At 54.3% G+C, this 64,424-nt stretch overlaps 2 protein-coding genes across 7 annotated transcripts; one reads left to right on the top strand and one right to left on the bottom strand.

Moving 5' to 3' along the window:
- Positions 1-12,420: 12,420 nt before the first annotated feature.
- On the top strand, positions 12,421-31,288 carry CHST12 (carbohydrate sulfotransferase 12). 6 transcript variants are annotated; one of them, XM_031471292.2, is made up of 2 exons: positions 12,421-12,482; positions 29,541-31,288. In XM_031471292.2, the coding sequence occupies exon 2, from the start codon at positions 29,623-29,625 to the stop codon at positions 30,877-30,879; it is 1,257 nt and encodes a 418-aa protein (XP_031327152.1). In that variant the 5' UTR covers positions 12,421-12,482; positions 29,541-29,622; the 3' UTR covers positions 30,880-31,288. The 6 variants fall into 6 exon arrangements, with proteins under 6 accessions (XP_031327152.1, XP_064334818.1, XP_064334819.1 ...); XM_064478748.1 differs by having other exon boundaries at positions 12,421-12,513; XM_064478749.1 differs by having other exon boundaries at positions 12,425-12,534.
- Positions 31,289-62,555: 31,267 nt separating this feature from the next.
- Positions 62,556-64,145, bottom strand: GRIFIN (galectin-related inter-fiber protein). The gene is made up of 5 exons (XM_010999583.3): positions 64,104-64,145; positions 63,751-63,830; positions 63,496-63,655; positions 62,891-63,057; positions 62,556-62,702 (listed from the first exon to the last, which is right to left on the bottom strand). The coding sequence occupies exons 1-5, from the start codon at positions 64,113-64,115 to the stop codon at positions 62,687-62,689; spliced, it is 435 nt and encodes a 144-aa protein (XP_010997885.1). The 5' UTR covers positions 64,116-64,145; the 3' UTR covers positions 62,556-62,686.
- Positions 64,146-64,424: the final 279 nt, after the last annotated feature.

Genomic DNA, 64,424 nt, shown 5'->3' with positions numbered 1-64,424 from the left:
ATCGGCTTTACCCAGTCTATGGATTTAAAGGTTAACCATCACAGGGGGGTAAGGTGAGAACTAAACCATGGGGGCAGGTGATTGAGAAGGGAAAAGGAGGGGGCAAAAAGCCAGGAGACCATCATTCGTTCATTCATTCACTGCTCTTTGGGGGTCGAAGGTGAATGTCAGCAGCAGTTCTGACCGTTGTGTTCACCGAGGTACCCACATGCCTGCAGGGGTCTGGCACATGTAGGTGTTTAATAATCAGTGCGTGGCTTCAGCTCAGAGTGACCCTGACTTTTCATTCCTTCCCCATTTGCTCCCCACGCCCTGTGATTTTTTCCCTGCAGGTGATGGAGAAACTTCAGCCGCCCTCGGCCGAGCACATGGCTGAGAGCCAGCTGCCCTCCGCACTCCTTCCGCCGTCCAAGTCCTCGGGAAAGAGCATTTTCCCTGCGGTGCCTGCAGCCTCGAAGATAAAACCCAGCCTCAGTGTCCATGCAGGTACGGGGTCGAAAAAGGAAAAGAGAATGCTGAGTTGTTTCTTCTGTATCTTAAGACTCCGCCCTTTCTCCCACATGTAAATCTTTGGAAGGTGTGACAGTCTGGCCTGCTATCAGCTGTCTGTTCCTTGGTGTACGTGAGTTTCAGGTTTCCTTAGGCAGTGAGCCAGCCAAAGCCACTGGCTTTGTGAACAGACATACTTGCAGGAGGGCTTCATTTTGCTTCTGGCCTGCCTGACATATCAGTAGAGTTTAAGGAAACGATTAAAATTGGGCACATACGGCTGGCTGCCCATACTCAGTCCGTACCCTTGGCCCCTGTGACTCCTTACAGTGTAGGTTTGAATCCAGCCTCCCGTGGTGGTGGCTGTTACAAAGCAACATACACTCATTGTGAAGACTTTGGAATACAGACAAAATTATAAGTAGCAAACCGCTCATCAGCCCGCCACCCCATCCCTGAGACAGCGTCCTCGCGGGGGCACTGTGCCATGAACATCTGTCCCCTACCAGGGATGTGAGGGTGGTGTCCAGGTTATCAGAGTTGTGGCAGCAGGCCCGTGGATGTCCGGGCTCCTCGGAGGGGGCACACCAGCTGTTCCTGACCTGCAGCCAGAGGGGTGAGGCGCAGAGACCGAGTGTTCAGGGAGGAGCCCGCGGGCGATGAGACAGCACCCTGACTTGTCAACAGCCTGGACTCTTCCCGGTTTCATTTAACCTTCCCAGTGATTTGGTTTTTTTATATTTGCAAAAGTATCAGCCCAATATAGACTGAAAACCAGACAGGCAAGCTCTTGGGCGGTCGAGAGCCTTGGCCTCTATCGCTGGTTATATGATAGCAGCTCACACGTAATGAGCACCTACTATGTGCTGGGCCTTCCCTCAGGGAACGACTCTTATCCCCATGATACAGATGAGTAAACTGAGGCACAGAGGGGTTAAGGAATTTACCCAAGGTCACACAGCAGGAGTGGCAGAGTCGGGGTTCAATGTCAGATAGGCTGGGTCCCTGGGTAGGCTCTTAACCCTGCTTCCAGACGTCTTTTCCTTATTTTGTTTTGTTAAGAGTATTCTTAGTGGGCCAAAGGGTGGGTGCATCTTTAGGGCGCTGGAAACCACAGTTCAAAGACAGTGGAGGCAGGGTACACGCTCTCTGTCTTGCTGGCAGATGTGCGCCTTGGCACAACCGGATTCATATATATACGTCTTCAAGGGCTTTTCAGAAGTTCGATCTTGACAAAATTCCGGTTTATTTGTGATTTCTCAACTCAGCTTCTGCAATTGCCAGGAACCACACAGGCCTGCAGTGGCACCTAAGAAACTGAAAACCACCGAAAGTGTTCTTTATTCTTACAGGATTTTTTGCTTCCCAAAGTGTTTAATTTTGTGTGTGTGTTTAGATGGTCATAGAACAATAAAACGTCACAGAGAAGGGTCCCAGTGCAGGCGGCTGGGCCAGCTGTCCACCCCTCCCTCCCCGCAGGTTCTCCACCTGGAGGAGGGGGGGACACAGCGCCTGCCTGGGGGAGGGGAGCCGCGGGAAGTAACAGGTATGGTGCTGAGAGGGGACTGGATTTCACTGCTTAGCCAGGAGGCTGAGTCTCCCGGGGCCACCCCTCCCTCACTCCCGTCGCTGGGGATGGTGTTTATATCTCCTCTGGAGATAAGCCCCTTGGAATGAGTTTGTATAGATGATTTTAAAAAGGAGTTTGCTTTCCCAACATTTTGTGCTGAAATTCCTGACTTACAGAAGCAGAGTCAGCATCAGAGCCTCCAGGGCAGCCGGCGTCGCCTGCAGTACTTTGGCGATTTTGTTTTGAGGTCTTTGCACATTCTCATTTGTTGGTGTGTTATCTGCTTTCCTGGAGGTGTTTCAAGAAAACCCTGGATCGTGTCGTTTCACCCATAAGTATTTCACGAGCTCTTGCTAATGGACAAGAGTGTTTGCTGCACTTCACAGCTAGAGAACTTCAGAGCAATTCCCCAGTATCATCTGGTGCCCAGTCCACGCCCAGGAGAGACCATCCTTTGTCAGTGAGAACCAGTACTGGCCCTCTCAGGTGGCCGGAGAGGGCGCACGTCCCGTCTTTGCTGGGACCAGGCTGAGCCCGCTGCAGGGAGGGGCCGAGCCCTCCTTCCTGGGACCCCCTTCTCTCAACGGCGTCTGCAGAGGCCCCGTTGGGGGCAGAGGTTCTCAGCTCTACAACTGTGTGTTCCTGTGATGGAAAAGTCGATGATCTTTCAAGATCCTTAGCCCAAGTGGTTCAGACGGGTAAACTGAGGCCTGGAGAGGGGAAGTGAGATCTCTGGGGTCACAATGTGCATTGGTGGCACAGCCAGGATTGGGGCCTCCAGGTCCCTCTCTCTGAGCCTGCTCCCTCTTTTTGGAGAAAGAACACATTTAGACTTGACAGGTGTGCAGTGAGGGCCTGCAGGTCATGGAGGTGCACCGGGTACCCCCCTTCTCTGGCTGGGCCGTGCAGGACGGTGTGAAAACAGGCCTTCCCAGCACACACTCAGTGTTTGCAGAGGCCGGGGCTCCCATTGTTCACAGCGAGGGCCCTGGTGGGTCTTGTGTCCAGGGGTGCAGTGCTGAGCCGCAGCCCACATGTCCGAGAGGAGGGGGAGGAGCCCACACTTACAGGCCAGCAGATGCGGGGGGTGGGGTGCGGGTGCACTGCCTCACTCATCACCCACAACAGCCCGCCCAAACGGGTGCCCATTTCACAGAGTGATCAATGCGGAGCAGAGGGGAGGTCGGGGCTCGCAGGGCAGCCCAGCCCGGCTCCTGGTCTCCCTGGGTGTTCCCGCACCTTCTCTCTCTGTCCCATCCTGGGCCAAGGGCAGGGCAGTCTCCCCTTATGTCCACCCAGCTCGTTCGGGGAGGGGAAACCATTCTAAAACCCCCCTGAAAAGTGGTTCAGTTTCTCTACATGAGGAATTCCTTCCCCCTGATTAGGAGCAACTTATTAACATCCAGAACAGCTTAGAACTTTCCTTCCTATGGCAGAGATCACAGACCAAACCAGCCCCGAGTGTGGGAGAGCCCGGCTGACCAGCAGCACATTTTCAGATAATGTGAAAAGTCAGATTGCACACAAAACGCCAAAGTCCGGCTTCTTTTACAAGAGGAAGGTCTGGAGACAGACAGCTCCCTCCTCCCCACCTTCAGATCCTGACTCAGCGCCGCTGTCCCCGCCAGGCGCCATTTCTGACTGGGCCCACAGCGCGGGTCCCCAGTGAGAGGACTGCAGCTGGAGCTTACGTTTTTGTTCACTGTCTTCCCACCAAGTCGGGGGCTCCGTGCGCGCAGGGATGTTTGTGGGTCTCAGCCACCGCCATGTGCCCAATAATTACAGCAGACGCTCCGTAAACAGCAGTCGAGGGGGGTGGGGACAGCTCAGCGGAAGGGCACGTGCTTGGCATGCACGAGGTCCCGGGTTCAATCCCCAGTGTCTCCATTAAGAAGAAATAAAAATTAATTTTAAAAAATGTTTTAAAAAACCTAATTACCTCCCTCCACCAAAAAATAAAAATAAAAATAAATAAATAGGAGTTGAGTGGGTGAATGAGTGAATGAGTGGGGGTGACCTTGCACAGGTCGGGGGGAGGCGGGCCCCGCCCCGCCCCTGGAAGAGACCCGCTTCTCTCCCCCAAACCCCTTCTTTGCTTCACTTCCTGTTTGATGATGATGTTGGGTTAAGCTGCTCAGTCAGCCCAGGAAGTGCTCTCACTGCCACGGCCATGTCCTGCGGCTCAGAGCAAGGAGGGAGCAGACGGAAGGAGGCAAGAGCTTGGCTGAGGCGAAGGGAGAGGAACCAAAGCCAGAGGAGGGGCCCGTTCTAGAAAGGCCAGACTCAGACAGGGGCTCAAGTGAAAACAGCCACCACTGGCCGGGGGCACACAGGCCCTGCGACTTCAGGAGAGAGCAGCAGGGTGGGTCCTGATCCGGCGCGTCGCCCAGTCCTCACCCGTTTACCCCCAGGACTCCTTGGGGGACCCCTGAAAATCTCAATGTTCCTTCCCTCCTGTTCACTGTCCAGATGAGGCCACGCCCCACGGGCCGGAGGTCAGCCGCTCCTTCTCCTGCCCCGGGGCATCCGAGGTGAGCCCACCTCCCCGCGCATCCCCCCCCCCAACCCCGCGCATCCTCCTGGTCAGGTCAGGTCGGGGACAGAGCCGGGCCCCCGGACCTGCCCAGGCGTCCCCGGCCCCGCACCCACTGGGGGAAGGACGGCGTAGGACTCGGCCTCGGCCCTGACCCTCAGCGCTCGCCCCCACGCTGACGAGGCTGTGTCTCTCAGACGAGACCGCTCGCAGCGACCCTCCCCGGAGCGGGCCGTGACAGTGGAGCCTGTGCATCAGACGTGACCAGTCGACTGCCCCTCACCCACGAGGGAAGGGCAGCCGAGCACCTGACCTCGGACCTGAGCAACCACCATGCGTCTCCTCACCCTGGGAGGCTGTCCCTTCAGGGCACGTGTCCCCCACACCGGGTCCCGCTCCACAAGATCCCTCCCCTTGGGGGCTGTGCCCGCAGTGCCTCTTTGCCTGTGCATGCCGGGACAGCAGGGCACGTGCCCAGATGTGACCGCACCTCCGTCTGGGCTCAGTGGCCCTCTCGGTCCCTGACTACTCAACTGGACTGCAGGGCCTAGATCGTGACCAGCCCTTCCACCCACGTTCTCTCTCTCGGGAGCAGGTTTGCTGCTCTGTTCAAGTATCTCCTTGCCAACCCTCTTCCCAGAAATGTGTAAGTCTGCACATTCATTAGCCTTATGATGAAGTGACAAGTTTACTGTAAAATTGTCCTGTCCTGTGTATTTTGGGTGGGGAGAGGCAATTAGGTTTATTTATTTATTTAGAGTAAAAGTAGATTTATTCAGAGAGATACATGCTCCATAGACGGAGTGCAGGCCATCTCGGACGGCAAGAGAAACAGCCAGCTTTACTTACTTATGTGTTTATTTTTTTAACAGCTGAACGCAGGGCTCGTGCGTGCTAAGCACGCGCTCTACCCCTGAGCCGTACCCTCCCCGTCTGTGTACTAATCTTAGAACACGAGATACAAGTTTGTTTGTGTGCCAATGCCCCTTCACTTCTTCCTCACCCCCTCCTTCTCTTGTCCTGTTTTTGTATCTCGAGGCGGAACACTCATGTGTCTGAGCGTCTGCTGAACCCCAGGGGCTCTCTAAGTCACTCTGGCACCCACGTCCGCGTCACCCTCACCCCAGCTGTGAGGCCCACGCTGCGTGCATCCTTTCTGGGGGCAGGAGACTCCCTGATGCCGTGGCACCGTTCTCTTGCTGCTGAACTGACACGCTGCCAAGCTGTCTCTAAGGATGCGTGTAAATCCACAACAGGCTTAAACCCACCAGGAAGGGCTGGGTCTGTGCAGGAAGTTCTTCCTTGTATCTAGCCCTGGTCCCTCCTGCTGCACCTTTAAGCCATTCCCTCGATTACTGGTTCAGAAAGGTTTAGGAGCCTCTCGTCACCGCGCCTTTCTTTTTGACGGTTCTTGGGGGCAGTGTGTCACAGGTGCTTGCTGGCCACAGCCTTGGGGCGGAAGCTCCCACATGGGCACAGTCTGAGCAACGGCCAGCTGTGCACTGCGGCTCAGACATCGGGTCTCTAAACGTGAGGGGTGGGGCTTCTCCACGAGGACTCCCCGTCCCTGTCGCGACGGCATGTTTCCACCATAGTGGAGGACGTGGCTGAGGGGGTCTGGGGGGCAGGCCTGGTGCTTTGAGAGGAGCAGAGGCCAGGAAAGACTCGGAAGCAAGGTCCCAAGTCAGGCAGGTGAGGTCCCACAGGGCCCAGAGGGTGGCCGGGGCACGGGCAGGACCGGAACGGGGAGAAGAGTCCACGCTGCTCTGGGACTGAGTCTGGCAGGAGGCCGAGGCCAGGGCGAGGGCACCCACCCCAGGCGGGCACCAGCCAGCCACCCTGCCTTGGGCTCTGGCTTTGCCGGAGTTCGCCTTGACCACAGACTAAAGTCTTCCCATCCCCTCCAGGATCTGCAGACGGTGGAGGCCAGCACCACAGCACGCTGCCCCCCAGCCACCCCTGCAGGCACCGGGGCGGCAGTGCCAGGAGGCCAAGAAGACCAAAGTAAAGAAGGCGGCAGCCAAGCCAGCGCACAGGCGGGGGGAGGCTGGAGACGCTGATCTCAGAGCCAGAGTCTCCCACCCAGAGGCTGGATTTCAGAGACGGGGGCTCTTGCAGCAACGCTCTGGGGGCCGCCTGCGCCAGGCCCTGCCTCCTGCAGGCCTTTACACCAGACCTGGTGGCTCCCTCGCCGACTGCCTTCAGAAGAGGGCCATCCGGAGTATCAGAGCTCTTCCCAGGGACCTCACGGGGAGCCTCAGGCCTCTTTTGAATCATTCCTGATCGTGGGCGCTCCCCCAGGGTCACCGCAGGCCACGGCTTCTGCGCTGAGAGAGCTCTCCGTGGGCTGGAACACCAGGCTGTCACCCTCCAGGTCAGGCTCAGGCTGAGGGAGCCACTGGGGACACCTGTGTGGCTGTTGGCAAGAAGTGAAGAACTTGTTCCCAGCCCCCGAGGATTAGTTGGAGTTCTCCAGAGAAAGAACCGAAAGGGTGTATGTGTGTGTATACATACACAAAACGGAGGAAAAGAGAGAGAGACCAAGATTTACTTGAAGGAGTTGGTGCACGTGATTGTGGGACCTGGTGAGTCTGCAATTGCAGAGCAGGCTGGAGACCCAGCGGGTAGTTGACAGTGCAGCCTCATGTGTGAAGGACATCCTGAGGCAGAATCCCCTCTTCCCTGGGGGACCTCAGTCTTTTTTCTCTTTCAGCCTTCACCTGATTGGATAAGGCCCACCCACATTATGGAGGGGAATCTGCTTTACTCAAAGTCCACTTACTGATTTAAAAGTGAAGCTCATCTAACAAACACCTTCTCAGCAACTTCTAGGCTGGCATTTGACCAAACATCTGGATGCCGGGGGCCTGGCTGGACTGATGCATGCAATTCACCCTCACCCCACAAGCCTTGGCCAGCCTGCAGAGTGGCACGGGCCCTCTCCCCACGAAGACGTGGGCTCGCAGAGGAGCCAGCACCGGGGAAACGGGAGCGCATCTCCTGTTCCCGTGACCCACCAGCCCCCCACTGCACTCTAGCGCCGCTCTCTGCGCCCCAGTCACGCAGAGAGGAAATGCTGGGAAGCGTCAGGAGCAGGGTGGAGCTGTCCAGGTACACGAAACAGCCATGCAGACTGGGAACCCAAAACTTGAGGTTCCATGTGCGTTAGGGCTGTATAGGCTTCCGTCATGTTTGGCATTAAGACAGGAAAAAAAAGACACCACCGTCGCGGTCAGGTGGCTGCAGTGCTTCCAAGCGGGTCTCCCTGCACAAACGCTGCTGGGGGCCGCCCTTTGCACACATCGCCTCTCTCATCACGGGGACCCACTGTCGGAGGCAGGGCTCCTTATTTCAAGCCTTAAACTGAAGCAAGGGTCCCCACACCACTGGGTAGTTGCCCCCGCGTCCGGGGCGGGGCCGACCCCTCCTGCGTCACCGCACACCACGCGCACCCACGTCTGAAACGGAGCAGACCCCGGCAGTGAGGCTGGGGTGGGGCTGGGGCGCGCGAGCGCAGGCTGACCGGTCCGGTGCCTCCGGCCGGCCGTCTCTTGGGTTTTCTCGTCACCTGCGGAGAAGGTGAGCTGACTTTGCAATTCTCACACTTCTCCTTCTCCGTCCCCTTCTTGTTTCTCACCCTGTCAATGCTCACGTGGATCATGTGGTCGGCGTCTCCCCGCTGCCTCTCACAGGAGTAGCTGACATCTCCTGGCCCAAGACATAGTTGCTTCTATCTTTCTCTGCTGCAAAGCTGGTTGTGAAAGCAGAAATAGTTGTCTTCGGCACAGGACATAACTCAATTTAAATAACTCAAATTAACTCAATAACTCAAATTAAAACGTGGAGACTGGGCCAGGCTGTGGTCAGTCCTGTGGAAACTGCAGCCTTTGTTCAGGGGCGTAGGGGTCCTGAAGGTGGGGAAAGATGGCCAGCTGGGGTCCACCCGCTTGGAGAAGCTTGGGGACTGGAAGGCGGGGGCATGAGCGTCACAGTAGGGGGAGGGAACATCTCTGGGGCAGAGCTGGTCCGTTCACAGGTCCCTCACAGCAGGTGCCCTCCGGTCAAGGAGATCGCTGGAGGGCAGTGGACCTCGGGCTCTGGAGTCCCAGATTTGGCTTCTGTTCCCAGCTCTCCCACTTACACAGCTGTGTGCCTGTGGCTGGTTGGTTAACGTCTCTGAGCTTCTGCCGCTCTCTGAATGAGGAGGAAACACGTAGCTATTTCAGAGAGCGTATGTAAAAACGTAGGTTGCTAATGTGAGAACTGGTTTTGGGGTTTTATTCTTAACTGAGGTGAAACTGACACAAGATAAAATCAACCCTTCACAGCGAACGCTTCAGTGGCATTTAGTACATTCGCGATGTTGGGCAACCACCACCTCTACCTGGTTCCAAAACATGTCGTCACCCCAAAAGGGGGCCTGGTCCATTCTGCAGCTGCTCCCCGTCCTTCTCCCACCCAGGGAGGGGAGGTCTCTGTCTCAGCTCCAGGTCCTGCGGGCCGAGACCCCTGCCCTGCTTCCTGAGCCTGAGTCCTGGCACTCACTGAACAGCCTTGCTGCTTCGTTCCAACTCCCAAGAAGGCTTCTGCAGTGTGAGATTCTGGCTCCCGGGCACCTGAACATTTATTTAATTCAAATAAACCTTCAGCAACACCCCCAGGGGCTGGGCCTGGGGAACTCACAGGGAAACTCTTTACAATTTACAACAGACTTTATCCTGGCAAAGGGTCTGAGAAGTATGGCTGCAATTAAACATTTAAAACTTTATTTCCTGTATCCCACTCTTATTTGACCAGGGAATCATTTCATCTCATCCAGAGGACGCCCAGAACCCCCTCTGCTGGCTGCCGTTTCAGGGGGAACTCTGGGAAGCGCTGACCTAGAGCAAACATTAACCGAGCGCCTCTGAACGCGGGTCCGCGGGTCCTCAGGTCCTCGGGTCCTCGGGTCCGCGGCGTAAGTGGTTTCATTTCATCTGCATGATGCACCATTTCTTCATAATCAGCAAAATCTCAGCTGGGGGAAATTACGTTTAAAAAGTTTTTCTTTAAGTGGAGGTATAATTTATATATAAGACAAAAATGCATCCTTTTGAGTGTAGTTGTAGGAATTTTGACAAATGCATATAGTCATGTAACCACCACCACCACAATCCATATAGAAGAAGGTTCCACCACCGCGATAACTCCCCATGGCCCCTGCAGCCACCCCTCCCAGAACCACAGGCTCCAGGAAACACCTGTCCCTGCGGTTCTGCCTCTTCCAGAAGGTCATCTGAATGGACTCGCACCAGATGTGCTGTTTTGAGACTGGCTTCTTTTGCTCAGCATGACACAGCGGAGTGGCTCTGTGCTGCTGTGGGCACTGGCGGCTTGCTCCTTTCACTGCTGAGTCGTACTCCCGTGCGTGGCTGTGCCCCAGTGTGTTTGTTCCCTTGCCAGTTGGAGGATTTGGGAGTTATTCCCAGTTTCTGGCAGTTATGAATAAAGCTGCTAAAAACACTTGCATACAGGTTTTGCTGCATATCTAAGCCTTCATTTCTCTAGGTCAATGCCGAGCAGTGGGTTTGCTGGGTTGTATGGTAGATTTACGTTTCACTTTTTAAGAAACTGCTAAACTGTCTTCCAAAGGAGCTGTGCCATTTTGCGTCCCCATCGGCAACGCAGGGGAGTTCCAGCTGCTCCACACCTTCACCAGCACTGGGTGTCGTCAGGGCTTAAAAACGTACTTTAACTGTCCTCATGGGTACGGAATAGGGAGTAACACTGCAAACCAGCTTGTTATGTAATTTTTGATAAATACTGTTATGGGCTAAATTGTGTTCCCCTCAACAGAAGACATCCTGGAGTCCTACCTGCCCCCGAGTACCTCGGAGTGTTGGCCTTATTTGCAGATAGGATCTTTACAGAGGAACTCAAGTTAAAATGAGGTCATTAGGGTAGGCACTAATCCAGTGTGGCTGTGTCCTTATGAAAAGGGGGAAATTTCGACACAGAGACTGATACTCAAAGAGGGAAGTTAACGTGAAGAAACACAGAGAAGACAGCCATCTACAAGGCACAGAGAGAGGTCTCAGAAGGAAGTGACCCTGGTGGCGTCTTGATCTTGGACTTCCAGCCTCCACGCTGAGAGAGATTAAATCTCTGTTGTTTAAGCCGCTCAGCCTGGGATTCTTTGTTGTGGCAGCCACAGGAAGCTAGCACACAGACAAAACACCACAGATGATATATCTAACTTTTGAATCCTATTTGTGAACGAAAAATATTGCCAGCCATATTAGTAAACAAAGGATGCTGCGGCCATCAAGTCATCAGCCGATACCGCCACCCCTGACAGTGAGCAGAGGGAACTCAGGATGCAGACAAGCAGGCAGCCTGGTCTCTGCAGCTTCCCCTAATGGTGCCCCCTGAGGGAACTCAGGGTGGGAGAGAACAGGACACTGGCCCTAGACAGCTAGGTGCACATCAAAGGAATGATATCAATGAGCCCAGACTTCTGCACCTTCCCATACATGGAAAAGTGCTAGCTTCCTTAACTCGCGACACCCAGTTTTCTTTAATTAATGGTAATCCTTTGATGTTCCGACTACCTGGCCTTTGTTGCAAAAACTCATATATCCTGGCTTCTACCTTGCCACTTTGGAACAGTCCCTCAGAGCCATCTGAGAGGCTGTCATCCTAGGCTTGAGTCCCTAAAAACGTACGCCGAATAAAACATAACTCTCAACTTTTAGGCTGTGTATTTTATTTCAGTCTACATATTAATCAGCTGACCGACCTGTCACCTCCCACCCGATGGCAGAACTGGAATGTGAGCAGCATCTTTGCATCTCCCTGAGCCCTCCTGCCCTTGCCAAGCTGGGATGCCTGCCTGCAAGGGGCAGCATCTGTCCAGGGAAATGGAGGGTGTGGAAAGAGGTCGCTGCTTTGAGAGGTTAGCTGGGAAGAGGCTCCCTGCAGGGGTAAGGGTATGGGTGTGGTTTTTGCTTTTAAAACAGGACAGGCCTGATGGTGGTTCATGCTAAAGCAGGCACCCAGCGGAAAGGAGGGTTTGGTAAACGGTCAGTTTGTTGTCTCCCTTCTAGAGTAGAGGCCCAGCTGTGACTGAATGGAGACGTGGCTTTCCATCGGAAGGAACCACGTGAAACTTCACTGACTGAAGGAGTTCTGCAGACAGGCAGTGCAGACGGTTGCACAAAACGTGAATGTACTTAATGCCCCTGAATGGTCGTACACTTAAAAATGGTTAAGATGTCAAATTGTATGCTATGTGTATTTGACCACCACTTCAAAGAACCACTGACAGTAAGAACAACGGCGCATCCGGCATCCTAGCGCTTTACACGCACCCTCTCATATGGGTCTCACCAGCTCCCTGCAGGGCGAAGTCACGACCCCACTGATGGACTCAGAGACAGACACCTCAGAGAGGCTCAGCCACTTGCCCAAGGCCACACAGCGAGCCCCAGGGCCCGGCATCAGGAAGGGTCCTCTGCAGGCAGGGAGCTCGTGAACGGGCGGGGTAGACAGCAGGCGCTGCGTAAATGCTGGTCGCGGGACCGCACCGCCGCGGCTGCCCAGCCGCGGGCGCCGACAGCACAGGATTGGCTGCCGGGAAGAGGGCGGGGCTCCCGGCGGCCGGGGGCGGGGTCGCTCCGGGACGTAAATACGGCGCCACATGGCACTGGCTGGGGAGGCCCGGGGCGGTCGGAGGGCGCAGGCGCGGTGAGGGGGTGCGCGACTCGGCGTCCTTGGCCCCTCCGCCGGCCGCGACGTCTCGCGAGAAGGGGAGCGGGAGGCGGGGCGCCGGCGGAGGGGGCGGGGCCGGCGGAGGGGCGGCCTCGGGAGGGTCCGCGGGTCGCGAGGCGGCTGCGGCGGCGGCAGCGCGAGGTGAGCTGAGGGGAGCTGAGGGGAGCGCCAGGTGAGGCGAGGGGCGCGCCAGGTGAGGCAAGGGGCGCGGGGCGGGGCGTGGGGCGAAGGGAGGCGCGGGGCGGGGGGTCCCTGCGGCCCAGGACGGGTCCTGCCCCCTCAGCCGCCGCGACAGTTCCGGCGTGGCCCCGGGCCGAGCCCCCGCGCCGCCGCTGTGTGACCTTGGCCCGGCTCGCTCCGTCTCTGAGCCCCAGGGCTGGCGGCGTGCGGGAGCCCGGACGGGGCGTGGGGCGCCCGCCGCGCCGCCCGTCCTCGGAGAGGCTCGGGGCTGTGGTCGGCTCCGCCGTCGGGGCCGGTCCCCGCCGCCTCTGGCCGCCCTGAGTCGTCGGCCCTGCAGTCGGGGCGGCGGGGGTCCTCCCCGCAGGCTTGTCGGCCCCGCGCTCCCCGCTCCGGCTGGTCGCGAGTGTGGAGGGAGAAGCAGGCGCGCCCGTGGGCGGACGGCCCGGGCGCACGCGCCCCTCCGCCAGCGCCTCGCACGGGGAGCCCCCGCCCCGGTGCCCGGCCTCCGAGGCCGCGGGCATCCCCGTCTGCTGACCGCAGACCCGCGGGCGCAGGCGGGTCCTGGAAGAGTGCCGCTCGCACGAAACCTCTGCTCCAGAAGCAGCGAAAGGAAGCTACGCGTTGGTCGCTAACAGTGGGACTTAATCTTCCATTTGGGCTCCTGGCCACCAAGACATCACAGGCGGACCGTTGGCTCGAGCCGAGGTTCCGTCTGGCGCGGAGCACAACAAGCCGCAGTGTTTCCGTGATTATTGAATTATTTATTTTATAATTCGACGCCAGAGTGGGGGGACTCAGGAGACCCGGGATGAAGGAGAATGTGGGTTGTGGGCAGAGCGGTGGCAAGCGCCTCTTTAGGGGTGCTGTCCCCTGAAGTGTGGGCCCAGCGGGGGAGGCTGGGAGAAGAAGGCGCAGCTTGTCCCCACCTGCCCCCAAACCGGGAAACAGTTCAGCCCTTCTCTGTCAGCATCTGGTGTTGAGAATGTGAGGCAGGGCCGGTGTCTGGGTGACAAAGGAGATACTAGGAAAACAAATGTTTTAATTGGAGTATAATTGACAACTGTGTAAATTTTAAGGTGTACAAAGAGTTGATTTGATACCCTTACATATTGCAACGTGATTACCGCGGTGGTGTCAGCTAACACCTAGGAAATTGTTATGTGAGCATTTAGAGAGCGCCTGCGTGGAACTGCGTGGATGTTTGCTTTTCTTGCCAGTTGGTTTGTAAGACTTTGGGCGGGTGTCTTCCGGCCAGCAGCACTGCTCTCCGTTACTCAGTGTGCACCTAATTAATCAACTCCTCAAACACCGAGCCTCGCGTCATTTGTAATGTGCCAGGTTGGGCTGCATGCTGGTGACATGGTTCGCCTGACTATAATACCGTGTGATTGGTGCTGTCAGCTAGACGTTTACGAAGTGTGAAGAAGGAGGGAGCAGCTAAACTTGTTTCTTGGTGTTGGAGAAGTTTTCCACAGTGGAGACAACATATGAACTGGGAGAACGTTCCAGATGAAGGCCTCCAGGTGTGCGGAGATGGGAAAGTGAATGGGACATTTGGGGGTGGGGAGCAGTGAGTCCTTGTATTCCTTGTGGGATGGGGTTTGAGGATTGTAATGGAAGCTAAGGCTGGAAAGAGGTTTCTGACTGAAGGGCCTTGAATGCTCTGCCCCGGAGTTTGAACTTTTATCCTGTTGGTGAGGAGTGGTCAAGGTTTTGGGTGGGATGTGAAAGATGTGTTTGAGAGAAGTAGCACTAGTGAGAGCGGAGGACAGATCCAGAGATGGGAGTTGGTGACGGAGCCGGGTGCAGTTGCAGGGGGCACGGGCCAGGACAGTGGCGGAGGGTGGAGAAGGGCGTCAGGTAGAAACAAGCAGGAGAACCCACAGTGCAGGGGCACTCACTCTGTGGGGTTGGTCAGAGGAAACGGAGGAAGGCAGAAGGAAGTGGGATTTCTCACTTGGGTGCTGAGGACGGGGCTGGTACCTGAGAGAAGGGGTGCGGGAGTGGCTGTGAAGAAGGAACGGGCTAAAACACATTTGACTTTCAGACTTGTAGGATTTGCGGTACATGTGGGCCATCCTGGATGAGATGTGCTTTTAGAGAGAAAGTGAGTCCTGGCACGGAATTGTGGGGAATACCAGCAGGAAAGGGGGCCGTGGCGGAAGAGAGCGTGCTGGCTGACGGTGGACACGCAGTCGTGGTGGTTACTGCACGTTCACCAAGGCTGGTGGGTGATTCTCTTCTAGAAAGATCTCAAGGTTGAAGCGCCGTTCCTGGGTGAGAGACTGGTTATTGAGAATACTGAAACAGATGCTGCTAGTTTGTAATGGCTTTAAAACTCACATCTTCAGTTTCAATTTTTAGGTTGTTTTCTTTCTCTTTTTCTTCAGAAAGCAGTGGTTGGTCTGTGACTGCAGCCAGGGCTGGTGGTTCTCCAGTCATTTGCCAACAGATGTCCTTAATGATAACTGACTCGGTAACTCAGTACTTCCTGTAGTTAAACATCCTGTAGGTGACGGTTTCTGTCACTGTTTAGAGCATTTTTAAGTATGTCAGAGAGGAGTAGGAAACGCTGGGCATAGCTGACTGGGGAAGGGGGTGCACCACTCTGCAGAACACAACAGGGTGAAGTGAATGGAGCCTGCCTGGCTCCCAGGACACTACCAGCTGGCACTTTCCCCTCCAGGCAGGAGAATGGAAGAATCTTTGGGGAAAATGAGTAGCCTGGGAAAGGACCTAAAAATAGTGACAGTCAGAGGCCCCAGGTAAGGGGGCCCAGCTGGGTAATCCGCTAATGAAGCTCATAATTAATAGCCCCTTTCTAGGGTCCAGAGCTTCCAAATTCTTTTAATCCCCTGTCCCTTAAATAGGAACAGATAACCAAGGACATGTGGAGATAGGAACCATAACACACACTTGGAAGCAATAGAGAGTGAGCAGGAAGAAAACTTAAAAAGCATCCTGTCGTTAATACACACATGGAGAGAGGAGAAAAATTGCAAGCAAGAGACCGAAGCAGGATGCTTAAATACATAAACAAACAAACAAACAAATAAATAGAGGAACATTTAGCCAAAAACCAAGAAGAGAACTCATAGATATAAACAATACAATGGAAGAAATTAAAAAACAAACAAACCTCTGGGTGAATAAGTTGAGAACTCAGTAAATAGAACAGAAAGGCACAGAGATAGAAGATGAGAGAAAAAAAGAACATTAAAGGGTCAGATTAGACAACGGACAGCGGGATAATAAGAGTTTCAGTAAGAAAGAAAATGGGATAAAATCATCCACAAAATGATATAAGGTAATTTCCTAGAACCAAAACTTTCTGCGTTGAAGGGGCCCACTGAGTGACTAGCACCGTGGATTTCCTTCACAGGTTTCCTTCACTCCTCTTCTGTTCAGTAAGCGATTTGGACATTTCGAGTGTAGGGGCAGGTTTGGGTAGTGAGGAATGCTGAGTGTCTCCCAGTGACTAGTGAGAGTTTTGGAAGCAAGGGATTTATTTGGAAGCACATCTGAGGAAATCGGTTCCAGAATTTGGATAATGAGAGTTCAGATGTAGAGAGACAAGGTGCGCCCTTTCCAAGGCACGTTGCTGTGAAATTTCAGAACTCTGGGACAGAGAACTTGTGCTAGCTTCTAGAGAAAGCATAAAAGCGGGCCACTAACAGTCTTTCACAGGGTGAAGCAGAATGGCTCGGGGACCCATCCACAGCAGCCTCGGAAGTTAGGAGACGCGAGAGCTTTGCTTTCAGAATTCTGAAGGAAGATATTTTCCACCTTGAATTCTAAACTCAGGCAATGGAGGATAGAATAAAGATATTTTCAGGCATGCTCCGCAAATTTTGTCTCTCATATATTTTAAGGAAGTGACTGGCAGGCACACTCCCTCCCTCAGTGAGGTGGTGAGTCTGGAGGGACAGAGCTAGAGGAGACAGGATTGTCCTCAGAGGAGAGGTGAGAGGAAGCTGCTGGATGAGGTGAAGAGGCTCGGACGCCAGCCAGGGCAGGCACCCGTCATGGAGAGCTGGTGAGAAGGTTCCTCAAAGAGTTTGAGGCGGGGGGGATGAAATTGACAGGGTACCTGATGCGCTGGAACATCTGGAGGGGAGATTTAGGCATTTGGCAGGGTTGGGGCTGAATTAGTGGTAAGTACATAGAAAACAAAGCAATGAAAACACAAGACTGTTACCTAGTTCTAGGGAAAATAAGCCGTTGTACAGGAAAAAAATAATTACGGTGCTTGAGAGGCTCAGCTGTGGATAGCCTCTGCTCGATGATGATAATTTACGTAAACATCGAATATTGCTCTGATTGAAATGATGATATGCCTGTCTGGAGGAGGCGTGGGGCTAAGCAGGGCATGGTTGTTTGAAGGACCGAGGGGAGGAAAGAGAGACTGCGTTTCTGCCTACTGCCTGCCACCGTACTGGGAAGTGGATAGGCGATGCCCAAGGGGAACCAATGGTTATCGCCCAAGGCTGTTACTTAGAGGCAGGTGGAGACACCACAAGGTTCAGCTGAAAAGAACTAGGAAGGTTGGAGGCAGGTGATGAGAGGCAGGAACTGGGGGCTGTGTTTGTAATAAACTCCTGGGACGATTTAGTCCTTGGACGTGTACACATAACGTGGATCAAAATAAAGACAAAGCAGTAGGCTTCCGACTCCGCTGAAGGAGAGGCCAGACTGTGGCCTGCCTTGAGCACGGCCGCATCACTCACCAGGCCCTCCTCCTCGCCGGGGAGAGTTGACCTGTTCTCATTTCCTGTGCATTATTGTCATTGTTCTCTGTGTCCTGTCCTTGGCTGTGGTCTCACACCAGAGATTTGGTGCTTTCTTTAGTTTTTTTTTTTTTAATTTGTTACAAAATGATTTTTAAAACATAGCCAAAAGTAGAGGGTGTTATGAACTCTTCTTGTCACCCAGTTTCAGAAATTATGAAATCAGGTCAGCTGTGTTTATCTGTTTTTGTGAGCATAACAACTTTTTTTTTTTCAAGCTGCAGCACCTTTGTTCACAGTATAGGCTTCACAAAGAGATAGGTTGTCACTTCCTGCCGGGGATCATGAGCTCTCTAGGACACCCTCTGCCTCTCCATCGCATAACAGCTCTTTATTGTGTACCTACTGTATGCTAAGCACTGTTTGTAGCCTTGAGGCTGCAGCTGTGCAGCTGTGACAAACTGTGAGGGGTCAAGTACTTCCCTTCTAATGTTTATACTCCAGTGCAGATAGACCATGAGCAAATAAACCGGTGAATATGTGATACTGGAGGTGGTGACAAATGACAGAGAAGAAGCAGGTGGGAGGGCGGACTTGCAGGGTGAGGCGTCCTCAGGGAAGACCTCACTGATGAGGCGAACTTTGAACAGAGATCAGGAGGAAGTGCCGAATTGAGCCCCAGGATCCCCGGTGTGAGCAGTCCACCCAGACGCAGTGAACGTGGGCCAGACAGTGGGAGCCTGGCTGGTGCAGGTGATGAACAAGAAGGGGGCCTTGTGGCTAGAGTGGGGCCAGTGACGCGGAGGGGAAGGGATGAGCGTGTGGGATCCCAGTCACGAAGGGCCAGTGTAAGGACTGGAAATGGGAAGCCATTGGACTCCAGTGATTGGAGGGTTTTGAGCAGAGCTGTGACATGATCTGACTTTTAGCAGAATAAGCATGGCTACTAGGTTTAAAGTGGATTATATGGTCTTGAGAGCAGAGGCAGGGAGAGCGGGTCAGAGGCTGTTGCAGTAATGCAGGTGGGAGCTGTTGATGGCTTAGACTAGGGTTGAGGGTAGAGGAGGTGGGGCAGGTTCTTAAACTAATCTTGGTGAAATTTATCATCATTATTTTCCCTTGAAATAATTTCCTTGAGTCGACTTAACTCTGGGAAATGAGTTATTATTTGGATTCCAGCGTCAGTTACCATGCAACAAATATTTGCACCTTGTGAGGAATATAGAAGATACAGTAGATGTGGTCCCTGTCTCCTAGGAAGCTGAAATCTAGTTTGGGAATGTGGGACTGGTATGCCTGCCCTAATATCCTGTCTACTTGTGAGACGCTGGCTGGGGCTTAGAGACCAGGGACTCAGAGACCAGTGTGAGCGGATAGCCATCTGTGCTGTGGGCCAACTCTGTGGGAAGTTACTTTACTTCAAAGGCCAAGTTTGGGCTCAGTTTTCATTGAGGTCTTCAGGAACATACATCAACCTTTCATTCTCATCAGTGTGACCATTTATTACTTATTTTTTTATTTGGATGCACTGTCAGATTTACTTCTCAGGGTTAACTGAATACAAATGAAGTAATTTTATAAGCAAATAAACCCCAGTGCTGGTGGCACAAGTGAAAATCTGCCTTGCAGTGGGGGTTTTAATCCAGCACCAAAGCGTCAGTTGCAGGGCTGGACGACACAGGGTGCAGAGAGTGAGTGTTGAGACCACTAATAAACTACAGATTTCTGTTGACTGCAGTGATGGGAGCCGCAGTGGATTATTTGCCTTCTATAGTGTTTGCAAAGCTGGAAAAAAAGTAGGTAGTTTCTGGTCTTTTTGCAAGTAGCATAAATAAATAAAACTTGAACATTCTTGGACTTCTTAATGAAGGTCATGTCACTTGATTTCATGCTCAGAAGTCGGTCATCTGGACAAGGAGAAGACATAAAGTTAATAAAAACCTGAGTGTCTAGAAAAAGCAACCAATTCTGCATTAAATATCTACTGGAGAGGCTGTTAGAGTGAAGTGGTTGGGAAGTTAAGCTCTCAAATCAGTTGTTCAGATGCCCGCTCTGATCCGTTGTAGCTGTGTATACTTGGGCAAGTTGCCCGACTGTTTTGCCCCAATTTTATCACAATTACTGAAGATTAAATAAATTAAGATATGCAAGGCTTTACAACAGCACTTTGGAAAACATATTAGCTCTTGTTATTATAAAATTATTTGGAAACATACATTATTCTTGGTGATAACTGGCCACTGGTAGAAAGCGTGAGTGATAATAAAAATAACAAGTTATATTTCTATAATACAAACATCTGAGAGTCCGGTGGAGCAGGAAGGTACATGAGGCCCTGGTGAGGTCTACAGAGCGTGCCTTACTGTGTTTACAGCACTTAGCTGCTACTTTCTCACTTTCCTACTCAGTAGCTCTGGTTTGCAGAGGGCTTTGATTGTTCTCGTTTTGTAGAGAAAGAACAGAGACGCTCAGACTTAAAGTGATATCCCAGGCCACGCAGCAGAGTTTGGACTTGACCTCGGAATCCCTTTCTTCCTCTGATCTCTGGAAGTCCATGCAGGACTTCAGTGCTGGGGTTTTTATCCTGTATTGTAGAAACCGATGACAGCTGATTAGTTCATGGCATTCATGCTGAAGACAAAAGTTTTAGCTTCTGGAGGTTGACTTATGAGACTGCTCACATTTCTTTTTCTTGAAATCAAGTGTATTGAGGTATAATTTACATGCAGTAGAATGCACTCATTTTTTAAAAATTGAAGTGTACTCAGTTTACAGTGTTGTGTCAATTTCTGGTGCACAGCACAATGCTTCAGTCATACATGAACATTCATACATTCGTTTTCATATTCTTTTTCACTGTAAGCTACTATGAGATATCGGATATAGTTCCCTGTGCCATACAGTATGAACTTGTTCTATCTGTTTTATATATACCAGTCAGTATCTGCAAATCTCAAACTCCCAGTTTATCCCTTCCCACCCTCTTCCCCTCTGGTAACCATAAGTTTGTTCTCTATGTCTGTGAGTCTGTTTCTGTTTTATATATAAATTCATTTGTCTTTTTTTTTTAGATTCCACATATCAGAATGCACGCATTTTAAGTGTAAGATTTAACAAATGTGGACAGAAATATCCACCTATGTAACTACCACTAAAACAGTATCAGAACATTCCCATCACCCAAATTTCCTCCTGCCTGTTTGCATTCTGTGATTTCTGTCACCATTTTACCTTTTAAAAAACTTCCTATGAATCAAATCATGTATGTACTCTTTTGTGTCCTGGGTTCTTACGTTTAGTGTAATATCTGTTGAGAGTCATCCGTGTTGTTGCACGTACTGATGTGTGACTCAGTGGTTCATTCTTTTTTATTGCTAGGTAGCTTTCCACTGAGTGAGTACACCACAGTTTGTTTATTTGTCCACTTGTTTATGGACCTCTGGGTTGTTTTTTGGTTTGTTGCTATTTTAAATAAAGCCACAGTGAGCATTCTTGTACAGATCTTTGTGTGGACAATTATTTCATTCATGGATAGTGTCTTTTGTGTTGTTTCTAAAAGGCATCACCGTATGCAGCGCCACCTGGGTTCTCTCCTTTGTTGCCTTCGAGGAGTATTACAGTTTTGCATTTTACATTTGGGTCTGTGATCCAGTTTTAGTTAATTTTTGTCAAGGGAGTAAGTTCTGTGCCTAGATTTATTTTTTTTAATTTTGTGTGTAGGTAATTAGGTTTATTTATTTATTAATGGAAGTACTGGGGATCGAACCCATGGCTTTGTGCATGCTAAGCAGGCACTCTGCCCAGCTGTACCCTCCTCTGCTAGATTCTTTTTTTTTTTTTTTTTTTTTTTACTGTCTGAGTGTCCAGTTGTTCCAATACCATTTGTTGAAGTGACAGACTGTCTTTACTCCATTGTATTTCTTTTGCTCCTTTGTTAAAAATCAGTTGACTATATTTATGTGGGTCTACTTCTGGGCTCTCTGTTCTGTTCCACTGATCTGTTTTTCTTTTCTTTGCCAATGCCATACCATCTTGAGTACTGTAGCTTTATATAAGTCTTGAAGTCGGGTAGCATCAGTCTTCCAACTTGGTTCTGCTTCAGTGTTGTGTTGGCTCTGCTAGGTCTTTTGCCTCTATGTATAAACTTCAGAAACAGTTTGTTGCTATCCACAAAATAACTTGCTGGGATTTTGATTGGATTAATCTGTGGAGTAAGTTGGGAAGAATTGACATCTTGACAATATTGAGTCTTCCTGTCCTAGAGCACTTTGAACGTGGAATCTCGGCATTTATTTAGTTATTCTTTGATTTCATCCATCAGAACATTGTAGTTTTCCTCATAAAGATCTTATGCATATTTTGTTAGATTTATACCTAAGTGTTTCATTTTGGGGGCACTTATAAAAGGAGTTGTGTTTTTAATTTCAAATTCCACTTGCTCATTGCTGATACATAGGAAAGTGGTTGACTTTTGTGTATTAACCTTGTATCCTGCAAACTTGCTGTAGCTTGAGCCCTTAAAATTTTATAATTGAAAAATGATTGATAATCTAAGATGCGTATATCATATTTTGATGGTCTGTTTGATTGGCCTTTATTACATAGAATCCCTAAAGCTGTTTTGTAGAACACCTACTTTTATGGATCTTACAGAACCTTCCACGAGATGAAAAATCTGCTTGATATTTTGTATTAACAATCTTTTCTAACTTTTTGAAAGTCTCAGCATTAAAAAAAATCAGGTCTGTAATGCAAAAAAGTTGGTAACAGCTTTATTCATAATAGCCAAAAAAGGGAACTAACCATGAAGTTCATCATTTGGTAAATGGGTAAACATATATTGGTATATCCATACAGTGGAATGCTGCTCAGCAGTAAAAAAGGAACTTACTACTGCCACAGGCCACAACATGGACAGACCTCAAAAGCGTCTTGCTAAGTGAAGGAAGCCAAACACAAGAGCCTACTTCCTGTATAATTCCATTCATGTGACATTCTAGAAAAGGCAGAACTGTAGGACAGAAAACAAATTGGTACCTGCCTGGAGCTGGGTGTTGGTGGAGGATGAGGGAAATGTTCTGTATCTTAATTGTAATATACATTTGCCCCAACTCATCCAACTGTGCAGTTAAAGAGTTTTATTGTGTACTAATCACACCTCAATAAACCTGATTCTAAAAGGAATAAAAAGAGGTGTCAGAGTGATTTAATCCATAAAGAATGGTCTTTTGAACAAACAGTGCTGGGACAGCAGGATATCTGTGTGAGGAAAAGCGTGGCTCTCAGCCTCTCCCGCCGGGAACAGTCATACTGGATGGTGGCTGAGACTCTCTGCATCTAGCACGCCTTTCCACGACGGCAAGTACCTTAGCTTCCACTTACTAATACTCATGATTTAATTCTCACTGGTTTGCTCACTTGTATCTATAATACGTAGTAAATACACACACACCAACAAACCCTGGTCCAAGTGACAAAGCAAATATACAAATATTAGCCAAGGTTCTCCAGAGAAACAGAACCCATGGGGGGGTGTGTGTGTGGAGATTGGTTACGAGGAGTTGGCTCACGTGGTTGTGGAGGCGAGTTCACCCCGGGAGAGCTGGTGATAAGTAGTTCCAGTCTGAGCCTGAAGGCCTGAGAACCACGGACCGATGGTGTCAGTTCCAGTACTGGTCCGAGTCTGAAGGCAAGAGACCGATGTCCTGGCTCAAAGATAGGCCAAGAGGAGAATTCCCTCCTTTTTGTTCTGTGTGGCTTTGCATGGATTGGGTGAGGCTCACCGGGGTTGGTGGGTGGGCACCGACGGAATCAAACGTTCCAGAAACAGCCTCACAGCCACGTCCAGAGTGTGCAGTCAGATTTCTGGGTGGCTGAGTCTCAGCCCAGTTGACACATAAAATTAATAACCAGGACAAACCACTGGATGTTTTCATCCTGTAGTTGTCAATTCTGCCATCAAACGTGGGAAATGCCCTTGTATGAGTTTTAACGTGCATCCGGCCGTGTGGCCCTCTCTTCCAGATCAGGACGGTGGTGGATGCGTCAGGATGACGCGTACTGGAGTGTGAGGGGGTCAGCCCCACTGTCTGCCGCAGACCACCCCCTCTTCCCGGATCCTTGCCTGCTGTCAGTGTGAAGGCTCCTTCAGCCCCGTGGCCGCAGTGGGCGGCCAGCATGGAGTGCTTCCTCCTGGGGCTGCCAAGTCAGCCCCTGGCGTCATACCCTGCCGTGTGTGACAAGAAATATTTAACAGCCCCACCTTGAGCTGAGAAACAGCTCCCGTCTGCCCGGCCACAGTGTTTTGGTTTAAACCCAACCTAATTCTTCCATCAGTAGCATTTCCAAGGGCCTTTGACAGAGCCCTTGTAGAAAACCAAGCCCCAGGTGGTGAAGTTTCTGGACAGACTCGCTGTTAGTCCTGCTGCTGGCGGCAGAAGCCGGAGACCGCGCGGCAGCTGGGGGTACCTCGTTCCCTCTAGGCAGGCTCTTCGTGCTCTGCTTCTTCAGAACTTGTAGGGCCTTATGCGGGCTGCTTTTTTAAACAGTCAGAGATTTATGTTTGGAAATAATGCCCTTATTTTTTAATGAAAAATTTATGAGGTCAATGTTGTCCTCTGCCGTGTTTTTGAAGCGGTCTTCATCTTCAGCCTGGCTTTCCTCGCCTGGCTGTCCCCACTGTGCTGCTCTCACCCCCAGAAGGCCGCGCAGTGTAACCCAGAGCATCTGGCTTGAAATGCCCGGGCACCTGGCCCAGAAATTCCTAGATGGCCCACCCCCATTTGCAAAGTAAAACTTGCTGCTGGCGACGCTGTCTGGTCGCCTTTACGCTCTGCTCTGCTCTGCTCTTTCTCTTCGTGGACTTTCCCTCCATGCACGTTTTAAAGTAGCCAGTCCTCGTCTCTCAGCGACTGCTCTCATAGGCCATTTAATGCACTCAGCCCATCTTGTTTCCACCACTGCTGTTTTTGTGGCTTGTTTGGGGTTAGAAATGACAACACAAAGGACTGCCCTCGTTCCTTGATGTTAAAAATGAACTTTGGCCTCAGCCCTGTTGGTAGATGCCACCCCAGCTCGGCGTGTAGGCGCTCATCCCCTTGCTTCAGAAAGGCCTGGACAGAGCTGCGATGCGGCAGGGCTGCACGTGGGACAGGGTTCCCAGGACCAGCGTCCCCGCTGAATAACCAGACACAGGGTTTTGGCCATTCCCAGGGGAAGACCTGTCTTGTTTTTGTGTAATCCCCCATTGTAAAATTTTGAAACTTTAACTTTTGTTCGATAAGCAAATGGCAGGTAAAGTCAGCCTGTGGGACTTTGGTGCAAGGTTGTAAACGTAACCTGTGGCTTCAGCAGCAGGCTCCAAGTTTACCCTCTGTTACACTCCTCCACCATATTTAGGCCTTTTCTTATTTGTTTTTCACACACTGCATTGTGTATTTGCATTTTATACTTTATTTATTCAACAATGCCTCTTGGAAATTCCTCCAAGTCCAATGTTATAGCTCTAGTTTTTTTCCTCTCCATTTTTTTTTTTTTTACTGTGGTAAAGTACACATAACATGAAATTTACCACCTGAACCGTTTTCAAGTGTGCAGTTCAGGACACTAAGCATACTCATATTGTTGTGCAACCATCACCACCACCCATCTCCAGAACTCATTTATCTCCCCAAACTGAGACTCTGTCCCCTTTAAACACTGAATCTCCATCCCCCTCTTCCAGCCCATGGCCCCCACCCCTCCGACGTTCTGTCTCTATGAATTTGACTCCTCCCAGGACCTCATATAAGTGGAATCCTACAGTATTTGTCCTTTTGTGTCTGACTTATTTCACTGAGCTTGGTGTCCTCAAGGTCCATCCATGTTGCAGCAGGTGTCAGTTTCCTTCCTTTCTGAGGCTGAGAGTGCTCCATGGTAGGGACGGACCACATTCTGTTTACCACTCACCCGCCAACGGACATGGGTCGCTTCCACCTTTTGGCTGCTCTGAAAAGTGCTGTGAGCATGGGTTTGCAAATATCTCCTCCAGACCCTGCTTTCAGTTCCTGTGGGTATAGTCGCAGAAGTGGAATTGCTGGGTCATGTGCTAATTTTATACAGCGGTTCTATTTTTTTGGCAGAACGTCTGTACTGGCTTTCACAGTGGCCTTGCCATTTTCCAGTCCGGTTAACAGCGCACACGGGTGTCAGCTGCTCCACGTCTTCACCAGTGCTGCTTCTTTTCTGTTTGGGAATTTTTTTTTTAACAGTAGCCATCCTGCTAGGTGTGAGGTGGTGTCTCCTTGTGGTCTCGGTTTGCAGCCCCCTGGGGAGCAGTGATGTTGAGCATCTTTTCATGTGCTGATCGGCCACTTGTGTCTTCTTCAGGGAAAGGGTGATCCAAGTCCTTTGCTCATTTTTGAATCAGGTTAATTTTTCTTTCTTGTGTTTGAAGAGTTTTCTATATATTCTGATATTAACCCCTTGTTAAGTATATGATTTGCAGATATTTTCTCCCATCCTGTGAGAGCCTTTTTACTCTGTTGATAGTGCCTTTTGATGCAAAAAAGTCTTGATTTGTATAAAGACCAATTTGCCTGTTTTTCTGTTGTTGTTAATGCCTTAAGTTCTTATTGCTTTGTATCTTTTTTAAAAGGAAAATTGTTTTTTCTGATAGTAAAAACAAGAAATGCTCGATATAAACAAAAATAAGCTTAAATACAGAAAACGATAAAAGTGGGTCAGATTCACCCAAATGCCCACCATCCAGGGGTATTTACTGACACTTGGAGCTGGGTGGTGGTCGAGGTGCCCATGCCCAGCACACAGCCTGATCGTGACCTGCTGGTTCTCCCTGCAGCTGCCCATAGGGAGAGGCTGCACAGGTCACACTGAGTGGTCTAGTTTGTTGTAAGTTAGGAATCTCAATGTAAGTCAGTTAATTGACTCACCGTTAAAAAAAAAAAAATAAAGCTGCAGTCCACTATGCTGATGAGGAAAGGGCCCGGGGGGGACCTGCTGCTGGCCCGACCCAAACACGGGCTCCTGATTCCTCATCCAGAGGGCTCAGCAGTGCCCGATCTTACTCGGGTTGGTCACTTACTAAGAACAAAACTTTAGACATTTAATCTATTAAAGACTAAAAAATTATAGTGTTTGGGGCTAATACACCAAACGAGGAAAAAATTAGAGTCCCTTTAATCTAATTAGGTGTCTTCTTATTCAGAGAAGACCACACTCAGGACAGCTAGCAGAGGAATGTCAAGTGAGGCTGCCCCGCCTCTGCCGGGGTACAGGCTGGGCTGGCGGGGCGTCTAGGGCTGGTTCCAGGCTGACGTCACATCTGAGCAGGAACTCATTCCCGCTGTGAGCCTTGCTCTGTTCGATGCCCTTTGCCTCCAGGACCAGAGATACAAGGACTAGAGATAAAAGGACCAGAGATATAAGGACCAGAGATACAAGGACCAGAGCCTTCGTATCTGTTGGATCAGAAAAGCCAGGAAAGCCTTGCTGTTTGTGGCTGTCGCAGAGGTCAGCGCCTGACCTTCTAAGGAAGCGTGATCCTGCCAGGCCCCCGCTGTTGACCTGATTGAGCTTTGAAGGAGGAGAAACTTGCACGTGTGACTTCAGCCCCTGGGGAGGGCTGGGGAAACCTGGGTGTGTGTGCGTGTGCATGTGTAAGTGTGATCCTACCCAGATTACTGCATAAATACTTTTTACAACGGAATACCACTCGCGTACAGAAGGGCAGGAATTGTTGGTGTGTACAACCATGTGGACGAATCTCAAATTACACACTGAGTGATTCCATTTATAGAAAACTCTAGAAAATGCAAACTAATTTATAGTAACAGAAGATAGAGCAGCAGTTGCTAGAGGAGAGCGGGGCTGGGGGAGAGGATTGCTTTTGGGGATGATGGAGACGTTCCCTGCCTGATGGTGGTGACGGCGTCTCGGATGCACGTGCACTCATGACGCTGTACGTTACATAAGCGCAGCTCGTTGTGGGTCGGTTACACCTCAGCAAAGCTGCTTAGGAGAAAGAGTTACTCACCTTTAACAGTAAGAAGGCTGAGGGAGTGTGTGGGGGGCTTGACTTTTAGAGTCACACTTGAATTCAGATGCTGATCTGACACCCCTGGGCCTCAGTTTCCTCAGCTGGAGGAGGGTTACCTGTCCTCACTGGGAGGGCGTGCAGAGGGTGTGCAGTAACGCACGTGCGTGAAGTGCTCGTCTTACTGCCTGGCACATGGTGAGAGCACGTTAACTAGCAACTGCTATTAAAAAGATATCGTCTGTATGTATAAATTTTCCTAAAAATACGTGACCATGTCTTTTCCTCGCAATTAAACTGAAGTCGTATTAAGTTATTGTCAAGAGAGTCAGGGTTTTTACAGAGCGTTGTAGACACTGGTGTTTGTTAATGTGCACACATTGCTTCTTGGCTGCGAAATACTTGAAGGTGTTCAGGTTACCAGGCCCGGAGCCCGTGTGTGTGGTGTTCGCACTGTGAACGTGACAGCGGCGGCCCTGGAGCTGTGGCCCTGCCTGTGTCCACAGACAGGGCTGTGACTCTGCGTTGTCTCTGCACTGTGTTAGCCTTGATCTTAAAACTGAACACTGACCTCCTAAACCAGGTGACATTTTAAGTGACTTTCCCGTTTGCTGCTTTCTCAGCCTTCAGCAAACCTTTTTTTTTTTTTTTTTTTTTTTTGGTATGGTTTCACCTTCATATTTAGAAACTATTCACCCTGTTACATCTTTGAGAAGGGATGGTCTTAAAAACTTTAATGACACGGGTATTTATGATCTAGCTTTAAAAATAGGCTGTAAAATGGTGTGATTATAGCTGTTAAAGGGGAATTAAAAGCTGTTGCTATATTGCCTGTCTTTACTCCACTCACACCCACGACCCACTCGCAGGGATCCAGCTGGAGTAGAGCAGCAGGCGTGCGAGAGACGGCAGGGTATCTCACCTGGAATCCAGTAGTGTTTCATGATTTTTGTAATGTGCGTATTGCCTTTATAGTGTATAATAATCATATACTAAACATAGAGTGTGTGATAAACACCCAGCTGTGTGACTCTGGTGAGCAGCCGGCCGCACTGAGCCGGTGATCGCCGCCCCCCAGGGCAGGGGTCACCAGGTTTCTCTGCTCTTCCTTTTCCCGTGGGGGCACGTTGAGAGCTCTGGGGGCTCAGGAAACACTACACAAAGGTGACGATGACCAGAGAATGTTCTTTCCTCTGTCGATGGTGGTTTTAGCCCCTTTCATGTAAAAGTCCTCACCACCTTTTGCCTGCTGACCTCTTTACTGTGAGTATGTTTTACTTTCTCCATTTAAAAAAGTGAACTAAGAGTAAACAAAAGCCACAGAGCTGGGTAGAGATTGTACCCAAGTTTTTCTGCCTGATAAACTTTTAGGTTCATTAAATGAGAATGTATTAGATACCAGGTACATAGCTGAGTGCATACGAGAAATATGGACTCAAAGAAGTGTCCCCTGGGAGACATCCAAGAGGGTGCATGGTGCAGGGCTCCCCTGAACACCCCAAGACGTGCTCTGTCTGTGCTCTGAAGCCTGCGGTGACAGAGATCCTAGAACGGCTTAAAAAACAGCCCATTCTGCATTTTGGCCACATGATTATTTATAAATTTTATATTAAATATTAATATTTTATTACATATATTAAAATTTAATAATTTCCTTGGGCACAACTGAGTTTCTGAGTTTCACCTTCCGAAGCAGCTCCCTCTTGCACATGACAGCCCTCCAGACAGTTGAGCCTGGCACGCCCTGAACAGCCCCTCCACTGCCGCTGCCCTCACCAGGGGCCGCAGCCGGGAGAAGCCTGGAGCCGCCAGAAGCCCGCACCACTTGCTTTCACTGTTTGGATTAAGTGTACACAGAAAAGGGGTGTGGGGCGGGGTGAGGGGGCGCTTCATCATTTTTACAAACCGTCACGTGCCCTGAGCTTTAACCTTGTTACCGTGTTTTGTTTTGCCGTCCGCCTCTTGTTTCATCCTCGTACCCCTTCTTCACGAGGGTCTGTGTTCCCACCGGGCTGGCCAGCCCCCTTTCAGCACAGTGATAGGGATCTCCTGTCCTTTGGGCCTTCCTAAGCTGCGCGGGGTCCATCACACAGAGAAGGGGAGCCCCCCCGCCAGGCAGCCACACAAAGTCGACCTCATGCAGGGGTAGGGGAGGGAGAAGTGGGGACACTGGGCTGAGACTGCAGCAGGCACCGTTTCTTCAGGTCCGCAGGCTGCGGGAGGACCTTGGTCTTTAACGTGGCCTTTATTGCCTTCCAGCTTCCTCAGCGCACAGCGTCCAGGCTCTACATGAAGCTGACGTGAGAGGATCCAGGGGAAAGGCCCTGCGTCCAGGGACAGGATGACCAAAAGCCGGCTCTTCCGCCTGTGGCTGGTCTTGGGCTCCGTCTTCACCATCCTCCTGATCATCGTGTACTGGGACAGCGTGGGCACCGCCCACTTCTCCTTGCCCACCTCCTTCTCCAGGCCGCACCCGCTGGAGGCCCTCCCCACCGGCCGGGCAGACGAGAAGGAGTTCGCCTCCGATGTGGACGCGTTTCTGGAGAAGCTTCTCAGCGCTGGCGTGAAGCAGAGCATCCTCCCCGGGAAGAGGGCGGAGCAGCCCCCGCTGCTGGCCTCCAGCAGGCCCGCGCCCGGCAACATGGAGGAGAGTGTGCGGGGCTACGACTGGTCCAGCCACGGCGCCCCGCAGAGCCCGGACGTGGACGGGCGGCAGGCCGAGCGCAGGAGCGTGCTCAGGGAGCTCTGCGCCAACGCCAGCTTCATGTTCCCCACCAAGGAGCGCTCCTTCGATGACATCCCCAACTACGAGCTGAACCACCTCATCGTGGACGACCGCCACGGGGTCATCTACTGCTACGTGCCCAAGGCGGCCTGCACCAACTGGAAGCGCGTGATGATCGTCCTGAGCCAGAGCCTCTCGGACCGGGGCGTCCCCTACCGCGACCCCCTGGACATCCCCCGGGAGTACGTCCACAACTCCAGCACCCACCTGACTTTCAGCAAGTTCTGGCGTCGCTACGGGAAGTTCTCCCGCCACCTCATGAAGGTCAAGCTGAAGAAGTACACCAAGTTCCTGTTCGTGCGGGACCCTTTTGTGCGCCTCATCTCGGCCTTCCGCAGCAAGTTCGAGCTGGAGAACGAGGAGTTCTACCGCAAGTTCGCCGTCCCCATGCTGAGGATGTACTCCAACCACACCAGCCTGCCCGCCTCGGTCAGCGAGGCCTTCAGCGCGGGCCTCAAGGTGTCCTTCACCAACTTCATCCAGTACCTGCTGGACCCCCACACCGAGAAGCTGGCGCCCTTCAACGAGCACTGGCGGCAGGTGCACCGCCTCTGCCACCCCTGCCAGATAGACTACGACTTCGTGGGCAAGCTGGAGACGCTGGACCAGGACGCCGCCCAGCTGCTCCGGCTCCTCAAGGTGGACAAGCTGCTCCACTTCCCCCCGAGTTACCGGAACAGAACTGCCAGCAGCTGGGAGGAGGACTGGTTCTCCAAAATCCCCCTGGCCTGGAGGCAGCAGCTTTACAAACTCTACGAAGCAGATTTTGTGCTCTTTGGCTACCCCAAGCCCGAAAATCTACTTAGAGACTGAAGGCATTAGGAGAAAATCCCGAACACCAAAACCAGAACAAAGCGGAACAGACCACACGCTCATGCCTTTACTCTAAGCCTGAGCGCAGGGCCTGTGGTCCCGCCGCCGTCTTCCTGAGCGCGGCGCGATGGGTTGCCACGTGTATTTTTTTACGGCTTCGTTTCCCTCCCGGCGTGACACGTCACAGAGTCCCACAGTGCTCCTGCTGGTGAGGCCACTGGGAGCGCCTGGAATTGACCATGCCCACGCCCTAGTTTGTAAAATAACCTATGATTTTGCAGTCTAGGTCCACTGCCTATGTTCATCGAGTGCTGTGTTAATATTGTTTTTTAAGATTAATATATTTCAGATATTTAATATGAAAAGTGGAGAAAGAAATGGTGGAGTAAAAGGTCACATCTGCCCCTTCTGCCTGCCCTGTGGTCATTCCGGTGGAAGGACGGACGGATGCTCGCTGAGGGGCTCTGAGCGGCGTCGGGGCCCACGCCGGGACCTCAGAGCCGCCGTTCAAGGAAGGGAGGGTTCGTGGTTGTCTTCAGCAAAAAGGAGGAACTTGAATTTCACATTAGGCCTTGCTGTATTTGTGCGGGGTTAGCAGACAAGCCCTTACAAGGTGAGAGCTCTCTTACTAGGTGACACGTGAGAAGGGAAGGCGATTGATAAGGGTTTCATGTTTGAGATCAGGTCGAAGGTGAATCATGCGTCCTGGTCGCAGTCACAGAAGCTGGCTTTTAACTCCAGCCGCCCCTTTAACTTCTCACTCACGGGCACGAGGATTTGCAGTTAACAGGGACGGTGAGGTGGAGGGGTGTCCCCAGAAGGCACTCCCCGCATCAGCAAGGCCGGGCTCAGGTGTGGTCCTCCTCGCTGACCCGGCTGGTGGGTTCAGCTCGGAGGATGCTCGCTGTCGAGGATGCGGCTCACCAGGAGCGTCAGGTTCGGTGGCCTTGCCCTGGTGAAGGTGTCTGCCAGTCCAGGTGGCCTTGCCCTGGTGAAGGTGTCTGCCAGTCCAGGTGGCCTTGCCCTGGTGAAGGTGTCTGCCAGTCCAGGTGGCCTTGCCCTGGTGAAGGTGTCTGCCAGTCCAGGAGGCCTTGCCCTGGTGAAGGTGTCTGCCAGTCCAGGTGGCCTTGCCCTGGTGAAGGTGTCTGCCAGTCCAGGTGGCCTTGCCCTGGTGAAGGTGTCTGCCAGTCCAGGTGGCCTTGCCCTGGTGAAGGTGTCTGCCAGTCCAGGAGGCCTTGCCCTGGTGAAGGTGTCTGCCAGTCCAGGTGGCCTTGCCCTGGTGAAGGTGTCTGCCAGTCCAGGTGGCCTTGCCCTGGTGAAGGTGTCTGCCAGTCCAGGTGGCCTTGCCCTGGTGAAGGTGTCTGCCAGTCCAGGAGAGCTCTTGAACATCTGCTTTAAGTTCCCCTGCAGGTTTTGCTGTGAACCTGTGGTTGGTGATGAGTGTGTGGTGGTTCCCTGGTGTTTGGGCATCACGTTCGACCATGTTCCTGAGGAGCTGGCAGTGCACGGGGAAGTCCTCCCCTGGGCCTCCTGGGTGTGCGGCACCTCGGCTTTTCCCGGCCTCGAGGTGGGGCTGTGGATTGAGCCCAGGCCTTCAGCGCTCGCCTTGCAGACTCGGAGCTCCACGGTGGTAGAAACCACCCGTTCCTTTGGAAGTTTCCATGCTTTCCGCAGGACAGTTGGCAGCAGAAACACGCACTCGACGAATCCAGTGTTGGAGTCGTTGTCTGAAGAGCCATGGTCACTCTGGGGATCTGTGGGACACCTGTTCACTCACCAGTGGTCTGGGCCACCTCTTGGGCTGGGCTGTGGGTCCCCGTGTGGACAAGGCGGCTCTGCCTTGGGGGAGCTTGGTGGTCTTCCTGTGTGGGACGAGGGGAGCAGGCAGCCTGATCCCGGCCCGGCAGGCCGAGTGCCCCGCGAACAGCACAGAGGAGTGGGTGAGAGAACGGGCTTCCTGAGGGAGACGGTGGCCGAGCTCGGCCTGAAGGGCACAGAAGGTTTTGAAGGTTGCATGAAGTACATTCACAGTGTTGCGCAGCCGTCACCACCATCCAGCCTCCTAACCCTCCGTCTTGTCAAACTGAAGCTCTGTCCCCATGAAGCGCTCGCTCCCCATCCCCCAGCCCCGGGCCCCCACCCTCTACTTTCTGTCTCCATGAATCTGACTCCTCCAGGTCCTCATAAGTGGAATCAAACAGTATTTGTCCTTTCGTATCAGGCTTATTTCACTGAACATCACGTCCTCAAGGCTCATGTGCGTTGTAGCAGGTGTCAGAGTTTCTTTCCGTTCTAAGGCTGAATAATACTCCATTGTATGGATGCACCAAATTTTATTTGTTGATGGACACTTGGGTTGCTTTCACATTTTAGCTACTGTGAATAATTCTGCTAATGACATAAGTGTACAGATTTCTCCCTCAGACCCCGCTTTCAGTTCTTTTGGGTGTAGACCCAGGAGGGGGATTGCTGGATCGTATTGGACCTGGTGACATTTTATAAACTGAGTCAGTGAGGGAAGGCTTGCAGACCTTCTGGTATTAGAGGAGAGCTGAGAGAAAGTCCTGGGATACCAGGCGATGCTTGGGGTTGTTTCAGACCCACGCGACATGTGGTGAATACCCCGTGGAGCTCAACGACGCATTGTCGTTTGGGGTATCTGTTACTCTTCAAGACAAGCCATGGTATTTAAAGTGAGTGACGCAGTGATTCTGAAGCACCTCTTCGGCCGCCATCGGCACGGCGGTGGCATCTGTCTCTGTTGGTCGTTTCTCCCTGAAATTGTTCATTTCAAGAATATTCAGACAAATGTCAAAACTCACTGGGGTGTGATCTCAGTGACGGCAGGGCCGGGTCTCCTTCCTTTCTTTATTCCTGGTTCTTTGCATAGTTGCCCTGTAGGTTAGTTTCTGTGGGTGTCGGGGTGTGTTTGCAGGGACACTGAGGCCCAGGGGCTGTTGGAGAGGATGCCAGCTGCTTCACACACCCACCCCAATTCCTGGGCCAGCGTCCCGGCCGTGTCCTGGGCCGGGGGTTTGACTCGGTGTGACGGCAGAGAAGGTCCTCCTGGGCCGGGGGGAAGGAGGGTGACGCAGGCTCCAGGAAGAGAGGAAGCCCTCACCTCCCCCTTTCTGGGGTGGCCTGACAGCTCGTTCCTCTTACTCTTTGCCGTTTCCCTGACTCCGGAATAGTGTCTTACAGAGGAATTTGGCTCCGTATATTTTTCTGCTAGGATACTAGAAAACTTTTTAAATTGATGTCATGCAATTAAATAATATAGCCAAACAATTGCATCAACTTAAAATTCTTTAACTCTGTTTTGCCTCTGTCTCCCAGTCCTCATCAGCACGTGCACCCACAGTCCTGATAACGCCATGGTCTGGGGTGCAGAACCCTCTCATCATTCCTGAGCCTCCGGGGCTCTGGGGGGGAGGATGCGGGAGAGAGCTGCCCACCACCCGAGGCTGCAGGGCCCGAACCTGCCCGGGACTTGGGCCTCCCACCCCCCGTGCAGTGCATTCTCACCTGGGTGCTTAGCACAGGTGTAGGGGTCGGGGCGTGAGGTACTGTCGGTCCTCTTTCCTCTTAAAACGTGTGAGACGCTTTCTCACGCACTGATGCGGCGTATCCACTGTAGGGCTTCCGATGAATAGTTAGGTGGCGTTCTACTGTGTTGCTTTCATCATCTGTTTTGAAGGAATTTCCACTATCTGGAGAATTTTAGGTTTGTTTTTCGGCAAGGACTGGGGTCCCATTTCTCTCCCCAGTGCGGTTAGTGTGCTTCCATAGTCTGACTGGTGAAGGTGGGGCTTTAACCCTCCTCCCACTGACGGGCAGTCAGAGGGGCTGCCTGCTCGGCCCTCCCACTGCAGGCCCCGGAGCTGGTCAGCAGGGAAGCACAGGGCTGGAAGGGGCAGGGCAGGTGCTGCCATCCTCGGGGTGTGACAGGAGCCTGAGCGGGGAAGGCCGGGCGCTCTGGGGACAGAGCAGAGCTGAAGCTGTGAGAAGCCTGGCCGTCCCAAGCTCCCCCTTGAAGCACACGGAGCCCACCAAGGTTTCCAGGGCGGTAGTCCTGGGTTTTATCAGTGCCCAGTCTCTGCACTCAGACATGGGCAGTGGTCCCCACCACGGTTTAGTCTCCGTCCCGGTCATCCGGTGCCTAGAGCAGGGCCTGGCCTGCTGTGGGCATGCGGTGACTGTTTATTAAATGAGCGAGTGAGTGAGTGGGGGACGTCATTTGAGCCTCGTTCCGGCCGTGAGCCAGGAGGGCTGCTGTCACTCTCCTCGAGTGTCTAATAATTAGGGGGCCAAGGCTAGTGGAGGTCCGGTGACTGTCCCTTAGTGGGCCCCAGGCTTGCTGCCTCTGGCTCCTGGCACCTTGTAAGCGCTGTGTTGTCTGTGGGGCTCGTGAAGATAAGGTGCAGTACTTCTGGGAGTGTCTGGGGCTCACCTGCTTCAGAGGCTAGTGATGTTTTTATGCCCTGCCTGCAGTCTCTCTTCCCTTCGACGGTTGCTGTCGCTCCCCCTTTCCTCCCAGGGAGGGTGAGGATTGCTGTACCCCACCCTGGTCTCCCACAGCCCTCTACTGACGGAAGCCTGTGTCCATCGGGCTGGCCAGGCCACCCTCTCTGTTCGCTGCCCCTCGAGAGGCCTTGCGGGCTGGAGCCCAGAGTGGAGGACGCAGGCTGGCCGGTCCGGCCCTGGCAGTGCAGGGAGCTCGTGGACGTCCAAGGCCCCATGGTGAAGTGTGCGTTCTGTGAACGTGCTGGTCTGATCCTTGGCCGGCACCTCAGTGCTGCCCTGGGCACAGATGTCAGCCGCCTCCGCTGCACCTTTGCGGGGCTTCTAGCTCAGCGCCAGCTGTCCTGGCCCTGTTTGTTGAACGTGACACTGACCGCATTCCCAGTGGCAGGACTTCGTGGCTGCACCGACATCCCCAGAGCCTTCTCCTTAAGTTTCTCTGGAAGGAAGCTCGGTGTCTGCTGAGACTTGCTCCTCAGTGTACGCTCTCCCCACTCGGACAAGAGAGCCGCTCGGAAGGTCGGCTTGGAATGGGACGTCCTGCAGGGTAACAGGCTTCCAGATGCCTCGCAGACCCGAGGGGGTCTGCTCGCCCAAGCGTGTTATACAGAGGTCATTACTGCCCATTTATTTATAAACTGCGCTTCCTTTTCTGCCCGCCCCACACTCCAAAACCTAAAAATACAAACAGGTAGAACTTGGATAACATAGACGTAATTCATCTAAAATGTTTAAAGCTTCTCCCAAAGGGAAAATTTGGAAGGTCTGCTGCCGGTAGACATCGGTTGTTTTTGCCGACACACATTTCTCCTTCTGGTCAAAGAGCCTGTCTCTCCCCGCCTCGCTCTCAGCCCACACCTGAGCCCTGGCTGGGCTCACAGCCCAACCTGGACCCACTGGTCCCAGTCACCTCAGCTGGAAGTCCGGGTAGGGGCTTTACCAGACGGATGGGACAGGAGCCGAGAGCCACGACCAGCTGGGCCGCTCCCAGAAGACCCAGGGCTCCCAGGGAGGGCACAGGGCTGGGAGGAGGGCGGGCGGGCGGGGGGACATGCCCACTGACGCCGGAGCCACTTGCACTCCACAGGCTTGGTGGGGCCAATCATTTCTGCTCGCTTAAGTTCATTTGAGCCGGATTTCTGACGTTTACATACGGGATCCTGACTCACTGTTAATCACCACCTTGGCATCTGACAAACCCGGGTGAAAGAGGGTCCGTTAGTGAAGAGAAACCACTGACCTGAGAGTGTGGCTCTCGTTCATACAGGTGCGAGCAGCTTCTCAGCACCCCAGAACCGTAGATGCTTGCGTACCCTGCCAAGACCCGGTGACGGGTGCAGAGGCCCCCCGCGGGGCAGCAGCTCCGACCCGCAGAGGGCTGTGGGACTGGGACACTTCCCACGGGAGTTCTTCCCCATGCATCACCCAGAGGGCAGCTAACGAGGGAGGCCCCTGATTTGAACCTTCTCTGTCTTTACCCTTGCGAGCTTCCGATGCAGCGGATGTCATTCTTTGTGCCTGCCTGGGATGATTCAAGCTGGCCGTCCTGGCCGCCATCTGGCGGGCATTTTCTCACGGTGCCGGCGCCGTCACGCTGACAGATGGGGCTTGTCCGTGATGAGTGAACGCGGACTGCGTCTGCACTTGATGGATTTTGAGCGTTGGAACGTGCAGGCCTGGTTGGAGGCTGGCAGGACTCAGCGTGTGGGCTGGGTCTGGAGAGGTGGGTCTGGAAAGTACAGCTGAGGTCTTTGGGAAGTGCTTGACCAGAACTCAGAGGCTGGGCATCCAGCACTTTCCTGGTACTCCGGGGACTGGGCACGCTTCGGCTGGGTGCTGGTTTGAGTGGGAGGGGGCTGACCTTTGAAGGGAATGGGGCCCGGGGCTGGTGCCGGCCCTGCTGGTCAGCAGAGGCGCCTGGGGCGAAGGGCTCAGCACACTGGTCTGTGCATTGACTCTCATACTCGAGGTTCCCTCCTTTCTGTGTGCGCTGATACATCACCACACCAGTAGAAGGTTCTCACAGTCGGAATTCACAAGGAGCCCACCACGGCGAGGGGCTCTGATGCGGCACGCCGTGCAGCAGAGGCCTGGGGGCCCTGCTGGGGTCTGTGTCTCCTTGTGGCTTTGTCTCGGGCAGGGGCCAACAGTGCGTCTTGTGCCTTCACCTCTGCAGGCCCAGGAGGAGCAGCAAGTGTGTGCCTAAGCCGCTCTGGAGCCTTGCCTGAGAAAAGGTGCAAGAAAAGCCCTACCTCTTCCCCCGCTGCGCCCCACCCAGGTCGTCAGGTCGGAGAGCAGAGACCCGGCCGCCCCTCCCGGTCCCGCTCCCGGCTCCCAGCTCCCGGCTCCCGGGCAGCGCTCTGCTGTTCATGTTCCAGGATCTCCAAAGTGCAAGGGCTCGTGCTCGGCCAGTGCCCTGGCCTGGTCAGCAGGGCCTGGCTGGCCGTGCTCAGACCAAGAATTCCCGCAGGCACAGGGGGAAGACCAGAGCGGGAAGGGAAGAGCGTGTCGCGGCTGGGCCAGCACCCAGACCTTCCCAGGTGGGAGAGGCGGCCGGATGCTGAGGCCGGGACCCTCCCCTGGCCGCTGGGCTCTCCCAGCGCCGCAGGACCTGAGGCCACGTCCAGGGAGCAGGCGGCGCCGGCGGCGCCGGCAGGGACTTCCAGTCTCAGGGCTCCTCCCAGGGCTAGAGTTCACCTTTTAAGCAAATCTGGAGTAGGAATCTTTAAAATGCTCTCTCACCCAGTAAAACAATGATAATAATAATAAAGCTGGTTATTTTATCATTAGATGGCTGGCCATTCTGTTCAGGAGAATGAAAAAGGAAAGTTGACCTCGTGAATACATTTTCTTGGATGAGCTGGGTGTTGGTGATGGTTTCAATTGGTGTTAATTTCACATTTTTTAAAAATTGTGGTAAAATGCACATAGCATAAAATTTACCTTTTTAAAACCATTTTTAAGTGTCCAGTTCAGAAGCATTAAATTCATATTCACATTGTTGTGCAGCCATCACCACCATCCACCTCCAGAACTCATTCATCTTCCCACACTGAGACTCTGTCCCCAGCCCCCTCCCCAGGCCCCAGCACCCTCCCTGCTACTTTGCGTCCCAGATCTGACTCCTCCAGGGATGCCACGCGAGCAGAGTCACCGTATTCGTCCTTCTGTGTCTCTTGTTTCGCAGAGCATAATGCCCCAAGGCTCACCCATGCTGTGGCCTGTGTCAGAATCTCCTTCCTTTTTAAGGCTAAGTAATATTCCATTGTGTGGATGGACCGCACTGTGTCCGTTATTGGTTGATGGGCACTTGGATGGCTCCCGCCTTTTGGCTGCTGTGAGTAATGCTGCCGGGAAGGTAGGTGTGCAGATATCTGCTTTCAGTTCTTTGGGGTATAGACCCAGAAGTGGTAATTCTGTATTTAATTGTTTGCAGAACTGCATTTCCATGCTTTTTATTGCCAAAAATGCTTACAGATGATAACACATGAGAGCAGCACATGGCGGGCACTCCACAGCTGGGTCCACATACAGCTACAGTAATCAGGGCACGCTGCTGTCACCGCCCTCGCATTGCTGTGGCGGTGGCCCTCAGCCTCTGCCCCGTTTGGCCAGCCGGCGTGGTGCCGTGAGCAAAGCACCGCTCTGAGGCCCCGCAGGGCAGCTTCTGCTGGGCCGCGCAGGGGCCTCGTCTCTTAGCCCTCGAACCGCAGGCTGGACGAGCCTCCTCTGACAGAGATGGCACCTTACGTCCCTCGCTGACGTACAGATGGCTCAGGAGACCTGTCCTGGGCGACGCTGCCAGCAGCTGGGAGCGCCTGGCACCCCGGTGGTCTCACGGCAAAGCAGGGAGGTCACTCTCCCTAAGAGAAAACAGGCCCCTGGGAGCGCTACGTGTCCACTCCAGACAGATGAGAAACGTGACAACAGTGCGTAACCCAAACCCGGGTGGCAGCAACTGGGACCCGCACACCACTACCTCGCTAGCCAGGGCGTCCGTGTGACCCCGTACTTCAGCACGCCCTTCCCGGCTCCTCACTCCCCATCTGCCTTCGCACCGGGGGCCAGGGTGGGGGCGGAATGCGCTCCCCCAGACCCGTACCCAGGGGTGCTTCCTGCGCTTGTCAAGGAATGAAAACTGAAGATGAGAAATCAAGCGACAGGTGCAAGTGTGGGGGGACAGGACTTCAAAGTGCTCGCCTCTGCTCCGCCCCCACCGCCCAGCTGCGCCCCAGGCCAGGAGTGCTGGTACTGGCACCTCTTCCTCCAGCACCGAGGCGGGCGCAGACCCCAGGAAGGAAGAGCCACGGGCTAGTGGGGACAGACTCCGATGCGTGGCTTTGCGGGGGGGAGGAGTTTCTGCCAGCTTCGGGAAGGAGAAGCGGGAGGCGTTGCTGGGCGGAGAGCTGAGAGAGAAGTGTGCGAGCTGAAGTTCCAGGCCTCCTCCCAGGAGCCGGGCACAACCCCTGCTTACAGCCTGATGCGTGTCCGTGCGGAACAGGCAAGCCCAGTTCAAACGTCTGAGCTGCTTCCCAGGAAAATTCTAGCGGAAACTATGGCTTTCACAAAACCGCCTTTGCTTCAAAGCAGTTACAAAAGTTGGGGGCTTAAAAACAACCCGGACGAGGCCGTTTTGCCATTTTCAGTTGGTTTTCTTCCAGAGCCTCTTGCTTCCAGTAGGTTTCCAAAAAATTTTTGTTTCAAAACTTTGGGGCACGTCTTTGAAAAGTGGATTTAAAGTGTCGGGTTTCAAAGTGGGTTGGCTTTTAAAGTGGTCTGGGTTTCTAAAAGGTTTGGTTGAAAACTGTTTTGGTTCTGAAATCTTCCAAAACTGTTTCCCAGGGCCCAGAGCTCCACAGCACTTCGGGAGGGGGCAGGGCGTGGAATGAGGAGACTGTAGGGGGTCAGGGCAGGACATCGTGGGGGGCGGACCACGGTGAGTGGGCCATCCCGGCCTTGGGGGCTCTGTGGCCCAGCCCAAGTCGGGAGCTGGAAGGGGCTGGGCTCCCCGGTCTCGTGTCTGGCTCAGGCGAATGTGTCTCCTGAAATCTGTTCCTGTGTGTCACTTCTCCTCCAGCTGCCCCCGCCGGGCACCCTACTAATGGGTGCTTGTCTCTCTATGAGGGGCCCTCTTTCATCCTGACCGCAGGGGATCCGTGTCCGCTGGTGTCACCCTCCAAGGAAAACGCTGCCTTGAAACTGGGCTTCCCAAGGAAGGACTCATTTGGGGGAAAGCGTGTTGATGGAAAGGCCGGGGCCTTGTGGAAGGTTCTTGAAGAGTCGTGCGCTGAACCAGAATCCACACACACAGGATTCCTGGCGCCGTTTCCCAGATGGGGCTTGAGACCCGATGAGGCTGTGGCGCCCTGCTCAGGTCCGCCATTGCCCAGCGACCCGGTGCTCGGGCCCTAGAGCCCTGCCGGCCCCAGCCTTTCACTCACAGCACTGCTTGGGAGCGCCTGCCGTCGGGGCACGGACCCGGCCCTCCCCCGCCTGCCGCGTCTGCTGAGGCCACATGTGGGCCCGGCAGCCACAGGGGCTGTGGTGTCAGGCCCAGCCTCCAGAAGAAGCCAACCTAGGACCAGACGCGGCTGGAAGAAGACGACAGCAGGCCCAGGATGCCTCGGCCCCAGACTGGTGACGATGGATGGAAAACCCCGGAGTCTGCGGAAAGGGCGCGTAGCCGACAGCTGGCCGAATGTCCTGGGGGAGGGGCGGCGCAGGCGACTGAGTGTTGGCAGAGAGGCCCAGAGCTGAGGGGAGGAGAGAGGAAAAATCCAGCGCTTAGGAAAAACCTCGCCAGCCAAGGGAGTGGCCGGGGCATTAACCCCGTCCCACCCAGGGGAGCAGCAGCGCCTGTTCGGGGAGCCAAGAAAGTCTTGCTGGAAATGTGTTAACTAACTTGGGGGCCCCTTCCTGCCCAGCGGAGCTCACACCACTTGGGTGACAGCCAGGGAGAGCTGGGTGCTCTGTGCACAGGACTGCTGGTTCCTTATCTGCCAACATGACGGGGATGTCCGAGGCCTCCCACTCCAGCTGGCCGGGAACTCCTCCCAGAGCCAGTTCCGGTGCCCCGTGAAGGGCCGACCGCAAGGGCATATTCAGAAAGAACCGTCCTGGTCCAAAGACATTTGGGCAGCGTCAGCCCGGGGCAGGTGGGTGCCCAGCCGCATTCTCCACGTCCCTATATCCTCCTGGGAGGCGGGCATCCCGTGCCCACAGCCGACGAGAGCCCAGGCAGCCCTGGCCCTCCACCCCCTGCCCTCCCCTGTCTGAGCTGTAACTTGCTCCAGCCTGGCTGAAGGACCAGGCAGCACGGTAGCTCCTGGCCTGGCCTGGAGTTGGGCCCAGATGTGGGTAGAGGTGGGACGCAAGCCTAGAGGTGTTCTGCTAAGACAGCCCAGAGATGGGGCCTTTCTGAGCTCCTTGAGGCCTTGGCCGTGGGGTTCTAAGCTGAGAGCAAGTCAAGATCGCCCTCCAGAGCCTCCCCGCTGTGGCCCCACGTGCTGTGGGATTGGGTCTCGGCCCCGGGCCCTGCCTCCCCAGGGCTCTGGGACCTGGCGAGCACTTCTCTGCCTCTGCTCTGTGCTGGCCTCCTGGGCCCACTCTCCGGATAAGCTGGAAGGACCTGAACGTCACCGGGGCCGCAGCTGGGTGGTGGGGAGGCTGGTGGGTGTTGAGTTGGTGCCAGGTCTCCCCAGGGGCTTGGACGTGGGTGCCTGTGGGTGCTCCTGCCACACCAGGCCCTCGTGAACACGCTCCCACCCATGTCCAAGGCTGCCCGCGGCCCACCATCCCCAAGGGCAGAGGCCAGACCCAGGCTGCATCACCCGCACCGGGCAGGGGCAGCAGCCTCCTCACAGCCTCCCCTTGGCGCTTCTAATCCGTCCTTCCCCCAGGACGGCTCCTTCAGACCACAGGTGCCTGCACGTCCTGGCCACGGGCTTTCCCCAAGGCCCCTCCCTCTTGCGTCTCCCCACCCAACAGGCTGTGCTCCCACCTGGAACCGCGTGGGGAGCATAGAGGTTATTCAGCAGAGCCCCCTTCAGAGTTTGCTCCCTGGTGCACCCCCAGCTCCCATGAGGTCATCTTGCGTGACACGTCTAAAACCTGTGCAGGTGAAGGAATTGGGACCAGAAGACGTCTGAGTGGGAGGAGGCCTTGGTGTCCCCTGGAACCCACGGCAGCCTCCCTGGCAGGTTGGGTCAGCTGTGCTTGCATGCCTGCCATGGCGGGAGGCTCACTACCTCACTGCCCCTGCTGGCTGGAGGTCTGGTGTTTATAATCTTTTCCTAATATCGAGCCAAATCTGCCTCCCTCGAACTCAGGAGCCACACAAACCTGTGGCCTCTTCCACATTAAATGGGTTTAGATCTCAGGAGACAGCCTCTGTGTGTGTCTCCCCCGGATTACAGAAAAACTCATATGGAAGCTGGCAAGAGTGGAGGTCAGAGCCTGGCTCCTGCCCCAGCCCAGCCCCCGTCCTGTCACTGCTTTGGGCAAATCAGCAGTCCTTCCGGTCAGCTTCTGCCTCTGTTCCTGAAGAACTTTTGAGACAAATGGACAAAAGATTCTGTAGCCGTTGCTCAGGGCTTTTGAGAAATTCCAGACCTCTCAGCTGGTGAAGCAGCTGAAGTCTGCTCCACTCAGCAGGCTGGTCGTGTCTTGAATGGCAACGTGTTCTGTCTTGACCAAGCACCTCGTGTGTTATGTAAGAATTGGCTGCCAGCAGCATCCACTTTGCCCGGCCTTTCTCCGAGCCCTGTGCACTAGGAGAGTAAGGAGGGTGTGGAGGCAGCAACTGGGCGTGCGGCCTGGCCACACACGCCTGGGGTGTGCGTGCGTGTGTGTGTGTGCGCGCACAGGCCTGGGATGTGCGTGTGTGCGCGCGCGTGCCTGGGATGTGCGTGTGTGTGTGCGCGCGCGCGTGCACAGGCCTGGGGATGTGCATGTGTGCGCGCGCGTGCCTGGGATGTGCGTGTGTGTGTGCGCGCGCGCACAGGCCTGGGGTGTGCGTGTGTGCGCGCGCATGCCTGGGATGTGCGTGTGTGTGTGTGTGTGTGTGTGTGCGCGCGCGCGCGTGCCTGGGATGTGCGTGTGTGTGTGTGTGTGCGCGCACAGGCCTGGGGGTGTGCGTGTGTGCGCGCGCGTGCCTGGGATGTGTGTGTGTGTGTGTGTGTGTGCGCCCACAGGCCTGGGGGTGTGCGTGTGCGCGCGCGCGCGTGCCTGGGATATGCGTGTGTGTGCGCGCGCGCGCGCGCGCATGCCTGGGCTGCAGGCGGAGGGAGAGGCCGTCGGGGGACCAGCTAGAAGTGCAGGAAAATGCAGCTGGCGCCTAACACTGGCTGTGATCAGGGACAGGGGAACAGCCAGCAGGTCCTTTCCTCAGGTACAGGGACAGAGGCTTGGGGCAGTCTACGTGCCAAGGTGAGTGGGAGCACCGAGAGACTCTGTCAGCCAAGGAGGAAGGCAGCCCGTGGAATGGGAGGAAACCCTGCACGTCGCTTATCTGGTGAGTGATTAACACACAGAACTGACAGAACTGTAATTCAGCACCCAGAAGACAAACGACCCCATTCAAAAGTGGGCAAGTGACTCGAATGGGCATTTCTCCGGAGAAGACATAGGAATGGCCAACAGGCACATGAAAAGCCGCGCGACGTCGCTAACATCAGGGAAATGCAAGCCTCTGCCTGTGCTGGCAGGACTGGCCACCACTCGCCAAGGTCTGCCGGCCACCAGGTCCGTCTCGTTGGGTCTTCCCAGCAACACTTTGAGCCACATGTTAATTTAAATTTTTCTGATAACCTCCCTAAGAAGTAAAAAAGCAAGAAGTGAAATTAATTTTAGTATTTGACCGAATATATCCAAAATAGTATCATTTCAACTTGTGAATTAAATAAAATTATTCATAAGATATTTTAGTCTGGCTGCTTGCGGGTTTGGGTTTGTTTTTGTGTGTGTGTGTGCTAAGACTTCAAAATCCCGTGTATTGCACACAGCACATCCCAGTCACACTAGCCACGTTTCAAGCACGCAGACAGCCGCAGGGGGCCGGTGGCCGCCATGAAGGACTGCAGAGCTTCGAGGAGTGGCTTCCGTAGCTCTTCCAGCTTTATAGATGCGGGAGCTGAGGCTGGAGAGGGTTGACCACAGCCACTCGTCCTCAGGGCCGCTGCCCGCACCGCCCCAGGACCTCGGCTCTGTTCCAGGCGGGGGCGCTGTCCTGGCCCCCTTGATTCGGGGCCAGGGCTGAGCGTGCCCTGCAGCCCTGGGGGTGACCCTCAGTGCTTCCTCTGCCCCTGGGTGGGACGGGGCTGGTGCTCCTCTCCCGCCGACCATGTGCCCAAGGAGGGGCCCCTGTGAAGAGGGGTCCGGCTCTGAGTCGGGGCCAACAGCCAAGGCGGCCAGGGTCCCAGGAGGGGCCGTGGGAGACTGGGCTCGCCTGGTCCTCAGTGCCTCCCACCAGGGGGCAGCCTCGGGTCAGGAATACCGCGTTTCGGGGCCTCCTCTCAGGTCTCCTGAGGGCCCTTACACAAGCGCGTCTGTCTGAGCCTGGGGCTCACTGGTTAGAGCGCGCGGGCAATTCCACAGCCGGTGAATCATTCTGCAGTGACGGGCCCAAGCCTTAGGACCACCTGGGGTGAGCAGACAGTGGAAGTCCTCTGACTGGCAGAGTGTCTCCGTGGAGCGGGTGGGGCGTGCCCAGCCCAGAAGCCAGGTTACGGGCTGCTGGTGGTGGGCCCAGGAAGCTCAGAGCCCTGCATGGCTGAGAGTCCAGCGGCCCCCCTGAGGGCAGGGGGCTGGTCGCCCCGGCCACTGATGCCCTCACATCCCTCATCTTCACCGTGGGTGCTCCTGGGTCCCCCACACCCAAAGCAGAAGCTGGCAGGGCGGGGCCCACCCCCAGGCCCGCGTTCGCATTCAGCTCCGTCACCTACTTGTCTCTCTGGGGAAGGTCACTCCCTGCCCGGGGCCCCTCTGGGGATTGGGAGATGCGTGTCTCAGCCTCCCCAGGCCCTGAAGCCCCCTGGGCCTGCCCCCAGGACACCAGACCTGAGCCTGTCCTTGGGCCACCTCTGTTCTGAGGGTGACCCGGAATCCAGATGCGTGCACACATGCGGGATGCTGGCTGAGTGAGGCAGGACGTGGCCCCTGCCCACTCTGGGTTGGGGGACTCACGCCCCACCCTCCAGCGCACTCTTGTCCATTTGTGGGAGCCCCACGGGGAGGGATGCTGGCACAGATTCTGGCATGGAGTTCCCACGTCTGCCTGGGCCTCTCACCCCGAAATTCCATTTTCACAGTCCGAGGCGCTGCCTGCTGGAAGCCCTCTTTGGGAGCCCTTTGGTAAAGTGACGAGTCCTTTTGTCTGGACCTCCCCCCGTCCTGCTACGACATCCTTGTTTAGCTCCACGCTGCAGCCAGGGACCAGCCCGTCTCACGCGCCTGGCCTTGGGCCTGGTGTAGAGGAAGAGCTCCCTGAGCGCCTGCTGGAAGAGCAGACGTGGCGGTTTTACCTGGATCAGTCAAGGTTACAAGCACGCAAAACTGACTGCAGCGACATTAAATGGAACACAAAAGAACTTTGATGCCATGGGTAAAGATGGTGGATGGAGCACAAGCGTCTGTTTTTGCCCCTTTCTGAAGCCTCACGCAAGCGGCAGTGATAAGATATTTTTAAAGGCATAAATCTGCACGTACAGGAGAACAGGAGAGGATGTGGCAGGAGCCACATGTTAGAAACTGGAAGCAGATGACAAGCGGTGAATGACACAGCTGTCCTGAGAAGAGCAAATCCCGAACGGGTGGCGGGAAGCTGAGCCCCCAGACCCTGACTTACCCCCGGTGTCCTCAGAGGGCCTGAGAAGGGACGGGACCAGGGGGCGGGGGTGGGAGTGAGAGACAGCCAGGTCCCAGATGTCCCTCACCCCGACTCCATGCAGCCTCCCCAGCCTGGCTCTGAGAGGGTGACATACCAGGTGCCCAGCCTGGGGACCCCAGGCCCACTGAGGGCAGGGATCCTGTACTGACAGCAGAGGAGACAGACCTCCCTGCACTCAGGAAACGGGAGTCTTCTCTGGTAACAGCAAGCAGCCCTGGAGGGGGGACCCCAGCCAGCAGGCCCATCCGGTCAGCAAGCCCCACCCATGCACTCAGAGCCCGGAGCTCCCGGCAGCCTCCTCGCCCCCCAGACAGCACCTCCTCCTTCCTCTCTCTGGTCACTTGCTCCTGGAGATGCCAGTCACCATGCCAGGAGGACACTCAGCCCTAAGGGGATGTCCTCTTGTCAAGGAACTGAGACCCCCAGTGATAGCCAGGACCACCTCCCAGGCACGGGAGCAGCCCCGGCAGGGGACCCCCCACCCTGGTCCCGCCTTCAGATGACAGCAGCCCCCACTGACACTTTGGCTGCAGCCTCATGAGAGACCGCGAGCCAGGACCACCACGCGGAGTTACCTCGAATTTGTGAGATAGAAAGTAAGTGCTGGGCTTTGATGTTGTTGTTTTAACCTTTTATTTTTAAATATTTTTAGAGTGAGAGGAAGTTGCAAAGGTAGTACACAGAGAGGTCCTGTGTTTCCTCAATGGTTGTGTCTTATAAATAATTACAGTTCAGCATCAGAACCTGGAGATCGACTTCGGTATAATGTGCGTGTACAGCTGTGTTATGTTACTGCGTGTGCAGACGCGTGTAAACACCAGCACAGCTGCTCCGTCACCACAGAGATGCCCCACGGCTGCCGCTTTACGGCCACACCCACCCGAGCATCCTTCACCCCTGTCAGCCACAAATCTGTCTTCCATCTCTGCAGTGTTGTCGTTTCAAGAATGTCATATAAATGGAATCAGACACCATGTGGCCTTTTGAGATTGGTGTTCCTCGCTGAGTGTAGGGTCCTGAGGCCCAGACACTTCCTTGCACAACCGCTGTCCCTTCTTCCTGCTGAGCCGTCCCACTCGGTATGCTGACCGTCGTCTGCTTAGCTGTCCTGACAGGTGGTGGTGGGGCCTCCCCTTGGTCTCCTGCTGCACTTTGCTGACAGCTTGTGACACTGCACGCCTCTCGTGTGCGTGTCTGCCGTCCGCGTATCCCCTCCGCTGAAACACCTCGTCGTGTCATTTGCCCGTTTTCTGGCTGGGACTTTCTGATGTTGAGTTTGAGAGTCCCTGCCTGCTCTAGGCGCGAGCCCTTTGTCAGACACATGGTTCGCAAACGCCTCCTCCCACTCTGCGGCCTGTCTTCCCCTCCTCCAAGAGGGTCTTCTATAGAACAGAAGTGTTTTATTTTGATGGGGCTCAACTGATTTTTTTTTCTTTTAAAGACCATGACTTTGGTGTCAGGTCTAAGAACTCTTCACCAAGCCCTGGGTCCTAAAGATTTTCTCCTAGGCTATCTTCTCACACTTTGATATTTTATACTTAAATCCATGATTGATTTTGAGTTGATTTTTAAAAATAAGGTCTGAGGTTTAGATTGGTTGCTTTTCGGCCTGTGGATAGTCAGCTGTTCCAGCATCGCCGATTGAAAAGCAATCTTTCCTTCGCTGAACTGCCTTCGCACTTTTGTCAAAAGTCAGCTGGCTGTACGCACGCAGGGCTATTCCTGAGTTCTCTGTCCTGCTCCGTCCACCGGATGCCCACCTCCCACCAGCCCCACAGAGCACTGATCGCTGTCGGTATCTAACGAGGCTTGAAACTGGGCAGAGTAACTTCTGACTTTATTCTTCTTCACGATTGTTTCAGCTGTGTGAGCTCCTCTGTCTTTCCCCGTACGTTTTAGCATAGTCTTGACTATCTCTGCAAAAAAAATTGCTGGGATTTTTATAGGAGTTGCATTAAATCTGTTTATCAATTTCAGGAGAAAGGACACCTTTACCATGTTGAGCCTTCTAATCCACGAACAAGGGATGTCTGGCCATTATTTAAATCTTTGATTTCTCTCTTTGACAGTCTGTAGTTTGCAGCATAAAAGTCCCGAACGTGTTTTGTTAGATTTGCACCTAGGTTTTTTTTTTTTTTTGGAGTGATTACAAATGGTATTGTATTTTTAACAAAAATAAAATAATACAACAAATACAGATACAACAATACCACAAAAAATACATGTTTGTTTCTTTAAAATGGCTTTGTTGAGGAGGTAAAATTAACATAACAAAATTTACCCATTGTTAAGTGATTTCTAGTAAATTTACACTGTTGTGCAACCGTCACCACAGTCTAATTTTAGAACATTTCCATCATGTCAAAAGTTCCCTCAAGCCCACTTAGCCAGTCCCAACTTCCACCGGAGCCCCAGGAAACCACTGACCTAGTTTCTGTCCCTATAAAGCTGCTTTTTCTGAACGTTCACATGGATGGAATCCTGCAATGTGTAGCCCTCTGTGTCCGGCTTCACTTAGCATCATGTTTTTGAGATTCCTTCACCTTGTCGCAGGTATCAGACCCCATTCTTACGCTGCTGAATAGTATTCCATTGTCTGGATGGACCCCATCTTGTTTATCCATTCATTCCCCAGTTGATGGCCATTTAGCTTGTTTCCAGTGGAGGCTGTAACGGAGATTCTGCTACGAACGTTCACTTACATCTGCGTGTGTGGACATGTTTTCATTTCTCCTGGGTAGATTCCTGAGGGTTGAAATGCTGGGTCACATGGAAGTTTATGGTTAACTTTTTTAAGAAACTGCCAGACCGTTTTACAAAGTGGCCGCACCATTTTCCATTCTTAGCAGCAATGCATGAGGGCTCCAATTTCCCCACATCCTCACCTATAATTATTATTGTCTTGGATTCTGCAGTCCTGGTAGGTGGGAAGTAGTATCTCATTGTGGCTTTAATTTGCTTTTCCCTAAGGACCAGTGATGTGGAGCATCTTTTTCTGTGCCTATTACCAGCTTATGTATCTTCTTTGATAAAACTATTCAGGCCTTTTGCCCATTTTGAAAGTAAGTTATCTTCTTATTGAATTGTGTTTGTTATATATTCTGGATAAGAGTCCTTTATCAAATCTATCCTCTGCAAATATTTTTTTCCCTGTCTATGGCTGTCTTCTCATTTCCTTTAATTTTTTTTTTTTTTTTTGATAGAGGGGCTGGGGATTGAACCCAGGACCTCGCGCATGCTAAGCACGCGCTCTGTCCCTGAGCTGCACCCTCCCTCTCCAGCCCCACCCCTCTCTTCTCATCTTCTTAAGGGTGTCTTTTGAAGAGCAGTTTTTATTCATGATGAAGTCCGATTTATCCATTTTTCTGTTATGGATTGTACTTCTGGTGTCATAACTAACTCAAGATCACAGATTTTCTCCTCTGTCTTCTTATAGAAGTTTGATAGTTTTAGCTGCTACATGGAGTTCTCTGCTGCATTTTGAGTTAATTTTTGTAGAGGATGTGAGGTTTGTTTGTTTTTTGCAAAATCCAATTGTCCCAGCACCGTTTTTTGTTTGTTTTTAAAAATTATATAAATGTTTAATTTTGTATGGAAGAAGATGTCATAAACAAAGTCAATAAACAAATAAAAGACCAGGAAACATATTTGCAAGATATAATCCAATAAAATTTTAGCATAACTAACTGTGTTAGTTATCTAATTCTACAAAATAAATAACCCCCAAACTTAGCAGCTGAAAACACGTTTATGACTCACAGTTTCTGTGGGTCAGGAATCTGGGCACCAACTAACTGGGTCCTCTGCTTTCGGGTCCCTCACAGCTGCAGTGAGATGTCAGCCAGGCTGCAGTCTCACCTGAAGGCTTGAATGAGGAAGAGTCCGCTACGTGGATGTTTGCAGGATTCATTTCCTTGAGGAACGTTGGAATAAGGGCCTGCGTTTCCCACGGGCTGTTGGATGGAGGCCACCGCAGCTCCATGCCAGGTGTCCTCTCCCTCAGAGCGAGAATACAAGATTCTCTCTATGGCTCTTCCCAGCACCATTTGTTGAAGAGACTTCTCCATTGAATTGTCTTTGTACTTTCACTGGAAATCACTTGACCATGATAAACACAGTGCTGACTTCTGAGTTCTCGGCCCGCCCGGTTGCACTCCATCCCCGTGTGCCGCGGTCTTGATCACGTGGCTTGATGGTAGGGTTTGAAATCGGCTAGTGTCGGTCTTCCCGCTTTGTTCTTCTCTTTCAAAGTTGCTTCAGCTGTTCTGGATCCTTTGAAGCTCCATATGAATTCGGGACCAGCTTGTCAATGTTCACCCCAGAGAGCCGACCGGGATTTTTGATAGAGGTCGTGTTGAATACACAGGCCAATCTGGGGAGACAGGAGTGTGGACTGTCCCTCCATTTACTTAAACCGTCTTTAACTCGTCTCAGCAGTGTTTTGTCTTTTCAGTACACAAGCCTCGCGCTGCTTTCGTTGGCATTTGTTCCCAAGCGTTTAGTTATTCCTCATGCGGTTGTGAAAGGAATTGCTTTCTCAATTTCACTTTCAGAGTGCTCGCTGCTAGCACGTGGAAACACGGCTGCTTTTTGTGTACTGATCTGAAACCCTGCTACCTTGTACTCGTTCCAAGAGCTTCGGGGGAGATTCCTGAGGCTTTTACACGCGCAGGACCGCGTCCTCCGTGCATGACGGTTGCGCTTCTTCCTCTGCAGTCCGGGTGACTTTCATTTCTGTCGTCTCGCTTTATCTTTGCCTTGTTCCACGGCCAGAGCCTTCGGTATGCTGGAGACATCCTTCTTTTGTTCTCAGTGTTAGAGGGAAAATACAGTCTTTCATCATTCAGTGCGACGTCAGCTGTCGCTTTTCACAGATGCCTTTATCAGTTTGAGGAAATTCCCTTGTTTCCAGTCTGTTGTGGGTTTTCATCCTGACGGGGCGTCAGCCTCTGCCAGATGCTTTTCCTGCATCTGCTGAGGTGATATGACCGTGTGGTTTCTGTCTTTTATTCTGTTACTGTGGTTTATTACACTAGTTACTACATTAACTGATTTGTGAATGTGAGGCCAGCTTTGCATGCCTGGAGTAGGTCCCGCTTGGTCGTGGTGTGTGATCCTTTTCACGCGTCCCTGTGTTTGAGGCGGGGAGCCCCATAAAAAGACCGGCAGGACCCCTGGGCAGGGCCGCTGCTCTCCTCTTAGCACCGGCCGGTTCCCTGGCCCAGAGGCTCTATCTCACTTTCTGCCTCTAAAGTGGCTAACTTACACCTCAAACTCTATTGGTTCCCTGAGCTCATTTCCGATTGGTTATTTCCTTCACTCCTGATTGGGTATTACTCTCACTCCTGATTGGTTATTCTCATTTCTGATTGGTCCACTTCCCTAACTTCTGATTGGTCCATTTGTAGTACTTCATTTGCATGGAGCTCACTCCTGATTGGTTACTTTTCTCACTCCTGATTGGTCTATTTCTACAAAGCTTGTTCCTGGTTGGTCAACTTCTGTTGTACTTTATTTGCATATGATGTTGGAAAATATAAAACTGGCAGCCTATAAAGGCCTGTGTAACCCTACAGACGGGGTCCAGAGTTTGAAGTGTTAACCGTTCTAGGCCCGCTGGTATAATAAACGTGAGTTTTCCGTCCCCGAGTGCTGATGGGTCCTTCGTCTGGATCCCGGTTGTTGTCACAAGTGAGCTGTAACACCGAGCTGTAACGCATTTTTCCACATTTCCAGTTTGTAATATTTTGTTAAGGATTTTTGCGTCGGTGTCCACGAGGACACTGGTCGTAGTTTTCTTGTGCTGTCTTTGGCTTTGGTGGAGGGCCCTGCTGCCCTCAAAGAATGAGCGGGGAAATGTTCCCGCCTCCTTTATATTGTGAAAGACTCTGTTACTATTTTTTCTTTAAATATTTGGTGGAGCTTAGCGGTGAGAACACCTGGAGTGGACGTTTGTTTGTGGGACGATTCCGTGTTGCTAGTTCAGTCTCCATGCCACAGGTCTCTTCCGATTTTCCATTTCTTCTCAAGTCAGTTTTTGCGTTTTGACTCTTCGTGGGAACGTGCGCGTGTCACCTACGCTGCTGGCTTGGCTAACGGAAGCTGCCATAATGCTCTCTGACAGGCCTGTTTCTGCAGGGTTGGTGACGTTCCCTCTTGCCTTCCTGAATTTGACCATTTGTATCTTCTCTTTTTTTTTTTTTTTGGTCAGTCTAGCTGAAGTTTTTTTGTTTGTTCTTGATGTTTTAAAGGAACCAATTTTTGTTTTTATTGATTTTCTCTCTCTTTTTCCGCGTTCTATCACTGATTTCTGCATTAGTCTTTATTGCTTCTTCTCTTATGTTTGCTTTGGGTTTAATTTACTCTTATCTTTCTAGTTTTTCAGGTGGAAACTTAACGTTACTGCTCTGAGACTCCTGACCCAGGTGTTCAGAGCTGTCATTTCCCTCCAGGCGCTACTGGAGGGGCAATACTTGATGTGCTGTGTTTTCATTTTCATTTGGTTGAAAATATTCTGTTTTCTCTTGTGATGTCTTCTTTGACTCATCTTTTCTTGAAACACATTATTCTCCACATACTCGAGGATTTCCCACATTGTTTTCGGCTGTTGGTTTGTAATGTCATTCCTCTCTGGTGGGGAACATGCTTTGTATGGCCTCAGGCCTCTTGAGTATGCTGAGGCGTGCTTGCAGCTGCTCCCGGGAGCACGCGTGTCTGCCGTGGCTGGGGGAGTGCCCGCACGGGCGGGCTGGCTGGCGGCAGTGGTCTTCAAGTCTCCTCTGTCCTTGCTGCTCTTCTGACGTTCGTCGATTTCCTAGCGGTCATCGAGTAAAAGTATTGAAATCAACTGCGTTGTTTCATCCTTTCCATTCTGTCGGCTTCTGCTTTGCGTATTTCGAGGCTCTGTCGTTAGAGATGTGTGCGCTTGTAACTGCGATGTCGTTGGGGAATGCGACTCGTCTTCACAGTTTTGTGTGGTGTTACTATGGCCACCCCAGCTCTCTTACGGCTGGATGTTTATATGTGTGTCTTTTTCTGTCCATTTACTTTCATCTATTTGTGTCTTTGAATCCAAGGTTTAGACCAGTTATGCTAATTAAGGTGACTCTTGGGGGAATGCCCTGGATCTTGATTTAAAAAAATTTTTAATTAGTCTGAAAATATCTGCCTTTTGATGAGGGTGTTTAGACCCAAATTCACATTTAATGTAATTACCTACATAATTAGTATCTAGCTACCTAATTCTCTGATTCTCTGACACCAGCTGGGTTTCCTACAATTCAGTTCAATTCTGACAAGAACTACCTGGAGTCGGCACAGACCCCGCAGGTGAGGAGGGCCCCTTCCCCACTTCAGGCTGCCCCCGCTTCAGACGCCAGCTGCAAGTCCCGGGTCCCCAGGCCACCCACACTTTCAGAGGCTCCCACAACCCCGTCTCAGGTTCAGTAGTCCACGAGAAAGACTCACAGAACTCAAGAGAGCACTGTTCTTGTGTTGTACACAGAGGACACAGCTCGGAAGAGATACACGCGGCAAAATACACAAAGGGGGGGAGGGGGCCGTGCAGAGCTTCACGCCTGCCTGGAGGCAGCCCCCCTCCCAGCGCAGCGATGTGTTAACCAGCCTGGAAGCTCCCGCACCCTGCTGTCCGGGGGTTCCAGGGAGGTTTCAGTACAGAGCACGGTGATTAAGTCATTGGCTGTTAGTGATTGAACTTAAATCCGCGGCTCTTCTCCCCTCTCTGGAAGCTGAAAGCTCCAGTCCTGTAATTGTGGGGTTGGGTCCTTGGGCATCCAGCCCCCATGCTGGAGATGTGCAGGGCACTCCCCCAAGAGTCACCTTAATTAGCATAAACTCAGGTGTGGTCCCAAGGGGCTTGTTCTGCATAACCAGAGGCACTGGCAACACTCGGGGAAACTCCAAGGGTTTTAGGAGCTCTGAGCCTGGAACCAGGGACCCACACCAAGTACACATTTTTGTCACTGCGATTAGGTTGACATTTTTAATTTTGCTGTTGACTTTCTGAGTGTCTCATGGCTTTTTTCTCCCTGAGTCCCTCCCTTGCTGACCTCTTTTATGTTGCGTATTCTCTGAGTGTACCGATTTAATTTCTCTGTAGATTAGTAAAATGATGATTTTATTTATTTTCTTAGTGGTTTCTCCGGGGAATTACAGGTGCCTCTTACCATCTCCTTCTCAGTCACACCGACTAATTCCACAAAACTCCCAGCTCCGGCTCCTCCCACTCTCCTGCGCTCTTATTTTCACGTGTGTTACATCTACAGCGGTGAAGTCACTTATAAACAAATAGACGTCGTGTTGTACTTTCTCGGTTGTAAGTCATATGTCTTTCAGAGAAGGTGAGAAATCTTCACAATACGTTTATGTGGCCTCGTCTCTTGACTCGTATTTACCATCCCGGTGCTTCCCATCTATTTCTACGGGCCCGACTGACCGTCTTCTGTCACTTCTTTCCACCCTGAAGGACTTCTTTTAGTATTTATTGTGAGACAGGCCTGCTAGCAGCACGCTCCCTTAGCCCTCTAAGGCCTGGCCGTGTGTTTATTTCGTCTTCATTTCTGGTAGTTTTGCTGGCTGCGGGAGCCGGGGTTGGCGTCTTTTCCTGTCGCCACCTTGAACACGTCTTTTCCCGGGCCTCCCTTGTCCCTGAGCGGCAGTGAGCCGGCATCCTGCTGTCGTCCCTGCGTTTGTGAGAGTCATTTTACTGTTGCCGCCCTCGTGGTTTTCTCTGTGTGTGAGTTCCCCTTGTGGCGGCCAGGGGACAGCGGGTACAAGCGAGAGTCCTTGCGCCCTTTATCCCAGAGCCAAGTCCCAGCGGATAACGCCAGACCATCCTGGTTGGTCTGGGGGATGAAGAGGGGTCCAGCCAGAAGTCCCTCCAGGTACCTCCACCCTCTGAGACAGGATCACCTGCACCCCCAGACCGCAGCCCACAGGGGAGGGACACGGCTCCAAAGAGGAATTGGTGTGTGTTCGGAAAGGGGCGTGTGAAACAGCACCCCTCCCCACTGTGCGGGGAGGGGTTAAGGAAGGTGGCAGCACACAGGGAAGATCCGTGTCCGGGGTTAGAGTTGGTGGAAGGACATGGAGGCAGAGAGGGCAGTGGGAGCAATGATTGGGAGACTCCAGGGTATCCGAGCAGCACGTGCTTCTGTCTGCCGGGGAGCAGGAGCTCAGGAAGCTTTCGGTGCGGGCTTGGATGTATTCATGGTCTGAGTCACAGTAATACTGTCACTTTGCTGGCGCTCCCTTGCAAAGGTTGGGCACCCCATTCATTGTCCGACTGACTCAGAGCCTCACCCCAAGGCTGCCCCGACCCCCAAGTGCACTTCTTCTCCAGCCTCAGTTTCCCCGTCTGCCAAAGCCGGGGCCCGCTCACCTTCCCAGGGCTGCTGAGAGGCCGGAGCGTGGGAAAGCACTTGGCCCCGGTGGCAGCCCTGGCTCCCCAGGGCTCACCGTGCTCTGATGCCCAAACAATGCCAGCCTCTGAGCAGAGCCATGGGTGGGCCGTAACCACAGTGAGGGCCCTGCCAGGCAGCAGCGCCAACTGCCCGTCCGGGGTCAGCCGAGCCTGTGGCCCTGGTTACAGCTTTGTCCCGCAGGCTGGAACCGGTCCCAGGCGAGCAGGCTCTGAATGGCTGGCTGTCGAACAGGGCAGTGCTTCCTGCAACGGAACGAAGCTCTTGGCTGGAGAGAGGTTGGGGTTGAGGTGAGGGCGGAGCTGTCTCCAGGGCCCTGAAGCCACAGCCAGGTTTGGGTCAGAACATGACCAGGACACTGGGCTGCTGGCAGCACCTTCCTGCAGGACCACAGGAACCTCTACCCCTTCCACGCCCCACCCTCAGTGCTGCCCCATCCACAGGGCACAGGGCCTGGTGCTCCCGGAAGGAGGCGGCCCCTTCTCCAAATTCCAGGATGTTCCAGGCAGCCGGCCAGGGCACTCGGGTGGGCTCCTTCACAGCCTGGCTGAGGCACAGCCACTGGCTCTGCCCACTTCCCACCCCGCCTGTCCCAGGGGCGCCCCTCTCAGGCTGGCAGGAACTGAGCCTGAGTCTGCGGCCTCTGCCAAGGCCCAGCTGTAGAGGTCAGAGTCCCCCCCAAAACTGTGTTTACAAAACCCATGTATGCAAACTCAATCTCACTTTAAAAAAAAAAGCAAGGAGAAAAGCAATAAAAGTAGCACTGATTATGTATTTATATTTTCCAACCACACCTGCTCAAATATCTAGGAGACTCTGGAATCAGATTACTTGGGTTCAAATCCTAGTTCTACCAAGGACATGCTGTGTGACCTCAGGCGGATGTCTTCCCCTCTCTGTGTCTGAGATCCTTCGTCTATACAAATCAGCAAAGGGACCAACCTCATAGGGCTCTTGTGAAGATAAGTGAGGTCATCTCCAAGTGTTTAGAAAGGACATCTGCTCTGCTGAGCCCCTAGGGGCCTGGCCCCACACCCCAGCCTTCACAGTCCTTGTATTTTTCATGAATGAGCCTCCCCTCAGCCTCCTTTAACCCCTGAAATCCTCACTAAGACCCCAAGTCAGGAGGGAGAGTGAGCAGAGAGGGAAGTGGGGGTGGGGTGGCCCAGACTCGGGAGGAGGGCTGCCCCTCCTCCAGGGAACAGGAGACAGCTGTCAGAGGTGCTACCCTCCCAAGCTGGGATGGGACCCTGCCCCACTGGAGGGACCTCAGAGGAGGTGGGGGGGCGGGGGGGGGAAGGACTTTGGCGGGGGGTGGGGGGGGGTCTCTGGCCTGTCCCAGTTTACCCAGCTGTAGCTGTTCTTTCCCCTGTTTGGGGCCTCCTCAGCCCCCCCACCCAGGTGCTCCGGACTGCTCTGCCACCCTAGGGGAGGGGGCCTGGGATCCAGGCCCTGCTGGAGGGAGGGAGGTCTGGGGAGGGGACCCTCCTCCTATCTGATCTCCCTATTCATGGGGACCTAAAACATGGCGGGGGTGGGGCTGCAGCACAGTTAGGCCAGCAGGACCCCCGTCAGCAAAACATGGGCACTGCCCCCCAGTGAAAAACAAGGCCACAACTCAGAGAGAAGGCTGAACCCACCTCCCTGTAGGACCCGCCCTACCCAGGCCTCTCTGGCTTGGACAGGCCACACCTCCCAGGCCCCATAGGCCACCTGCCAGAGTGGATGGCCCCAGGGTCTTGCACCAGGGCCACCTCAACCTCCCAGTGGCTGGGAAGACCCAGGGCTCAGGGCTCGGCGCCAACTTGAGGCTGACGTTTGTGGGACGCCCCGCGGGGCAGGACTGCTGCTCAGTGGGGCTGGGAGTGCAGGTTGTATCTTGGCCGGGACCCGTGCCCGCCTGGTTGGAGTGGAGGGCCACTCGGTGCTGAAAAGACAGCTCCGGCCGGCAAGGTGGGAGCAGGTCATCGTGGAGGGACACACCCCTTACTCCTGGGCACGGTGCACAGTGACTGAGGGGTCAAGGGCTCCAGCCGGGTGGGAAGGGGAGCTGGGACAAGCAATCCGTCTGACCACAGCCCCTCACAGCTCCACTGCCCACTCTCCACATGCCAAGGGTCCTCTGCCCAGCAGCCCTGGGGCTTCCGCAGCTCCCAGACTTACAGGGGTGGGCGGTCACCCCATCTTGCAGAAGCGGAAACTGAGACTTCAAAAGAGAAGAGCCCCAAGCAAGCAGTGAACGTTAGTAAAGGATGTACGTGCTGCAGAACCCAGGGTGAAGCGCTGAGGTTCACCACCTATTTTGAAATGTGTCAGATCCAGGACAGATCGATATGTAAAGCAGCAACGGAGCAAAATGTTAATTGCTGAATCCAGGCAGTGGGTATTGGGGTGTTCGCTGGAAATTATTTCAGCTTTTCCACGTGTTTGATGTTTTTCGTAACAAAATGTTGGGGGAAATTAAAACTCACGTTTCAGAAGGGCGCTCCAGCCCGCCTACTGCAGCCCCAGGTCTTGGTCACCTGCAGCCAGGTGTCCCGAATCCTTCCAGAGATGGTCAGTGAACGGTGAGGGTCCCCATGTCTAGTCTGTTTGTTCCGCTGACGGAGCAGACCTTGCCACCTGCGGGCTGCTGCCCTCATTGACGCAGCCAGCGCCCCCCTGGAACCTCCGCGCTGCAGGCGGCTCCCTGCGTGGAACCTCTGGCCGTGGGCGCCTGCAGGGCCTGCACTGACAGGGAACGCCCACACCACTGGGGCTGAGGGCCCCCTGCTCTCCTCGTGGGAGCTGTGCTGGGGGCCCCAGGCGGTGGCGAGTTTTGCTGCTCAAGCCAGCTCTCCACCCTAAGCAGAGCACACTGCTCTGTTGGCCCCCAGCCTCCTGGGTCAGGCGGTGCTCGTGGTGTCCATAAAGGGATCACTAGTCAGCCCAAAGCAGGAGTCAGATGAGCTGAGGTGCAGGGACCCCGACCGGGGTGTGCTGCGGGGGCCAGGCCACGCTGGAGGTGTGCACAAGGCCTGCAGGCCTGTGCTCCTCAGCGGGGGGGGGGTGCAGGGGTGCCCGTCGACCACATGCGGCCAGGCGTCGCACACCCGCGCAATCACCCCACTATGCAGAATTGGAAACTGAGGCTCAGAAAGGTGGTCGTTTCCAGCCCAGGGCCAGGCCCTGGGCTCTGCAGTGAATGAGACAGGGAGGGCCGGCCTGTGCCTGGCACTGCCTGCCTCAGCACCTGGCCTCGGGCCCAGGCTGTCACTCTGCGAGAACTCAAAGCTCGGGCCCAGGAACTCAGACCCCACCCTGTCCTGGCTCTGGGCCTGGGACCCTGCAATGTCTGGCGCCCTCTGCTGGTCAGTCTGTTCCTCACGGGCCGAGAGGATTTAGGAGGGGCTGGAACGCTGGGGCCGAGGGGCAGGAAGGCACCCCCACCCTGGGACGACCAGTAGCCCTGTCCTGGTGGGATGAAACAGGGCACGCGTGGGTTTAGAGCCAAAGTCTTGAACTGGTCACCCCCACTGCAGCTTGGAGGTTGATACCTTGTTTAGTTTCCCCTCAGTGGCCAATATTTAAAAACAAAGGTGATCAGACAGCAACTTAACTTCAGTTTTTTAATAAATCAGAATATCTGCTCACTCTGGAGCCACGTTTTCCTATGCGTAGTTGGAAGGAGCTGAGAATGATGGGGTATGTACTTTCCCATTAGCCACAGACCCCGCCAATCCCTATTGACCTACACCCACCTGCCTCATTCAGTCATGTGACCCTGTGGGCATTTGAACTCTCTCCTCAACCATCAGAGAGCCTGGTGCCTTTGGACAGTCAGTGGTGTTGGAAGCCTGTAGACCTACCTCTCCAAGGGCCACAGCCTTCTCACCAAAACAACTGTCTCCCCAGACAGGCCCAGCCCAGCGGATCTGCCCCCTACCCGAAACACCAGAGAATGGAGGGGAAGACAGCTCCTCCTAGAGATGTGGCTCAGCCTGCCAGGAGCAGGGGGCCGCCCGGGCTGACCTCTTACAGCTCCTTTAGCTGGAACACATCTGGCTAATGCCTTTGGATCTCTGACGGGTATCAAGGGATGTGTGGGCTCCTTCCAAGGGGCTTCTGCTGTGGCACAGGGCAGGGACGGGAATGTGTCAGGGGAGGAGCAGGATTTGCTTCCAGTCAGCAGGGAAAGAGGCTGTTATGGTGGGTAGGGACCTGCCTGGCCCCAGGAGGGTTCAAGCAGGGTCTGGTTCCATTATTTCACAGACATTTACTGGCATCTACAACGTGTCAGGCTCTGTTCCAGGTATGAGGAATCCGGTGGTGAGCACGCAGGCCGGCTGGCCCATGTCCTGGAGCTGACTGTCCAGTGGGGGAGAGAGAGCCGGCAAACCTGTGAGCAGGTAAACCCATGAGCTGTGATTTGCTGCTTGGGAACAAATGTAACAATGATGGAGGGTAAGCTCAGCCAGGGATGACAAAGGTCCTTCTGAGGAGGCAGCGACTAGGAGAGAGGCCTGAATAGTGAGGAGGAGCTGACCAGGCTGGGCCCCGGGGAAGAGTGCAGGGAGGTGCCAGTGCAAAGGCCCTGAGGCAGAGATGGCTCAGTGTGTTCTGGGATTGGAAGGAGGTGGATGGGCCAGGGGAGGCCTGAAGCCAGAGGTGCCAGGCCTCCGGGTGCAGGGTGGGTGGTTGGGCTTGTTCTCATCTCCGAGGTGCAGGGGCCAGTTTAAACAGGACGAGGTTGCAGCAGAAGCCTCTGTGATTCCACGGCCCCTCTTGGTGGGGGCAGGGGGGCATCTCTAGCTTATTCAAGGATGTAAGTTGTTTTCACCAAATCAACCATTTATTTATTCACTCATTCATTCAGCAAACATTTCCAGAGCTCTGCTCTGGGGCAGCTGGGGCCGGGGGCAGGAGTAAGACCTGGTTACCAACCTCTGGAAGAGGCAGTATGATGGGGGCAGCGGGTAGAGGGAAGCAGAGGGCATAAGAGCCCAGCCCAAGGTCAGGGAGGCCTTCCCAGAGGAGGTGTCATCTGAGTCGAGGGACCAGCTGGCAGTTCTGGACACAGGGCTGTAGTGCTAGGCTGAGGGGCAGTTACAGGTGGGCACCCACCCTGCGCTGAGGGCAGTGGAGTCACAGAAGGGTTACCGTGAGGCACGTAGCCCCTGCAACAGGAACCTCTGAGACCGTAGCTCCCTGCACCTCATTCGCAGCTGAGGAGACTGAGGCCCGAGGCTGCAGTGGGTCTGGGGCCTTGAGGACTGATTTGCCCCCCAGAAGTGCTGATTCAAGGCTGCCTAAGCTCAGGGCCAATGTCGAGGGGTGGGGTGTGTGTGAGATGGGGTGTGTGTGAGATGGGGTGTCTGTGTGTGTGTGGGTGTGTGTGAAGTCCATCAGATCTGGATTTTTTGGCTCCATTCCCTCATCTGCTGAGCAACCCTGAGCAACTCACTCAACTTCTCTGAGCCTGTGTCACATCTGTAGTAGGAGTGCTGCTCTCCATACGCGGCCACGCTCTTGGAGATGGCGCAGATCTGGCCCTGGGGTGGAGCCCAGCAAGTTCAGAGACTGTGAGTCTGACTCCGAGCCCAGGAGGGCTGTCCCCCAGGCTCAGCAGACAGTGCAGCCCGGCTCGCCAGCCCCCAGCCCCTCCCAGCTGACACAAAAAGCCAGACCTCCCGCAGGAGGGGGCGGGAAGGGGCTGCTGGGCCAGCTGGGCTGTGGACACAGGCGGGGAAGTGAGCGGCGACAGGAAGGAAGCCGCACCGCTGGAGTCTGGGGCCACCATTGTCTCACCTGGGGTGGGGGCACTGCCGTCTCCCCTCTGTCCTGCTCAGTGGCCGCCCGCCCGAGATGGCCCCTCAGCTCCGGAGGGTGGCGGGGGTGACAGTGCCCTCCCCTCTCGGGGCCCTACCCTGCTGCTGACTTCTTCCCCCACCCAGCCTCAGTTTCCCCATCTGTAAAATCTTAGAGGGCAAGATGTCTGGGCCAGGTCTGTGTACTGCCCGGACTTCTGCACCAGGGGACCTCATGACATCTCTCTAGCGCCTCACCTGAGCCATGAGCCAGCTCATTGGAGCCTCACGGTTCCCGACGAGCTGAGGGCTGTACTCGCCCCCAGAAGTTCCGGGACTGGCCCAGGGTCTCACGCCAGGGCAGCAGCGCTGGGACTCGACACCCCTCCCCCCGCCCCATCTGTGCTCTCACTGACCTGCCTCCTTTCTTTACATAAGCCACCTATAAAGGTCAGATCCCTGTTGAGCCTCACCCTGAACGGTGGCATCTCCAGTTTACGGTAGACAGAGGTGGCCGGGTGAGCTGGGGTCTGCAGCCAGAGCAGGGAGGCTCCCGGCTGTGCTCAGTCGCCCCAGACACAGCCCCCCAGGGCTCCCTCACCCCCACCACACACACAGAAGGGGGCAGGGACAGGTGGGACCCCTTCCCTCCACCCTACAAGACGGGTAAGGAGGAAGCTCTGGGAATCCCCAGCAGGCTGTCGGGACTGGGCAGACGCACCCCGGGGCCCAGGTGGAGCCGGAGGGGTGGGAGCCCAGTGTGCTGGGTGAGGACCAGCTGCGCCCTTCCGGCCCATGGCCAGGGGCCCTCCCCTCCTTGGATCTCATCACTGCTCCCACCCCAGCCCAGGCCGGGGCCTCCCCACAAGCCTGTGTCCCTTCTGGCCCCGCCCCAGCCCCTCAGTGTTCTTGGGATGAGGCGAGCGGTCAGACCACCCCCAGGACATGGGTCTCAGGGACCCCGGCCCCTAGCCCTGGTGTCTAGGGCTGCGTCGAATCACGCCCCCACCCCGCCCCATCCCCCTCTCACAGCAGCCACGCTCCTGCAGCCTGCTCAGACTTTATTGAAGGTGGAGCTGGAATGGGGAGCCCAGAACCACAGCTTCCTCCCGGGAGCTTCACTGGACGCGGGATGGCCAACGGCCAAGGCTCACTCCTGGGGCTTCGGGCACAGCTCAGTAACCCCCATCCCTGCAAACAACCGAGATGCCCGCCTCAGCTACAGCCCCACCCCCGGCACAGACCCCCTGGGAGGTGGACAGTGGACCTTGCGCCACCAGCTTGCAGAGCAGTAGGGTGGGAGGACCAGGCCCACAGCCTCCCCTGGGCCAGTGGGGTCCTGGGGAAAGCTGCTGCCGAGGGCGGGGCGAGCAGCTTACCCCCAGCTCAGGCCTTTCCTGGCCAGCTCCACCTGGGCCAGGCGGTGGTCGCTTAGCACCTGCACCCGCGTGACGGCGGCCAGCGGCCTGTGGCGGTGGGCAAACTGCAGCACCTTGTGCTCCTGGGCGTGCACGTGGAAGTGCTCCGCGTCCGAGCTGACCTCCATCTGGGGGCAAAGGCCAGTGAGCCGCGGCCCGCCGGGCCCGCGCCCTGCTCCTGCGCTGCGCTCCGAGGGCTCTGAGTCCGGGAAGCACAGGCGGGGGCGGCCCGGGGTCCCCTCGGCACGTGGAACTCCCATCATGCAGGCCATCCCACGGGAGTTCTGAGCCCCTGGCTGGGAGTCCCCTCCTCTCTCAGAGAGGTAGCTGGTGGCCAAGGGTTGGGCATCCCGTTGCAGCCCCAGACCCAGCAGTGAGACTCCCGCACTGGCCCTGCGGGCATCTGCAATAAGCCCCCTCCCCCGGGACCCCAGGTGGGGGCAGCAGTGCTGTGGCAGCCAGGGACTCAGGGAGCCCCACAAAGCAACGGGCACCCCGACGCCCACCGCCCTGCCCCACCCCATGGGCTCCCCTGCCCCCACGGCCCTTGCCCCCACCCCCATCACCTCGAAGGGCTCCCCGAGCACCAGCGGGAAGACGCTGGACACCTCCTCCTGGCCCCAGCGGCCCCCCTGGAAGGTGTTGGCCACCATGGTGGCACTGGAGAACCGGGGCTTGATGTGGAAGACGATGTCCCCTGCCTCGGATAGGAAGTTGATCTCAAACCTGGGGGCACCATAGGGCTTGTGAGAGCAGCAGACAGCCGGGAGTCACCCCGCCCAAGGCCAAGGATGGGACCCTGGGAGGGCAGTGGTCCTTACTTGTCCTCTCCAGAGTCAGAGTGTCCCTGGACCAGCAGGTTCCAGCCCGGGGCCAGGCCCCCTGCATAGAAGGCTTCAAACTGCAGAGGAAAGAAAGGACAGGGGCCCTGGGTCGGTGGCCTCCTCCCCCTCTGGTACCCCCTTGTCCAGGAGCCGCCCAGGGTGTGCTCTTGGCCGGGACCCTGCCCTCTGAGCAACGTTCCTCTCATGACGAGGTGGCAGGGGTCCTTCACCCCGTGCTCCCTCAGCGTGGGGGTCTGGTGGGAGGGCAGCTCTGTGGACCAGCAGCACAGCTGACGTGGGGGGCCCCATCTGGCCCCGCGCCCTTCTCCCCGAGTCCAGGGCTCACCCACCTGCAGTGCCATCTCTCCAGCTTCTGCTGGTGGGCAGAGCGAGTTGGGGGATATAGGCAGGCGGGCTGGGCGGGGGAGCTGGAGCCCCACCCGGGGCAGGGGTGGCCTGATGAGCGCATTCTGCCCTTCCCTGCCCCTCTTCCCCCTCCCTCCTCAGCCTTTTCCCCTCCCCCACCAGCAGGTCCCCCATTCATGCACCAGGGAAAGGGTGACCCCCAGCCTGCTCCCCACCCCCATTTCCTCAGGGGTCTGTCTGGCTCTCAAACTTCACTTCTTGGGATCCTTCAGACACCTAGGAAAGCAGCTTCTCCCTGGTTCTTG

Source organism: Camelus dromedarius, chromosome 24 (assembly GCF_036321535.1).
Source record: "Camelus dromedarius isolate mCamDro1 chromosome 24, mCamDro1.pat, whole genome shotgun sequence".
Taxonomy (NCBI): Eukaryota; Metazoa; Chordata; class Mammalia; order Artiodactyla; family Camelidae; genus Camelus; species Camelus dromedarius.
The sequence above is the reverse complement of the archived record's forward strand: the minus strand, read 5'-3'. Positions and strand labels throughout refer to the sequence as shown.

What these genes read in the sequence shown, in the direction of transcription:
- CHST12 (XM_031471292.2), top strand. Translation starts at nt 29,623, where the DNA reads ATGACCAAAAGCCGGCTCTTCCGCCTGTGGCTGGTCTTGGGCTCCGTC.
- GRIFIN (XM_010999583.3), bottom strand. An exon ending in TCTGACTCTGGAGAGGACAA is followed by an intron (nt 63,656 to 63,750) that starts GTAAGGACCACT and finishes TGGTGCCCCCAG; the next exon opens with GTTTGAGATCAACTTCCTAT. An exon ending in TGCTCGGGGAGCCCTTCGAG is followed by an intron (nt 63,058 to 63,495) that starts GTGATGGGGGTG and finishes CTTTGCCCCCAG; the next exon opens with ATGGAGGTCAGCTCGGACGC.